Source organism: Camellia sinensis, chromosome 15, assembly GCF_055761805.1.
Source record: "Camellia sinensis isolate YWXY chromosome 15, ASM5576180v1, whole genome shotgun sequence".
Classification (NCBI taxonomy): Eukaryota; Viridiplantae; Streptophyta; class Magnoliopsida; order Ericales; family Theaceae; genus Camellia; species Camellia sinensis.
The window spans coordinates 109,166,318-109,238,406 of NC_138975.1; the positions used below are offsets into that span (position 1 = coordinate 109,166,318).

Genomic DNA, 72,089 nt, shown 5'->3' on the forward strand with positions numbered 1-72,089 from the left:
AAACAGAGAAACCCAAAGAACATTTCAACCCAACTATAGATTTCAACCCAACTATAAACAGACCAAAACAATAAACAACCCAAATCAAGATCCACGAAGAAACCAGTAGATCAAGAACGCCAATACCCATGAAGAAGAAGAAAAAAGAAGATGAGAGTGAAGAGATGGAAATCTGAAACACAACCCTTTTCTTTCTCTCCATGTCTCTATATGTCTTTGTACTGCTTCATATGAGATCTGCAGAAATTTCGAATTAAAGTTTTTTTTTTTTTTTTTGAAAATACTCACCAAAACGACGTCGTTTTGGTGAGTTTTATTTTCATTCGTCGGATTAAACACTTTAGGAGATCACTCTAGAGGATTAACTCTAGAGGATCCTTACGCGTATTAGTAATATTGTCGTTATTATAGTAACAAGTCTATTCAAAATGTAAATAAGAGACTTTTATAAAAGAATATACTTACGGGCCTCCTCGAAACAACCTATATACATCTATTATAAGTGGGTAATCCAGTATAATGTTATACCTGAAATCCAAAATCAAAACATCATGTTAAAACTTAACAATGGTTCAAAGTACAATTTAAAAGGCAATGCTATTCAAACTAAATTTATATACAAAAATTTCATACAGAATGATCTCGCATATATATATATATATATGTTTACTAGAACTCCAAACACTTATCACAGTGTGTGGTTCATAATTTATTTTTATTTTTGGATTTGCGAAAGTTAATAATTAGTTATTAGATTAGCACTTTGGGAAAGTTGAACTCTCACCTTCTCATTACATACACTTAAGTCTTGCTTTCTGTTCCACTCATAGGTATGGAACCCAAGAACTCCCCTTAAGATAATTCTATGGTTTGTAATATTAAAACAATTTCATTGCCATGTCAACTTTATTAATATTAACATAAGTGTGATCTCTCACCACAAAATGAGGTACTTTAATGCAAAAAGAAAAAGGCAGTTGAAACTTACTTCTGAGTAACTCCAATTTCATGAGCAAAAGTACTCCTTTCCAGTTTGACATCAGCCTTATGAATTAGTTTCTTTCCATCAGCTAATGAAACCCAACATATGAACAAGTCAGTTTTTTTTTTTTTCTTTTTTAATCAGAAAGATAAATGTATTGATAACCATCAAAATAAAGCTTAATTTCAAAAGAGTTGAAAAAAAAATGAAAAAAAAAAGAAAAAGGTTACGTTGCAATTGACATCAAGGCCAAGTAAAACTTATCACAACTGTAACCAAATCACGCGCAAGCATGAAAACCAAAAAAATAAAAATAAAGAAACAATGATCAAGGTCAATTTGTGAGATTTCAAAAGAAATCCAAATCTAAAGGTTTCAAGTTAAATCAATAAAAGAAAACATTAACGGTTGCATAACTGACACTATTGATAGGTAATTCAAGTTGTGGGGGCATATTTTTGTGAATAACAACATGTGGCCAAGGTAGCACCGAAGTGTCAGCCGGAGGTGCCACATGTCCTGGTCATGGCGCCGAGGTGATCTCGGCTAGGCCGAGGTTATCTGCGGAGATACCGGAGTCCAGAATAAACAGATAAGGGACAAGAGTCCTAGAATGGGAGAAGACTTCAATTGGGACAAGGATAAAGCTCCTAGGAAGTTTATCTTTATCTAGTAAAGAGTCTAGGATGAGCATTGAGCCAGAATCCAAAAGAAGCCAGGCTTCTATAGGGACTAGGTTAATGCAAGCTATAAAAGAAAGGCACCCTCATGGGTCTAAGGTACGCTTTTTGTATCCTGGATAGTGAGTTAAGCACTGATTGCTATCTTTGAGAGATAATTGAGTATTGACTTGATCGTCGGAGTGCCCCCCGGGTGAACGAACCACTCCCGAAGTCTTATCTTTCTGTAGCAGGTTGTTCGAGGCGCAATCTATTCTGTCGGTATTTTCCAGCTGAGTACCTGTTTGGCAGTGAGGTCAGAAAATAGCACCCACAATTTGGCGCCATCTGTGGGAATCAAAGGAGAATAGATGGCCAACGACGGACAGAAAGAGAAGATTGAGGACGACATCCCTACTGGAAGTGGCAAACACATTGACCCTAACGTAGAGGAAGTGAACTACAATGAAAAACCCCGGGAGCAGAATCCCGGGAAAAAAGACGTCAGCAAAGAGGGAGACATGCCAAAGAAGGCAGACCGAGACAAGTATTATAACAAAAGCGACCTCCAGGTATGGAAAGATAGATGCCTAAGGAAGGACGGCGAGATGAAGAGGATGGCAAACAAATTGGCGGACCTACAATCGGTTGTCGATTTCATGATGCAGAACAACGTCATGCAACCATTGTTCCCATTGGAGGGCATGCCGATTCCAGCGGCCAAGAACGATGCCTAGAAAGGAAGGCAAAAAGCGATCCCCGCAGTCCCCGAGCATGACAGGGCGAGAGAGCATTCTCATCGGCCTTCACGGGAGGTCGGGCGAAGAGAATCAATGAGAGGAGAGTCTCAGAAGACACATCGTGCCAAAAAATCATATGCCAAGGAACATCAACATGTTCAAGGGAAGGAGCTTTGCTTTGACACGACGAATGGAGGGAGGTCCAAGAGGACTCACAATGACACCAGGAGCAGCGCACCCAAAAGGCTAAAAGTCCGTCGACAGCCGAGCTCCTAGACGGACTAAGGAGGATTTGAGAGACTACCTACAGAGGAAGCGACAAGATACCGAGGTCACATCTCCGGTTAAGCCGAGAACAGCGTTCTTAGTAGAGCTGGACAAGTATGAGGCCCCAAAAAGATTCCACATGTCGAGATTCTAGATATACGACGGCAAGTCTGATTCTAACTTCCACGTCGGCTTGTACCTGAACTCAATGGCATTGTACACCAAGAACGAACCGCTGCTGTGTAAGGTATTCCTCCCATCTTTGGGGAAATCACATCAGACTGGTTTCACAAGTTACCGAAAAGAACTGTGAAGAGTTGGGAAGGCCTGGCCGAAATGTTCGTGACCAGGTTTGTGACAACAAACTGCAGCCATTAAGGGTAGACTCCCTGATGGCTCTGAGAATTGGCAAGGATGAAAGCCTTAGGGCTTATGCCAAAAGGTATTATGAAGTGTTTAATCGAATACCAGGGTACAATCAAGAATTGGCGGTTATTTCTTTTAAGAATGACCTGAACGATGACTGCTTGCTTCGAAAGTCACTGGCAAAGACGCTGTCCAAAAGTATGGAGGAACTCATGGCCAGGATCGAGAAGTATACAAGAGCCAAAGAAGACATGCTAAGGACAAAGATGTCGAAGCAAGAGAAGAGAAACAGCTGGTCGAAGTGAGGCCAAGGAAATACTAGATATAACAGGCAAGAGATAGGACTGAGGGTTGCACAGGCAGTCACTACCGTATTTTGGATTCCGGTTTACAAAGTGTTAAAAAGGATTAGGAACCAGCTGTATTACAGAGCACTAGAAAGGATTCTTGGCGAATTTATGGGAAAGAAGTCTTGGCAAGCACTATGCTTACCACAATGAAGACGAGCATCTAACTCAAGGGTGTAAAGCCCTAAAGGCACATTTGGAAGATCTGCTAAGACAAGGTCACTTAAGGGACCTGGTGGATGAAGCTAGAACAAGGGAAGAATAGGCACGGCTGCCCTAGGCCCCAACAGCACCACCTCCACCAGCACCGCAACCGCAAGCAGAAGGACCTCGAATGATCAATGTGATTCACTCGAGGGTCAATGAGAACGAGGTACGTGGGGAGACTCAGAGGGTGTAACACTTATAACATGTATACCAGGTCCAGCAAAAAAGGCCTAGGGCAAACAAATGCCAGGGACCAATGCTATCATTTACTGAAGCCGACTTAGACATGGTGCAGCATCCACACAATGATGCTTTAGTGATATCCTTGAAGATTGGAGAATGCCAGGTAAGGCGCATTCTAATTGATCAAGGCAGCTCTTGTGACATTATGTATGTCAGATATTACAAGGAGCTCGTCCTTCACCAAGACGATCTGGAACAGTCCATCAATCCAATGGTCGGGTTCAATGGAACATCGACATGGCCCTTAGGGGTAATAAATTTAGAAGTATAGGCAGGCACCGGGAAAGTGAGCACAGAGTTCACAATCATTGACACCCTATCACCTTGCAACGTTATCTTAGGAAGACCATGGTTACACGCAATAAAGGTTGTTCCCTCAACATTGCACCAACTATTGCAGTTCCCGACGAAGCAGGGAATTGAAGAGATCAAAGAAGACCAAGTACAGGTGAAGAATTGCTCCATAGCAGCAATGAAATCCACCTGCACCATATGAGAAGCAGACACATCCGAGATTGAGGACGAGGACATGGAGGTCTTGGACGACGTCGGCAAAGAACCAGCTGAGAAAAATGAAAAAGCCCTGAAGAAAGTTCTGGTCCGATAAGATGATGAGGAGCGCTTCTTCTTTCTCGGTTCAGGTTTAGCCGAAGAGGAAGAAAGGGAGTTAGAAGCATTCTTGCGAGCAAACATAGAAGTGTTTTCCTGGACGCCATACGAGATGCCTGGCATTGACCCTGAGCTCACTTGCCATAGACTGAATGTAGACAGGTCGGCTAAACCTATCATCCAACGAGCTAGAAGGCCGACCTTGATGCATGTTGAGGCAGTAGAAGAGGAAGTGGATAAATTACTGGAGGCCAGAGCCATTCGCAAGGTAAACTACCCAACATGGTTATCAAACACAGTGGTTGTGAAGAAGAAAAATGGGAAGTGGAGGGCCTGCGTGGACTTCACTAGCTTGAATAAAGCCTATTCCAAAGATAGTTTCTCGCTCTCCAAAATCGATTAATTGGTAGATGCCACTTTAGGGCATGGATGGATGAGCTTCCTAGACGCTTACAAGGGGTACCATCAGATAACCATGTGCCCCCCTCCTCAAATGAGGAGAAAATTGCATTTATCATCCCAAAAGGGTTGTATTGCTACAAAGTGATGCCTTCGGGTTGAAAAATATAGGAGCAACTTACCAGAGATCGGTAACCAAGATGTTCAGACATCTAATAGGCAAAACAGTGGAAGTATACATTGATGACATGGTCATGAAAACCAAAGAGCCTGAGGATCATCTGGCCGACCTGAAAGCAGTCTTTGATATCCTGAGGACATATTGGCTGCCGACTCAATGTGTCGAAATGCACATTTGGAGTTGGGTCAGGAAAGTTCCTAGGATACTTGGTTACTAGAAAGGGGCATTGAGGCGAGCCTAAATCAGATCAAGGCCATCTTGGACTTGAAGAGCTCGACATCGGCAAAACAAGTACAGATGTTAACTGGAAGGGCTGCAGCCCTGAATAGTTTCATAAGCAGAAGTTCTAACAAATGCAAACCTTTTTTTAGTTTAGTGAAGAAGGCCACAGATTTCTTGTGGATAGAAGAATGCGAAGTCGTCTTGGCCGACTTGAAAAAATATCTGCCCACAGCCCCAGTTCTCTAAAATCTTGTACCAGGAGAGGAACTCTTCTTGTACTTGGCAGTTTCGGAGCATGCAGTGAGTGTAGTGGTAATTAGAGAAAAAAAATGGAAGTAGAAGTTAGTTTACTATGTGAGTAAAACCCTAGCAGGCATAGAGATCAGGTATTTGTCCCTGGAAAAATTGACACTAGCTTTAGTGATGGCGTCCAAGAAGTTGAATCACTACTTCTAAGCCCACAAAATTGTGGTATTGACTGAGCATCCCTTGAAATCCCTGCTACAACAAGGAGATCTGACAGGCAAGGTAGCCAGGTGGGCAATAGTATTGAGCCAATACGACTTGGAATTTAGGCCCAGAACAATATTCAAAGGCCAGGTTCTTGCCGACTTTGTGGCCGAGTTCACACTTGGAGCCATCCCACGTCGGGCTCCAATGAACCGCGGCTTAGGATGTCTAGGAGAACAAGAAGAGACCCAGTTGGGAATGAAAAATCCCACAACAGAGCAAAAGAAAGAAGAAAAACTCAATCCTTGCGATATTTACATCAACGACTCCTTCCGCCTGTTTGTTGATGGGAGTTCAAACCGACAGGGAGTGGGGGCAAGAGTAGTACTAGTATCTCCAGATGAACGAATGTTAGAGCAATCAATTTGTTTGGGGCTCAAAGCCTCCAACAATGAAGTAGAGTATGAAGCATTGATTGCAGGATTAAAGGTGGCAACAGCAATAGAAGCCAACGAGGTTGTGGTCTTTTGTGACTCCCAGCTTATTGTGAACCAGGCAACAAGTGAGTATGCAGCTCGAGATGAAAGAATGATAGCCTATGTTAAAGAGGTTCTTAAACAGCTAGCCTTGTTTCAAAACTGTCGACTACAACAGGTAAGCCGAGATGACAACAGCCATGTCGATACCTTGGCTAATCTGGCTAGTGCAATGAAATCAGAGGAGGTAAGGACAATAATGGTTGACTACTTGTCAGGCCCAAGTGTGGAACCACTAATTACAGAGTATGAAACAATATGCGTAGAGATAGGACCAAATTGGATGGATACAATAATAATGTTCCTTAGAGATGGGAACCTACCAGAGGACAGAAAAGAGGCACACAAGACCAGACTGAAGTCGGCAAGGTTCAGTCTAACAACAAAGAGACATCTCTACAAAAGATCTTTTACTGGTCCCCTTTTGAGATATGTGCATCCTTCACAAGTTGAAGACTTCTTGTATGAAATACATGAAGGAGAATATGGAAGCCACGTTGGGGGTAGGTCACTTGCTCATAGGGCCATTACTCAAGGATACTGGTAGCCCTACATGTAGAAGGATGCTGAAGCCTATGTGCGAGAAGTGTCAAAGGTTCGCACCTTTGATACATCAACCAGCAGCAGATTTAAATTCAGTGTCCAGTCCTTGGCCATTTGCCCAGTGGGGCATGGATCTAGTTGGGTAACTACCCCAAGCAACTGGACAGAGAAAATTTCTGCTAGTAGCAACAAACTACTTCACCAAGTGGGTAGAAATGGAACCCCTTGTGAAGATTCGAGATGTTGATGTGAAGAACTTCATATGGAAGAACATCATTACCAGGTTTAGGATTCCAAGGGCAATAATAGCAGACAATGGCACACAGTTTGACAGTAAGCTAATCAAAAGTTTCTATGCAAAGTACAAGATCAAGAACTACTACTCCACTCCAAGCTTCCCTCAAAGCAATGGTCAAGCAGAACCATCCAACAAAACTATCTTGGATGGGATTAAGAAGAGGCTAGAAGCAGCAAACAGAAAGTGGGTGGAAAAGTTCCCCAATGCACTTTGGGCATATCGAACTACGCCGAGAAGATCAACTGAGGAATCCTTATTTGCTATGGCTTATGGCACAGAGGTAGTGATCCCATTAGCAGTCGGCATCCCAGGGATCAGAACCCAGGGAGTAGAGAATGGGACTAATGAGGCATTTTTGGCCCGAGATCAGGACCTATTGGAAGAAAGAAGGAAGAGAGCAGTAATTCGGCTAACGGCATACCAGCAGCAGCTTGCTAGGGCTTACAATATGAAGGTCAACCCACGAGAGTTTCAAGTTGGGAACCTCGTCCTGAGAAAGGTCGTCGGCAACAAGAAGGATCCCAAAGAGGGCAAGCTTGGCCCCAATTGGGAGGGACCTTATAGAATCATCTCGATCGCCGGCAATGGGGCATATCGGCTTAAAGACAGTGAAGGAAAAGAGTTACCAAGACCTTGGAATACTTGCAACTTGAAGTTTTTTTATCATTAGATTTTTAGTTTTTTAATTAAAATTTTTTGTTATTAGCCGAAGTAATAATAAAATTTTAGCTCGATTTTTAATTTCAAACTTGTGTAATACGACCGACCAGTCCTTTGGCGATATTTCTGATTAAAACATGACAAATATCTTAGACTTATTATATAGCAGGGTTGAATTATACTTGTATATAATAGAGTTGAACTAAGTTGGCGATATTTCTGATTGATACATGACGAATAACTTAGACTTATTATATGGCAGAGTTGAATTATACTTGCATATAATAAAGTTGAACTAAGTTGGCAATGCTTCTGATTGAAGCATGATGAATAACTTAGACTTATTATATGGCAGAGTTGAATTATATTAGCATATAATAGAGTTAAACTAAGTTGGCAATGTTTCTAAGTGAAACATGACGAAGTACTTAGACTTATTATATGCAGAGTTGAATTATACTTGCATATAATAAAGTTGAACTAAGTTGGCGATGTTTCTAAGTGAAACATGGGGAAGAACTTAGAGTTATTATATAGTAGAGTTGAAATTATACTTGCATATAATGGAGTTGAGCTAAGTTGGATTAACCTAGATTTGCCATATCGGCAGAATCAAACCCAGATTGGAACTAAGTGCGTTTGAGTAAGATTAACAGAGGAACCAAGGTTGAGAACCTCGACTAGTCTCTGTTTGAATCTAACTTCGACAACAAGATCGTAGCCACATGCTTAATGAGAACCTAAGTGAGATTTAAGTTCACATTAGGGGGCAAAGAGCTGGAGAATGATGAGTAAAAGTTTAAAGTGCTTAGGGACTTGTTGAAATTTTATAGAAAAATGTACAAGCTAGAGTTGGCTTAACACTGGTTGAAATTTTCAGAAAAATTTACAAGTTGAAGTTAAGCCGAGGTAAAACTGCAAAAAATAAGTCCTTGCCAAGATGACCAGGTTACCAAACTTGGGGAGTATAGAAGACAATAAGTAAAATTGACCAGGTTACAACACTTGTGAAAATATTTTTATAATGTTTTCAAGTGTAGGCCGAGATAAAAAAATTAAGAAGTTATGTCCGAAGTATTATACTCCGAAGAAGTCATATAGATAAAAGTACACTTTGAAGACATGCAAAATATTCTAAGTATGGAAGGAGTAAAACATACAAACATTCAAACACCTGAAAGAAGAAATTATACTTGCATTCAAAAGAAAAACAAGGCGCTTCGGCCTGCAGAAGGATTACTTGTTCACAGTTACAAAAAGGGCACATCAGCCAAATGTAGAGCTAACATTGTTCAAAACAAAGGACAAGGAAAAGCAGAAATATTTGAAGTGCTAGGATTGGCTTCATCTGATGGTGGTGTTACACTCTTGTCGGTCTCTACCTCGGCATTAATCCCACGCAATGTGTCATCTAGGCTCTTATTGGCAGTCTCAACCTCGACCTCAGAAGTGGTCTTTTGGACCTCGTCCTCCTTATCTTAAGTCCAGTCTAGGACTTGCTCATTCAGAGTTGGGGACTTGGCCCCAACAGAACCCTCAGCATCGGCTACCACCTCGGCCTCTTCATCATCATCTTCTTCTTCTGAAGGGGAGAATCCTCGGGGACAGCCAACTCCTTCAGAGTAGCCATCCAACCAAGGGTGTAAGCCTTGTTGCATGCCTGTCTTACTTGTTTCTTGTACTCCTCACGAACGTCGACTTCCCCCTCGGCATAGGTCTTTTTGTCCATCGCTTTGATCTCTGCGTCTTTTGTGGCCAAGGCACTTCGGAGCTCTGCTTGGCTTCGGCAGTTTTTGCTTCAGCCTCTTTTATTTCAGCTTTGAGGACCTCAGCAACAACTTCTACAGCACCTGCCTTTTCCTCGGCCTGATCTTGGGCTTGTTTAGCTGCCTTGGCCTGATCTATCAGGACTTTCATCTTGGCCTTGGCTTTGTTTAAGGACTTCAGCAAGCTAGCAGCCTCCTTGGTCTTGTGGACCAGCTCCTTTCTTCTGCCTACATCGCAAAGGAGTGGGCATGTTGGATCACCTAGAAGAAATGGAAAAAACAAGGTTAGTAAACTCTTTAAGTATGAAAACAGAGAATGGAGAGTATCCAGTGTTAGGAGTTTACCAGTACAGAGTGCTGCACCATTAAAGTGAAATTTTCATATTCGCTGGCCTCGGCCATACGATTGAGGTCATTGGGGAGGAGCAATGCAGTAGAGAGGGCAACGCTGACCTCAATATCAGTAGCGTTATCACCGGCTCTGACTGGCTTGTCCTCAATTGTGATTGATAGGGCCTAGGGCTCATCGGGTCTTTGTGGACCCGAGGTGGTTGCAGATTCAAATCTTGGCTTCTTTGACTAAATATTTTTGGAAGGATTAGCCTCGGCAGGCCTCTTCTCAAGGGCAGAGGAGCTTTTCTCAGCCTCGGCCAATTTCGAAATCGGTAAGGTGTCCTCAGAATCGATCTGAGTCACCGTTGCCTTTGCTTGTGCTTTCTTCAACCTCCTTGGCTTGGCCTTTGCCTGGGACTGTGATGGGGAGGATTAGATTGTCACGACACCCGGAATGTCAGCCAAAAGGTCTTCGACTACGGCCTTGTTGCGTCCCATCTCGTCGGCGGTGGCGGTAACTGTAACCTTGGTTCCAAAACGAATTGTTGGCAGTGCAGTAGGCGGGTTTGTTGGATTGTAAGCCAACACCTCAGAGGATTGGCATCTTCTGCTACGAGTTCTGCCCGTAGGAGTGAGGATGGGAACTCGGCGACGCCGTTGCCGTTGCCGTTGCCGTTGGCGCTGGCGCTGGGAAGGAAGAATCAGTTGTGGAACAGAAATTGATGGCTACTCCGCTAGGTCAGAGGTTGAGGCTTGGTCTGGCCGCGGTGATGAAGTGGTAGGAGGAGTTATAGCAAAAGGAGGGGACTTGCTCTTCTTAGGGATGTCGGGCAAGGTAGATTTGTAGATCGGGACATAGTTGAGTAATAAAGGGGCCTTGCGCTGATTCACTGGTAAGCCCAGCAGCTTATTGAAATCTTTGGTGAGATAGAATGTTTTTCGAAAGTCCTTTGGTGGCTGGGGAAGAGCTACAAGAAAAAAAAATAGACATTAGAACATATAAAAGGAACAAAGTAATAAAGACTTGAAAGCAAGAAAAGTGACACTTGGTTCTTACCGTTACCCTCTTTAAAGACTGATCGGCTCAAGGGGTAGAGGTGGAGGTCATCATCTAGTGGGAACTCCCAGTTGCCCGAGACGATGAAATAATCATCTCCAGCACCTTTGTTAGAGTCTGGGAGGTCGGCAATAAGTTTGTACTCAGTCGATATCGGCTTAAGGTAATAGATGTAGCTTTTTTCTGATTTAAGGCCACACATGGTATAGCAGTATTGGATGTCGGCTAGTGTTATCCTAGCGTTTTCTCAACTAGCTAGGGCAAGTATACCATTTATGACTCTGTAGGAGTTAATGGCTAGCTACATTGGGTTAAGTTTGTAATAAGGAAGGACTTGGCGAAAAAGGATGTCGAGAGGGAACCTAAGTCCACACTCGATGAAAGCAACTACTAGGAAGGGCATGAGGTTGTCGTTGGGCATAATGGAGTCCTCCTCCCCAGCCAACCTGAGTTGGACATTGGCAGGGATTGAGAACTCCCTCCTAAAATGCTCAAGTTTTTCCGGGGTATCCATCATTCACCTAAACATACCCATGACGTCGACTAGAGGGACAAGGTGTGAGAATTTGGAAAAAAGAGGTTTGTGTGGGTTTCAGGGACCTCGGCTAAACCCAAAACAAAAACTGGGATAAGGGTTTTTCAAGATCAAGGGAAGTTTGTTTCAGTTTTCCTAAGATTGTGGTTTCTTTACCGAAACCCAGGCCTAAATCTATGTAAAAGCAGATAAATAAAGCCAAGAATTTGGAAAATGCAAACAAGGAAAACAGAAAAAAAAAAAAAAAAAAAAAAAAAAAAAAAAAAAGAGTGTGATTCAGACTCAAGAAAGAAATAAGAAATCAAGAACATTGTAACGAAGTGTGTGCATGTGTGCAAAGCCAAGAACGGTGGCAAAATAAACAAATGTGTGAGTGGTGTGTATATATGTATACCCAGAAAGAGATTGGGCAGAAGCAAAATCATGAAACAAACGTGCTCGATACATGAATGAGGGAATTCAACACACAAGTAAATATTCAAGAGCACGAACAGGTTCGCAATAGCAACAATTGAATACAATAAAATTTTGAAATAAATCGAAGGTTGAAAAGAGGGGAACAGTGGCTTACCGAAGAAGATGGTGCCGATATGAAACTCGTCAGAGTCAGACAGCGTGAGTAGTCAAAGCCAAATGACGAAATACCCGCCGGAGGACATCATTGGAGCAAGTTGCAGAAGCTTCAAAGTACGAAAATGGAGGATTTAGGTTTGTTTAGAGAGAGAATAACTTGAAACGCAGAGGGGGAACGAAGATGCAAAGGTGAAAAGACGGAGAGAGAATGAGGTGTTTTTGGTTAAACACGAAAAGTCGGCAAAAGCACAATTAGTGTGCCTAGGACGACGTGTCTATCAGGCGGCGCGCGTAGAAGTGACACGATCTGATGGCGCGTGCGAGGTACGAGCCAATGAGGAAAAAACATGTGGCAAAAACGGTTGAGAAGCCATGCGTGACAGCTCATGCGCAGATGGAACTCTTGGAGTTCTTGATTTAATGAAGCAAAGACCTCAGCTAGGGGGGACGATCTTGGCTAAAGAACTTGAAAAACTTGGTTCTTGGTTCTAGGGCATTGATAAAACACACTACAGTCTTGGTCATATGGAGCCGACGTGTGCCGACCCCGATAATAAAGGGTAGAGCAAGTTTTAGCCGACGGGCTATGTGAACAAATGATATAGGCTCCATCATCTCAGGATGCCGAGGTAATAGAACCTAGGAGGCAGTTGGGGGGGCATATTTTTGTGAATAACAACACGTGGCCAAGGTGGCACCGAAGTGCCAGCCGAGGTGCCACGTGTCCTGGTCAAGGCGCCGAGGTGATCTCGGCTAGGCCGAGGTTATCTGCGGAGATACCGGAGTCCGAGATGAACGGATAAAGGACAAGAGTCCTAGAATGGGAGAGGACCTCAGCTGGGATAACGATAAAGCTCCTAGGAAGTTTATCTTTATCTATTGGAGAGTCCAGAATGAGCATTGAACCAAAGTCCAAGAGAAGCTAGGCTTCTGTAGGGACCGGGTTAGTGCAAGCTATAAAAGAAAGGCACCCTCGTGGGTCTAAGGTACACTTTTTGTATCCTGGATAGTGAGTTAAGCACTGATTGCTATCTTTGGGAGATAATTGAGTACTGACTTGATCGTCGGAGTGCCCCTGGGTGGACGAACCACCGCCGGAGTCTTATCTTTCTGTGGCAGGTTGTTCGGGGCACAATCTGTTCTACCAGTGTTCTCCAACTAAGTACATGTTTGGCAGTGAGGTCAAAAAACAGCACCCACACAAGTAGTAGACTTCTTGGTGATTATTGTCATCTTCTCCATAATCCTACTCTTATTTTCTCTCACATACAGATACAAAAATATGAGATGGAAACTAGGGTTGGAGTAGGAACTTTAACCACATATTTATAAATGCCCTAAGTCGATATTAGCCCATCATAAATAAATTGAATTATAAGTGGGCATCTATACTAAGGGTGGACATCGGCCTGCCGGCCCACGCAGCCCAACTCTATTTTCTTAAGGCTTCAGAATATTATTTTAGTTCATAGGGTTGGATTGGGCTGAAATTTTATGAGCCCGATTGATTAATCTGCTGGGTTCAGAAAATATACTTCTAGCCTAATTCGACCTAACCCGACCCACTACATATTTAACTTAATTAATTAATATATTAAAAATATATATATATACATTTTTATTATTGGCCCATTAGAGTTTGTCTTAGTTCATCTTTTCCCTACACAGATCGTAGGATTTTGTACTGGACATATTGCTACTAACCTTTGTCAGTTAGAGAACCTCAAGTGAAATTCCGGGAGTTATTTTCATCTTCTAATCTATACTTATTTTCATTTACTAAAAAAATTTCTACTTTATTTGGGTGCAGAATACTTATGGCATGAAAACCATTGTATTGAATTTTCTCCAGTCATATTTGATAATCAACAATTGAGGGTTGCCAGTGCCTTTGTCTATTTATGAGAAAATAACATGTATGATGTTTAGTTTTTTTTTTTTTAATAGTTTATGTATATGGCCCAATAGATAGGCTTGGGAATTATAATTTATTTAGGGTTAGGCTTGGATTGATCATATGAACTTGATGTTCGGGCCGAGCGAACTTAGACAGATACAGAGTTCTTTATTAGGTAATGTAAGTCTAACCCGGCCTGGTGAATAACTATTCCTAATTTCTACACATATGGTTCGGTCCATACTTTTTTAATGCACAAAGCATGATCAAAATATATGTTATTATAGATATGTCTATGACCTGGTCATATTTCTATATAAATCATAATTTAATGGGTCTAACTGACACCACTTATATATTATTCAATAATATGCAATCTATAATTATTTGATCTATTTAGACCCACTTACATAAAATTTCTTACACAATTAAGTGTACCAGGAAAATAAAACACATGAAATTAAAAGGGGATATCAAATAATTGGTAAACTAAAACAATAATTGTAAATTAATATAATATAAGTGGGAACTATGTTATTTTTGCACCATTTTCACTTTCATTGGGCATATGTCTTGCTATTAATTTATCATTATTTCGCCTATTTTCAATTTATCATATTCCCTGAAATAAAAATCGAAAAATTTTCATACCTGAGACAACTCCCACAACATAATATGGTTTCACTGCATCAACCCCCATAATAACTAATTCCCCACTTCCTGGTGCTTTCTGTATACAAGAATTTGGATTGTTTTCTTAAATTTAAGGTCAAAGTGTACATATATATATAGATATTTGTAGTTTTGAATACATTAAGGCCACGTTTGTTTGGGTGGACATAAGTTTGGGATTGGACTAATAGTCCAATAAAATTATTAATCCAATATTTGGTTAAACAATTGAAGTACGAACTAATTATTTTAAACTTGACTATTAGTTAAAATATGATACATAATCCAACGGATTCGTAGTCCTAAGACTATTAATCATGGAAATACTAATCCAGTCCGTCCAAACAAACATGGCCTAAAAGAACTTAACCTTTGGATGGCTTGTAAAAGGTCGGCACCAATCTCCACAAAGATCCCAATCATCAAAAGTTGAAAGAGAAGAAATGTCGATTTCTTGAGCTAAGTAGTTCTCGGCAATAGAGTAATACTTGCCCCCATGCTCAAAAACATTTGTGTTGCTAAGGATTTTATTTGCATCTCCAAATCTAAACTGCAAAATAATAATAACAATAATAATAATAATAATAAAGCTGAGACAACAATCTGTCGGTGCCACTCTCAAAGGTAGGATTGACCCAATCCTCTGTATGACTGAAAATTGAATTTTAGTAGGATGTTGTTTTGTAGTTAAATAATATTTCAATAGGATGTGGTGTCACGCCGAGAAGGTACTGGAGGGATTTGGGTAGTTGTTTTAACTTTAAGGGTTGTTTTAGAAAGTTAGTTAAAAATTGATTTTTGATTTTTTTTTCTTTTTTAAATATATAAAAAATTAAAGAGATAATGTGACTAAAAAAGTAAAAAAAAAAATTGGCTTTTAACCAGTTTGCCAAAATGCCCGTGAGTCGTTTAGATTGCCAAGCAGCGATAACTGGTAAGGAAAGTTTGAGTACATCAAGGTATAACTTGATTAACAAAATTAATAGTAATATGATTAAGGATAAATTACGTTAATGGTTCCTAATTAGTTATTTTGACGAATAATAATTACTGAATTTGTTGAGTAAAACTCATTGAGTTTAGTAAATTTATAATTTTACTCTAAAAAAATATGACCTATGCTACTTATATGTAAATTTTTCATTAAAAATGTTAAGAGTTGTAATTAATTGGACCAAATTGAAACAAAATTATAAATTTATGATCAAAATCGAACCAATTGAAATTGCAGGGACCAAAATGACACAAAAAACAAAGTATAGTGACTACTATTGCAATTTGCCCAATTATTAATAATTCTATGAATTAGTGTAGGATTAGTTGTCTAATTAAACTAATAAGATAACCAATTATCATGTATTTATTTTATTATTTTTCATTCATACTTAAAATTATGATCCCCAACTTGTCTCAATATTAAAAATTCGTCAATTTGGTCAAATTAAACATTCGTTGTACATATATTTCGTTTAATAAAATTTACAATGAAATATAGGATTGTGAATCTATAAACTAATAATTCTTACCCTATATTATAATGTTACTTATCAAATATGCCCTAAGAGAATGGGGTAGAAACGGGCAAATGGGGAGAGGGGAGGATGAGAATGGTGTTTAGGATGGTAGGGAGAGTTTGGGCCACGATAATTTGATACATTAATTTCTGTAGTGGTGCGTAAAACATCATTGTGAAAAGGAAAAGACACAAAAAAAAGACTAACGGTCTATTTTCCACATAAATATTATGTTTTACAATTATATTTGTTATTTGTTTTTATAAAGACATATGTGATAAATCATGTGATTGTAATTATTATAATTATAGACACAGTATAATTTGTTTCCTGAAGAACCATCCACTGAGTTGCAAATGATCAACGGATTTAATCATTAAAATATATTTCATGGTGGACTTGCGGATTTAGACTAGACAAGATAAGTTCAATTATTTTTTTTAAAGGGGGAGGTTCTCTTTAATTCACATATTAGATTAGAGTGTACTAATAGGTTTTTGGGACTGACCATAGGTCTCATTTCGATGTGTAAAGCTCGTCAAATACTATATCTGCAAAAAATCACGTTGATCAAATATCAATAGTCCCTTGATCGGAATACATTTTTGTCAATGGAAAATATGATTTGAAAAATAAATTATTAACAAAAATGTATTCCAATGAAGGGGCTATCGATATCCAATCAACGTGAATTTTTGTAAGCATAAAACGCTCGACAAACTCTATATATTGAACGGTTTAGATCATTGAAAAGTGACCCATGGTGAGTCCTATAAACCCAACAATACACTCCAATCCACTATATGAACTAGAAAGAAGCCATCTCCTTTTTTGAGCCTCATGAGAAGTTACTATAATTTAGTTGTAGCTTAATATAGAAGAAGAAATTACGAACCACATTTAGCAGAAAAGCAGCTAAAATAGCAGGTGAATCTCCTTCCAAAGCTGGAAGGTAAGATGGTTTGTTCCTTTGCTTCTCCATCTTGAATGTCTGTGGCTCCACAAATCTATTGTTGTATGAAAAGCTCCAATTTCCATTGGTGTCTTTAGTGAAATACAAGGCATGAAGCATTCCTTCTCCTTCTATCCACACATGGTTTGATCTTCCAAACACAGAAATTGCTGATTTTAAACCCCCCCATAGAGGATTTGCACCTGTATTTGTAAGTTTACACCACAAATTTAAGCTTTCAGTAACTATCCAATACATACTCAGTTCATAACTTCCAAGTTCCAAAAAGGGAATTGAACTGCACGATCTAGTCTAGTTAACTTGAGCCGAGAAGGGGTGGCAAAGCAGTTACTACTGCCTCCTTGTGGGAGGTCTTTCTGAGTGTTTTCCAATGATCTAAACCGTTATGTTATAGGGTTCGTCAAGAATATTATTCATGTAAAAAATTAAATTAATCGGATATTCATAACCCCATAATTAGATGCTAATTGTTTTTAAAAATTTATGAAAGTTATGTTAGCCGTTAATTTTTATAGAACAAATGTGTTTTGGTTATAGAACTACAGTTATTCAATCAACTTGATTATTTATATGGATGATTTACTCGACGAACCTTACAATATAAACGGTTCACATCATCAAAAAAACACTCGGGACAATCTCTCACGAAGGGCACAACAATACCCCCTTCGCCACTTGAGCCTATTTTGGACCTATCCCGATAATTTGAGTATATTTGTAGGACCTGCTAAGTAGATTATATTTGCCAAAAATAAAGTTGGTTGGACAACGAGAATCACATGGTCAAATCACATTCATCTAAAAAATAATTAATGGACACCATAATTTTTATTCTAGCTGGCCTTTTCTTTTTCTTTTTCTTTTTCTTTTTCTTTTTTTCTCTATTTTGCATACAAATGAAATCCAATCAACCTAATTTTTTATTACCATGATATACTCGAAAAATCTTATAAAATAAATAGTTCAAATCATTAAAATGGACCCATAGTAAGTCCCATAAAGCAAACTGGACAATTAAAATTTTAAAAATAATATTCTGAAACTTGGATGATTGGCTAAAAAAAATAAATAGATCGATAGTTACTGGTTGAATTGTTGAGTAAATAATTAAACTATGGCATCGTAAAATATATTAAAAATTATATTTAAATAAAATATATAGATATTAAAATATGTTTATTTAAGTTATTTTATATTTTAAAATATGTATATGTTTACATAAATATTTATTTATTTTTTTAAACACTAATTATATTTAGTGTCGAAAGAAAATGCACATAAAAATGTCACCGTAATAGCACTGTTATATTAGGGGTCGCCATGGGTTCGGGCTGAGTTAAGATTTTTTATCCATTTAATTTTTGAGCTAAGCTTGAGATAAAGAATTTTATTCCAGTTCGGTCCGGCCGTCTATTTATAAAATATTAATTTTACTTTTTATATTATTTAATTATAAAAACACAAGAATATATATATACTTCATTTCTTAAATTAAAAAATTTATTTATATGATCATATTTGTTTTAGAATTGAATTTTTTTAATGTTGTAAATTCAAAGAATTATTAAAAAAAATTAAATAATTTAACACTCCAAAAAAAATTAATAACCCACATTTATTGGGTTAAGTGAAGAGATTTGGAATTTAAAATTTTCTTTTAGGAACGGGCTTGGGTTAATCCGATTAGGCCTGATGTGTGGTCGGGTCAAATTTGGAATGACATGTATACTCTTACTAAATTGTGCAAGCTTGGTCTAAACCTAACCCAGCCCGATTTTAATCCATGCTGATGTATATACAAGTAATCTTTAAGCAAAACTAAACCAAATCAAAGATAATTTATTTATTTATTTTTATTTTTTTTCCTTTCCCTTTAAAGTAGGATGCATTTTATGGGGCAACATATTTCTATAGAGAAAAATGTTAGATGAATTAATAATTTTTTAATTAATGTAACAAATAATAATGAAATTTTAGATTCTGAAATAGAATTTATTTTAATAATATGATAAGTTCTATGTCAACAAATAAAATAAAATAAAATAAAAATTATAAGATTTTGTTAGTTTGTATAATATTATTCTTCTATGTAATATACATGTCAAATTGAGTTCTACCATATCTCATAGCCAATTATGGAGTGTCTGGGATTGATTTTTTTTTAATAATTTTTTGTTCTGTATTTAATGGTTTTTTAATTTTTAAAAAGATTTATATTTTTAGGTTCTACTCAAATAGACAAGCTGACAAAGTATAAAAAAATAAAAATAAAAAGGAAGGCCATAAATAAAATAAAATAAAATAATTGAAAAAAGTTGACATTTTTAGTTTTAGTTTTAATTTACCTTTCAGATTGTTTTAGATTAGAACAACCTAAAAGGTAAAAAAATGTTTGACACAATTTTAAAAATAAAATAAAATAATATTATAATATGACTCCTTTAACCTTATCTTAAACGCACTAGTTTCACCTCGTTCTCGTTGCCTAGTTTTATTTTTTTTAATAAAAGATCATAGGACCAACATTATGTACTACCCACGTTGGCATGAAAAGTTGGGAGGATTTTAGTTAAAATAATTATAAAAGATAAAATAGATTAAAAAATTAATAAAAATAAATGTTACATTTAAATCATAATCATTTTATTTTTTCTTTCATAAAAGTCAAAAAAGCCAAAAATCTAACTCAAACGAGACTTTTTAACCACAGACTAAAATAATTAAAAAATCAAAAAGTCAACTTACATCTCATACAAAGCCATTTAAAATATAAACGTTGTTCAATTCTATATGGCTTATTATGAGTTTTGTTTTAAAAATCTGAACTAATTCATTTTGTAGAATTTTTATTTATATTATAAATGAAAAAATTAAATTAGCCTAATAATTATAGTCTTTTTCAAAATTAAATTGATCAATAAGCATAACACGCAAGTGGATAGATTTGAGTATTAAATTAAGGTATTACTTAAAAATTCAGCTTCTCTCTAGACTAGACCATTCGGCTCACCCAAATGCCACTTTGATGATCTAATTTACTAACTTTTAGGTTTTTTATGGGCAGATCATTTATAATAAAAAAAAATTAGATCCATCATATAATCATAGCTGCATGATTTAATCATATATCTCAAAAAATAATAAATAAATAAATGGATGATTTGTTTTCAAATGTCGGTTATTTTTTTAAGACAAATATAATATAGTTATAATCATTAAATCAATTTTTTTTTCTTTTTTTTTTCTAAATAAGACCTAAAAATTCGACACATTAGACCATTAAAATATAATTCATGATGGGCCCATAGGCCGAAATTAGACAAGTCGTGTATAGCCACAGCAAAGGTTAATTATTCACAGGTCCTATTACAACGATTTGTGCACCATTAAGTTCCACTAGTATTTGTATAGACCAAAAAGTCTTAAAAATTAACAATTAGTAATTTTAAAAAAATCTATCACTAAAAATGGATAAATAGTGATTTTTTAAAAAATTCATCGCTAAAAATGATAAATAGTGACGTTTTTCTCTAATGATTTTCTATATTTATCGTTAAAAAATGATAATTAATGACAATTTTTTATGACAAGTTTGTAAATCTGTCATTAAAAATTAATAATTAGTAATATTTTTTTATAAAAATACTACTAAAAAATTAAATAAAATAAAATTTTATAATAATAATTAAAAATAAATAAGACTTTAATACACAAAAATTAAGAGAAATCATTGGTGCACTCTATTTTTCTCGTACCGTCCCACGCCACACCCAAAGGTGGTTTACTCTACCCTCCATAAGGAGGGTTTTGAATTTAGGGACGAGTTTTGCTCCGGATGAATGAAAGTAAATAAATTAATATTCAATTACAATCAACTAACATTTATGACTGATACAATGATAGATCACATTCTTAGGTATAAATACCCAATTGTTTTCAGAGGTGGAATGGATTTATAGCGAGAGAATTGATGGTGAGGAGATTAAATAAAATTGTATTTATTTTAATAATAATTATTGGTATAGGAATTGTTAAATTATTTTTATATAAAATAATAAAACAAATACAAAAATACAAAAACATTAAATATTAATGTTAAAAAAAAAATGCACAACATGTAAAAAATAAAATTAAAAATTAAAAAAATTCAGAAAAAAATGAAACAAATAAAAAAATAATTTTTACTTAACAAAAAATACACAAAAATTAAACATTGATGTTCAAAAAAAAATACCCAACATGCAAAAAAAATTTAAAAAAAAAATTCTCATCCGGCGAATTATTTTTCTAATACCACATTCACCTCCTCTATCCCAATCCCCACTAAAGGCCTAACCTAATCCCCCCTCTATCTTAATCCCTTTCCCAAACCTGTAAACAAGCATAATATTAAATGGGTCATACCTCTATCTTAATATCATCCCTTCCTTTATACCCCAAAACAATCGGGCCTAAAAATTAGGATAAATTATAAATTCAATTCTTGAAATTTATTTAAAATACAAATTGTCTTTATGATTTAAAAAATTACAAATACATCTTTATCAAAAAAATTTATTTAACAGAAATAATTGAAAAATTAAAATTCCTAACTACTCTTTTATATAATAATAATAATAATAAAATTACCTGAATTATTAATTAAAATAAATTTATAACATTATTAAAAATTATTAATTAACTTGATAACTTTTTGATAAAAGAGTCATTTGTTATGAAATTAAAAGAAAATGTTATAGATCCTAAATAATGTACCAAATTTTCTATCAAATATTTCACATGGATATGAGATTTGCACAAACTCATATGTGTGTGAGTCCTACACCTATAAGAGAGATTTAATAAAAAATTTAGTAGATTATTTAGATCTCAAACCTAACTCAAAATTAAAAACTTCGAAAGACGAGGTAATTTGTTATGTAATTTTGTAATTTGTTTTTTCTGTTACCGCTTAAAGACATTGACACAGTACACGAGTAAAATATAAGCCACTTCGACGTATGAATCCCAAAAAGAAATATATAATAATATAAATAAAGTAAATTACACTAATCTTTTTAAAGTTAAAAAAAAAAGCAAGAAAAATTATAATTTTTGTATAATTATATCAATTCTTCTTTTAATAAGGTTAAAAAAATAAAATGCATAGAAATATATATATATATATATATATTTAATATAAAATAGATGCCAAAATTATTTTATTCATCTATATTTTTGGAAAAAATTTATAAAAAAATAAAAATAAAATCTCAGGATTTGACTATTATAACAAAATAAATCCAGAGTTTTTTAATTTTTCTCAATTAAAATCCTATACTTTGATTTATTTTTGATGTCAACCATTGACTTATTTTCATTAAGTAAAACTAATGAAAAAAAAGTATTTTAGTTATTAAATTCAACAAAAAAATAATATTTTATACATTTTATGTATACTGCATTGAGCTTAGTAGCTAAAAATACTTTTCCCATTTGTTTTATTTGACGAAAATATGTGAATAATTTAGATTGAAAATAAATTAAAAAATTATGATTTAAATTGACAAAATTAAAAATTCAATGTTTATTATTTTTTACCATGATCAAATCTTGGAGTTTTTTTTTTAAAAAAAAATAATTTCCAAATAAAAAAAAAACTTATAATTTCCTAATAAATTTTTCATTTATATGACTAATAAATTCATAATGAAAACAGCTAAATGTAATATTAATTTAAATTTTAAGGAAGTAATGGTGATGCTAGACCAAAAACTTAAACCCACTTTCGGGAGAAGTTATTTGTTGGTCGTGGGGCACCATCACGTGGTGCTCAATGGTGTTGTAATTGGTGAAGGAGATGGGGCTCAAAAATTTATGGGAGGTGATTGGAGAATAAGAAAGCATAGTCAATTGTGATTGGTGTGCGGCATGGCCAGTTGGTACCCCAAAACCAATCAATAATTTTTCCACTTTCAAACCCAATGATGTGGCATTGTTTTAGAATATCTAAAGTAATTATCTTTCTCATATCTCTATTAATTATCAATTAATCATCTCACTTACACATTATTAGGTCTAAAAAGTCGATTTAGAAAATAAACTTATATATCATTTTTCCTAATGTTATGCCAAATTTATGAAGCTTACAAGGAGAGAGGTCGGTGTAATTTACTGTAACAAATAATAAGTAATCAAAATGCATACCATTTCTTATGTAAACACCCTCTGGAAAATCTGCTGGAATTTCCCCTACAATACCTTCAATCTGCGCAATGTGTCCTATCTCTTCTACTGGAAGAAAGTTTCTCTGCATTATGAAAACTTGAGCAAGCGAACATAATACACAAAACCATGATATATTCAACACTGTATTCCAAATAAAAATCAGATAAAACAACCACATCTGCTTCTGGAATCTCAGGCCTGTTCGGTTTGTGTATGTGTGTGTGTGTGCGCTTTCAGAAAAACAACAAAAATAAGTTCAAAAACAAATCATTTGCATATCAAATGTAGGACAATTAGTTGATCTCGAAAATCTTTGAAGAAGTCAGCGGACCAAGCTAGTGAGGTTTATTGTTGAGGTTGGAGCTTTTTCAAAGTTGATAGCATCAGTATGGTCGGACAACAAACACAACCTTATAACCGATTTTTGGTGCAAGTGTGATTTTGGCCGGATTATGACGTTTAGACTTTTGATTTTTTTTTTTTTTAACAAAAGTTTTTGTGTGGGTGATTTTCCGACCACACTGCTCGCTTAGTAACCAGCTGGAGAGCACTGGCAGAATAGATGGCACCTGACTGACCTGTAACAGAAATATAAGAATCCCGCGGTGGTTTCGACCACCCGGGGGCACTCCGACGATCAAGTCAGTATATCTCTCACACTACAAGAAAAAGGGGTAAAAAAGACGGAAACATTAGCGACGGCGGTTTTCCCGTCGCAAAAAATGTTTTTTTTGCGACGGCAGCATAAACCGTCGCAAATGAAGGATTTAAATGCGCGCATAGGGATTAAATGCATCAGTATTAGCGACGGATTTTTTTACCGTCGCAAAAAATAAATGTTTTGAGACGGCGTACGTCCGCTGTCGCAAATAATCTACTTATTGCGACGGCAATTGGCCGTCGCAAAAAAATCTAATTTAAACGACGCCGTTTTATGCATAAAATACTTGCCATTTGCGACGGTGTAAAACCTACCGTCGCAAAAAAGTGAAATTTTATTTGCCCCCTTCCCGATTCATCTTGCCGCTCGATCAAAAACGTAATCCAAATCCCTAAAAGTTTCAAACCAATTTCTTTGCCCCAAATCCCTACGAAGCTGAACGGCGAACGGCGAACGGCGGTGCGGTGGTGCGGTGCTGCTGCGGCGAGGACGACAGGTATGCTCTGTCTCTCTCTCTCTCTGTATATATATATACAGATCTCTGTATCGTCTATATATATATATATATATTGATAATATATACATTATTAAATCTATATATATATATATATATAAATCTGTATCAATATATACATATATGTTGATAAATCTGTATATATATATAAATCTGTATCAATATATACATATATGTTGATAAATCTGTATGTATATATATATAAATCTGTATCAATATTTATTATTAAATGATAATTTATTTTATATGTATATATGTATCTGTTTGATTTATATATATATATATATAAATCTGTATCAATATATACATATATGTTGACTGAATTTAATTAAATTAATTATGGCATCAAACACATCCAGAAGGAATAAACTCAATTCCTCTTCTTTCTTTTTTTTAGCTGTTTGGGATGTGATTTTGATGTGTATTCAGTGATTTTTTTTTTGTGATGGAATAAACTCAATATTCTGGAATAATATTAGAAGCATAATGTAGAGTCCAATATTAATTATTTGTTTGCCATTGGCTATGTTCATGCATTGATATCTCAATTTATGGATAAAATCGAATCTCTTGATAATTATGGGTGGCTTTTTTAGCACAAATTTACAAAGCAAAAATCCAGCTTCAGCTTGTAACAAGTTCTGTGAGGTGGGTTTATGTGAGGTAAGTATGTGTTCAAGTTGATATTTCTAGTTCCAATTAGCATTTATAAATGAAGTAAGTCTACCTCTAGTCCACTAATTGAATTGAAGGAACTAGTTTATGGGCGGTAAGTCCATTTTAAGTCTATTTCAATAATTTAAATTATTTATATTTTAGTATTCACTAAAGAGATTATTTGTATAAATAATTAAGTTAATTCAATATTAGTATCATCATAATTAGATCATATTAACCATCACTTAACACACAAAGTTTAATTTTCACTTTTATTATTTTTTGTCAATTAACTAACACTTCAATACACGATTTTAATTATATCATTGTGGATGTTTTCAATCACTCAACCTTAGTTTATATAGATAAGAGGCCCTTTTATCCATTACTAATTATTTTTGGGTTGGATGGCTCCATTATTCATCCTATCATGATATCAAGACTGATTAAAAGATTTATTAATATTTCAACCATTGATTCAATCTAATTACTTCTAGTGTTCCAAATTGATAACTACTAAAAAGTTATATATATTTTTTATAAGAAAAATTATACTACTTTTTGTATGGATGGCATATTATCAAGTATTACAAACTATGAAATACTATATCATATATATTTTGTATAAATTGACAAAATATTTTGATAAGTTTTTTAATTTAAAATCCCTAATATTAGGATTTTGTAAGATAAGGGATATGCAACATATTCATAATAGTTGGGGTCTCTTAACATTTTTACAGAAATTTTTTTTTCACGAACAAATTTCAACTTTTAAAGAAAAATTTACAAAAAAATTTCAGTTCTAATATTATTGAGAGATTTTAACTAATAAGAAAATATATATATATATATATATATATATATATATTTGTCGTATAAAGCCCTTCAAACAAATCATCTATATAAAAATTAGACTAATCAAAAATAGTATATGATTAGAGAAAATTTGTCATAAAAATAAAATAAAATAAATTATAAGTACTATGATTTTGATAACGGACTTTGTTCATTTGTTTTCATAACAAATATATATAATCCAGACACATCCATTTGATTTTGATAACGGACTTTGTTCATTTGTTTTCATAACAAATATATATAAACCAGACACATCCATTTGATTTTGATAACGGACTTTGTTCATTTGTTTTAGTTAAGACTTATAAGATCTTTGGTTGTGCCTCATGTGGTGTTTGGTTATGATTTATTTATTTTTTAAGTTATGACTCAGAAAGTATGAAATTATATCATTTTTTTCTTCAATTAATTGATCTCACGTGTTGTTGTATAAGTATTTCATTTTTTATGTTCTCCTATTAAATCGGTAAATAACTAACTAGGATAAGACTACCTACCTATTTGAGAGAAATTGGATGGATAGGTATCATGGTACATGAATACGTTTGTATTATATTTAGAGTTACTTTGATGAGATATTTTTGTGGATGTGTACAGATGATGGATAAGAGTTGGATCGATTTTCCAAATAGGATGTCGAGCGAATACATTAATGGGATTGATGAATTCCTTGTGTTTGCCTACACCAATAGGGTTGAAGGTTCGATGATCAGTTGTCCGTGTAGGAAGTGTGAGAATCGATACTATTTTGTACGAGAGGGTGTACGGGAGCATCTGATTTTGAATGGTTTTTTTAAAAAATACAAACATTGGATTAATCATGGGGAATCTTACGTATCTCTGCATGGTAATCGAGAGAATGAAACATTAGCTAATTCATACATTGGGGATGATATGATTGGAATGATACAAGGGGCTATGGGAAATCCACATGCTGATACAAGTGTTGATGGTGATGAATCACAGGGCCCTGATCCCCATGCATTTGAACCCCAACTCGGTCCAAATGCAGAGACTGCAAAGTATTTCAAACTTCTTCAAGATGCACAAAGTGAATTGTATCCGGGTTGTCAGAAGTTCACATCCTTGTCATTCATTGTTCGACTTTTACATTTGAAGGTGCTTAATCAGTGGACAGACAAGTCTGTTGACATGCTGCTTGAGTTATTGAATGAGGCGTTCCCGTTGGGTGTGAAACTCCCGGACTCATATTATAAAGCTCAGAAGGTCACAACAGATTTGGGCTTCACGTATGAGACGTGGGATGCATGTCCCAACAGTTGCATGTTGTTTCGAAACGAGGACGCCAATCTTGATAAATGTGTCATATGCAACAGTTGTAGATGGAAATCAAATGGTGATGGTGGTTCAAATGGTCCTAACAAAGGTGGCAAACGAATAGCTGCAAAACAGATGAGGTATTTTCCTTTGAAGCCAAGGTTGCAGAGGTTGTTTATGTCATCCAAGACGGCCAAGTTAATGAGATGGCATGCAGAGGAACGAACTGATGATGGTGTCTTCAGGCATCCTGCTGACTCCCTTGCATGGAAAGATTTTGACCGTCGGAATATTAACTTTAGTAATGATTGCCGAAGTGTAAGGCTTGGCTTAGCATCTGATGGTTTTAACCCATTCAGAACGATGAACATAGTTCATAGCACTTGGCCTGTTGTGCTCGTTCCATACAACTTGCCGCCATGGATGTGCATGAAGCAACCATTTCTAATTTTAGTCGTGCTTATTGACGGCCCAAAAGGACCTGGTGACAAGATTGATGTGTACATGCAACCATTGATTGAGGAGTTGAAAGAACTATGGAATGAGGGTGTGTCAACATTTGATGCATCAACAAATCAAATGTTTCAAATGCATGCAGCTTTACTGTGGACAATTAGTGATTTTCCTGCATACGCAAACTTGTCAGGATGGAGCACTAAAGGCGAATATGCATGTCCTTGTTGCAATAAGGAAACTACATCGTGTTGGTTGAAGCATAGTAGGAAACAATCATACTTGGGTCATCGCAGATTTTTACCTACTGGCCATAAATTCCGGAAGGATAAAGTATCATTTGATGGTACTCGGGAAGTCCGACTCAAACCCAAATTGTTGTCTGGAACTGAGATGTTGCTACAATTAGAATCTGAGGGTATTTTAACCCAATACAAGAGGAATGACCTTAAGGAGAGGCATAGGAGACAGGTACAGAAGGAGAAAGCTGGACATCGTACCCACAGTTGGAAGAAAAAGAGTATCTTTTATGAATTGCCATATTGGGAGTACAATCTAATAAGACACAACCTCGATGTGATGCATATAGAGAAGAATGTTTGTGACAATGTGTTGTGGACAATATTAGGGGTTGCAGGAAAATCGAAGGATGGCGTTCATGCTCGGCGTGATTTACAAGATATGAATATTAGAAAACCCCTACATTTGCAGTTAAGAGGGTCGAATAAAGCCTATTTACCAGCAGCACAATTCACGATGACCAAGGATGAAAAAGATTTGTTCTTGAAAGTGTTGAAGGAAGTAAGAGTTCCCGACGGGTATTCATCCAATATATCACGTCGTGTGCGCTCACATGATAGAAGTATTGGGGGTCTTAAGAGCCACGATAGTCATATTCTGATGCAACAACTTATTCCATTGGCTATTCGAAGATCGTTACCGAAGAATGTAATTGAACCCTTGATTGAATTGAGCAATTTCTTTAGACAATTGTGTTCAAAAGTGAATCGTGCGACGGATTTGCAATATATTCAAGATCGTATCGCTATAACACTTTGTCATCTAGAGAAAATATTTCCTCCAAGTTTTTTTGATATAATGGAGCACTTGCCTATACATCTAGCTGATGAAGCCTTATTGGGTGGAGCGATTCAGTTTCGATGGATGTATCCAATTGAGAGGTATCTTCTTACTTTGAAGCAATACGTGCGTAATAGAGCTCATCCTGAAGGATCAATTGCTAAAGGATATCTTATGGAAGAATGCATGAATTTTTGTGCACAATATCTCAATGATGTGGAAACCAAATCTAGTCGACCCGTGAGGAACTATAGTGGTGCTGATAATTTGGGTCATGCTATTGGTGAAAACACAAGCTTTTATCTTGATAATACTTCTTGGGTACAAGCTCATCGGTACATCTTATTCAATACAAGCGCGGTTCAACCATTCATAAAGTAAGTTAAGTCACTCACTCAATATTTTATTATGTTTTATTGAATTTTCTACAAAATATTTTGTATTGCTAAAATTTCAATCTACACAGCGAACACCTTGAAGTACTGAAGCTCAAAATGCCTCGTGTTGACGATCATCAGCTTCGGCGTGAACATTTTGAAACTTTTCACATTTGGTTCAAGGAACATGTATGTATTTAACTCTATAGATTCTAGTTACTTAAGTCGAACTACATTTTAAATTTTACATTTTCGTGTGAAATAGGTCCAAACTTTGCGAAGGACTACTGATGTCATATTTTCTGAAGAGATTATTCTATTGGCAAATGGTCCTCATAACTTGGCAAGGAGGTTCAATGGGTATATACTGAATGGGTTTCGGTATCGAGTAAAGACCATGGATGATCGTCGAGCCACACAAAATTGTGGTGTAGCTTTGAAGGCAGATACCATAAGTTATGCTAGTCGAAAAGACAAGAATCCTCGTGTGGGGTCTGTGTACTATTATGGACAATTGACAGATATTGTTGAGATTCGATATTCCAATGAGAAGAAACATGTGTTGTTTAAGTGTGATTGGATTGACAACATTCACGGAAAGAAAGAAGATGTCTTCAATTTCACGTTGGTTAACTTCAATCATTTGTTGTACCGAGATGATCGAATTACCAATGAACCTTTCATCTTGGCGTCCCAAGCAGAGCAAGTTTGGTATGTTGCAGACCCGTTACAACCGGACTGGCAAGTCGTGGTGAAGATGTCTCAAAGAGGTTTATTTGATATGAGTTCGACTGATCCACAAATCGAGCCATACATGAGCCAACAATTGGAAGAAAATATAATGCTTCATGATGAAGAAGTTGGTTGGGTGAGGGAAGCTGCAGAAGGGGAAACAGTTGATGTTCAAATAGGCTGATAGTGGTGGAAACATTAGTAATTCAATTAAGGCCAAGGTTGTAGTTAATTATCAATTTCTTAATTTACTTTGTCTTTGCAATTGTATTAGTTCAATTAATGTCATATTATAGTTGACGACAAACCATTGTCTATGTTTTTAATGTCAATTAATGTTATATTGCTTGCAGATTATTATGGGAAGGAAGAGGAAGCCTGACCATCCCCGGCGCATGATGTCTGATGTGCTACATAACAGGACATCAGTAGCACCACCATCAGAGGAGGCATGTACTCAGCCTCCACGCCTACCATCGGTGCGTCCACCATCAGTGCCACCACAGCAGCTATCATCATCAGCTTATGAGCCATCCGCAGGTATATAAATTTGCTTTGATTTGTATGAAAATTATTTAAACATACATTTATTTATGGTCATTATATATAACTTGTTTATTCTCATTGTATTTTGCAGACCCTTCGACTTCTTCACAGCCCACCTCAGGTTTATTTGATATGATTTGTATTCACATTATTTAAATTTGCATTTGTTTATTACCATTGCATATTGTTTACTGTTATTGTATCTCACAGGTCATGTTAGTTCTTCATCAACCTCGACTAGGCGTGGTAGAGGATGTGCCAAGGGCATTAAAGAGTGGGGTACTGGTAAAAAGCTAGACATACAATTTGATGGAAATTACTGCCCAATAGGGGATAACGTGGCTAAGTTAACTACTCAACTTGGCATTATTGTGCGGAATGGTAACATTGTTCCTCTTACTTTTCTTGACTGGAACAATGTGCCTGATGATATTATTGATGCTATCTGGAAGGATGTGAAGGTAAAAGTATATTTTTGTCCACAAATTCGAATTCCAAAATTGTGTTATTATTTTTTAAACTTTGAAATTGTGTTTTATAGGACAATTTGAATATATGTCCAGAGGAGTACAAGCCAATCTGTATGAAAAACTGCAACAGCATATGGAAGGATCACAAGAACAAGCTTAAGGCTAAGTATTTCAAGCCTAGAAGTTCTGATCCTAATCTGAAGGATGATGTTCCTATGCACATTGTGCCAAGCCAGTGGGAACAACTTGTGGAGTATTAGCGTACTTCCGATGCTGAGGTATACAAATAAGTTATATTTATGATATGTAAACATACAAATCATATTTACATACTCACATTTGTCGAACCTGTTATAGAAAATCGCAAGTAGGAACGCTACAAATCGGCGAGCTCACGGCATAGCTCATACCACAGGGCGTACTACTTTCTCTCAGATACGGCATGAGGTTTACATTTTATTGTTTTATTTTTGTATATAAATAAACATTGTACATTTACAAGTTATTTACATTCTAATTTTCATATTTCAAAAAAAATGCAGATGACCAGTAAGGGGGAGTCAACTGATAAGATGAATGTTTGGCTTATGACACGTAGAGTGGATGACCCGGAGGTTATTCAGACCTTGGTAGTTTCCAAACACCTTTGATTGTATTTAAAGTTTATTTTTTGTGTGTCAACCATCTTAATTTGGCATATACTTGTATGTCTTATTCAATACAGGATGAGTTTAATCATCAACTCTCTATGCTACCTGAGGATGGTCGGACTTTGGAGGCTAGGAATGCCATTTTTCATGAGTTGATAGGTCATGACGGACATGGATATTGTCGCACATACGGGAGAATTGTGCCTCGGCGAGCGGTGTATAAAGATGGTGCTGGGCCATCACAATCAACACCCCAGCCATCGACTATCGATCAGATCACGCAGAAGGTTCGTGCAGAGCTAAGGGATGAGTTGAGGGAGGAGCTGCGAGCAGAGTTCTCTACACATTTACAGCAGATGAGAGCTGAGATGATGGCCTTAGTGTCACAGGGGGCAAGTGTGGATCCCAACAGACAGGTTCGATATAAATTAAATTGTTTGATAGTTCAATTTTCACAAAACATTATGTATAAAATTCGAACATGATTACCACATTATGTATTGACTATCATAGGTTCCTGATGCATCGAGTGGCCACCGGGCATTTAGGGAATCTGCAGAAGACGAGAATCCATATACACCACCACCAGAAGATCAGGTATAAAATGTATCTTTGCATTCTAAGCTAAAATGTATCTTTGCATAATTTTGAGTTAACGCCCCAAAATCACCAAACGGCGTCGGTTTACCACGAAACTTGGCACACACGACCGCCTAGGCACGAGAGACTTGTAGGAGAAGACGGGGCTCGAATCGGGTTCCCGGTTTGGGAGTTAGAGCCGGATTCCACTTTAGGCAAACTAGTTCCTTAAGAAACTTGAATTCGAGGAGTTAACGCCCCAAAATCACCAAACGGCGTCGGTTTACCACGAAACTTGGCACACACGACCGCCTAGGCACGAGAGACTTGTGGGAGAAAACGGGGCTCGAATCGGGTTCCCGGTTTGGGAGTTAAAGCCGGATTTCACTTCAGGCAAACTAGTTCCTTAGGAAACTTGAATTCGAGGAGTTAACGCCCCAAAATCACCAAACGGCGTCGGTTTACCACGAAACTTGGCACACACGACCGCCTAGGCACGAGAGACTTGTGGGAGAAGACGGGGCTCGAATCGGGTTCCCGGTTTGGGAGTTAGAGCCGGATTCCACTTCAGGCAAACTAGTTCCTTAAGAAACTTGAATTCCAGGAGTTAACGCCCCAAAATCACCAAACGGCGTCGGTTTACCACGAAACTTGGCACACACGACCGCCTAGGCACGAGAGACTTGTGGGAGAAGACGGGGCTCGAATCGGGTTCCCGGTTTGGGAGTTAGAGCCGGATTTCACTTCAGGCAAACTCGTTCCTTAAGAAACTTGAATTCGAGGAGTTAACGCCCCAAAATCACCAAACGGCGTCGGTTTACCACGAAACTTGGCACACACGACCGCCTAGGCACGAGAGACTTGTGGGAGAAGACGGGGCTCGAATCGGGTTCCCGGTTTGGGAGTTAGAGCCGGATTTCACTTCAGGCAAACTAGTTCCTTAAGAAACTTGAATTCGAGGAGTTAACGCCCCAAAATCACCAAACGGTGTCGGTTTACCACGAAACTTGGCACACACGACCGCCTAGGCACGAGAGACTTGTGGGAGAAGACGGGGCTCGAATCGGGTTCCCGGTTTGGGAGTTAGAGCCGGATTTCACTTCAGGCAAACTAGTTCCTTAGGAAACTTGAATTCGAGGAGTTAACGCCCCAAAATCACCAAACGGCGTCGGTTTACCACGAAACTTGGCACACACGACCGCCTAGGCATGAGAGACTTGTGGGAGAAGACGGGGCTCGAATCGGGTTCCCGGTTTGGGAGTTAGAGCCGGATTTCACTTCAGGCAAACTAGTTCCTTAGGAAACTTGAATTCAAGGAGTTAACGCCCCAAAATCACCAAACGGCGTCGGTTTACCACGAAACTTGGCACACAAGACCACCTAGGCACGAGAGACTTGTGGGAGAAGACGGGGCTCGAATCGGGTTCCCGGTTTGGGAGTTAGAGCCGGATTCCACTTCAGGCAAACTAGTTCCTTAAGAAACTTGAATTCGAGGAGTTAACGCCCCAAAATCACCAAACGGCGTCGGTTTACCACGAAACTTGGCACACACGACCGCCTAGGCACGAGAGACTTGTGGGAGAAGACGGGGCTCGAATCGGGTTCCCGGTTTGGAAGTTAGAGCCGGATTTCACTTCAGGCATACTAGTTCCTTAAGAAACTTGAATTCGAGGAGTTAACGCCCCAAAATCACCAAACGGCGTCGGTTTACCACGAAACTTGGCACACACGACCGCCTAGGCACGAGAGACTTGTGGGAGAAGACGGGGCTCGAATCGGGTTCCCGGTTTGGGAGTTAGAGCCGGATTTCACTTCAGGCAAACTAGTTCCTTAAGAAACTTGAATTCGAGGAGTTAACGCCCCAAAATCACCAAACGGCGTCGGTTTACCACGAAACTTGGCACACACAACCGCCTAGGCACGAGAGACTTGTGGGAGAAGACGGGGCTCGAATCGGGTTCCCGGTTTGGGAGTTAGAGCCGGATTCCACTTCAGGCAAACTAGTTCCTTAAGAAACTTGAATTCGAGGAGTTAACGCCCCAAAATCACCAAACGGCGTCGGTTTACCACGAAACTTGGCACACACGACCGCCTAGGCACGAGAGACTTGTGGGAGAAGACGGGGCTCGAATCGGGTTCCCGGTTTGGGAGTTAGAGCCGGATTTCACTTCAGGCAAACTAGTTCCTTAAGAAACTTGAATTCGATGAGTTAACGCCCCAAAATCACCAAACGGCGTCGGTTTACCACGAAACTTGGCACACACGACTGCCTAGGCACGAGAGACTTGTGGGAGAAGACGGGGCTCGAATCGGGTTCCCGGTTTGGGAGTTAGAGCCGAATTCCACTTTAGGCAAACTAGTTTCTTAAGAAACTTGAATTCGAGAAGTTAACGCCCCAAAATCACCAAACGACGTCGGTTTACCACGAAACTTGGCACACACGACCGCCTAGGCACGAGAGACTTGTGGGAGAAGACGGGGCTCGAATCGGGTTCCCGGTTTGGGAGTTAGAGCCGGATTTCACTAAACTATCTTTCTAATTATATGGTAGTTAATTTTTTTATATTTTTCTGTAATTAAAATATTACCACCATTATATTGTTATTAATTATTTTTATTTTGTTTTTTTCAGATATTTCCTGAGTAGCAGTTTGCTTCGCGTGGAATGTGGGCGCGTAAAGATTATGACCAGCTTCTGTTTTTGTAACTCATGAATGAATCAAGACGAAAACTTTTGGTTTTGATTTTGATTTATGTTATTTAAATTTGTGACCAACATTATGTATGTATTATGTGACCAACATTAGAAATTTTTATCATTTGCCAGCTTTTGTTTATGTATGGATTTATATTATTATGTCATTTCTTGATTTTTTTTAAGCTATTTTTCATTTGCCAACATTAGTTATTTTATTTATATATTTATATTATTATATCATTTGCCAACATTACAGGTTATTTTTATATTTTAAATAATTGTGAAACAGGGATTTTTTTTTTTGGGAATTTTTTTTGAGACGGTAGAACACCCCGTCGCAAAAAAAAAAAAAAAAAAAAAAGGCTGTGCCAGGCTTTTTTGCGACGGCAGCCATACCGTCGCAAAAGGTTTTGAATTTATTTGAGAAACAAGGCTTTAGCGACGGTGAAATTGCCGTCGCCAATAGTCAACATTTTTGCGACGCCATTTTTTGCGACGGAATTGTGCCGTCGGCAAAATCTCATTAGCAACGGCAAGCGTATGCCGTCGCAAAAAGCCCAGATCTTCATCCACTATCGGCGACAGACATTTGCCGTCGCAAAAAAAAAATTTCCCGTCGCAAAAACAATGGCGACGGCAAGTGCCGTCGCTAAAGGTCTTTTGCAACCCCCCCTATTGCGACCCCCCTTTGCCGTCGCAAAAAAAAAATTACCGTCGCAAATAGCTTTTGAGACGGCGTTTTGATTATTTGCGACGGCGTTTTGCCGTCGCAAAAAACAGTTTTTTTTGTAGTGTCAAAGATAAATCAAGTACTAAACTCACAAGCTTGAGTATCAAAAGCATACCTTAGACCCATGGGGGTGCCTCTCTTTTATAGCCAATACAATCCTAGCCCCAATAGGAGCCTGGCCCTAATGGACTTAGGATTACTGCTAATCTGGGACTCCCAGTGGTATTAGGATAAACTCTCTAAGAGTCTTATCTTTACCCAAACTGAAGTCTTCTTCCAATCTAGGACTCTTGTCCATATCCAAGTTGAGTTCCCTCTTCATTCTAGGACTCTTGTCCCTTATCCGCTTATCTCGGATTCCGATATCTTCGGAGGCAACCTCGGCCTGGCCGAGATCACCTCGGCGTCACGACCAGGACACGTGGCACCTCGGCTGACACATCGGCGTCACCTTGCCACGTGTTGGTACTTAGAAAATATATCCCCACAACTGCCCCCTAGGTTCTATTACCTCGGCATCCTGAGGTGATGGAACCTACACTGTTCGTTCATCTGTGCCCCTCTATCTGAGATCAAACTTGCCGACCTCAAAGTTCCCTGGACTTCGCTGTCCAATGGTGTCAAGAATCAAGTTTCATGCTTTCCAAACTGCTTGAAATCGCACCTCCTAGCCGAGATTCTGGTTCCTTTAATTCGTAAACTCCAAGAGCTTTGCAACTGCTCCACTCACACTCTCTGGTGAGTTCCCGATTTCCAGTCACCTATTTGACTCCGGCGATTTTCATATCGGCGTTCACTTCACTTTGTAGGTTCATAAACTCTTACTTTTTTATTAAGCTCAATCTTTCATAACTCTTCTGATTTACTTTGAATCTGTTTATTTGCCCTCTGTTGTCTTCTATTTTTGTCTGTTTTCAAGTTTTTGATTTCTTATTGCAAAAATGCCTGGAACTGTTCTTTGTCATATCCGCTTTCTGTTGCTAGTATCATGTCTAGGTCATTACTTTCTTGTTCTTCACGTACTTACTTAGTGCCTGTGCACTTGGCTTTATTCTTGAACTTTGTCGTCTTGTTGACTATTTTTCTCTTTTTTTCATTTAATCCTCTGGCTTTTTTTTATTTTTTCCTTTCTAGCTCTTTTGCTTAAATCCGTCATTTGTTCCAAGCTTTCAAGCTTCTGCAACTATCTTCGTTTTTCTCCTCCGGTAAAGCTTTACGTCATTCTGTCATTGTCGTCAGACTTTGGCAATTCTCATTTCGACTTCCCTCTTTCTGGTAAGCCACTGTTCCTCCTGGTTTTATTTCTTGTTGCTTTCCAAGAAGCTCTGCTTCATTGTTAATCACCATTGCTTGTTTTACCCGTTATTTCCAAATCATCTTCTTGGCTACACACTGTTCACATATCTGTTGATTTCTGTCACTGTTCTTGGCTTGACACACCTGTGCAATCCTTTTGTCTTGATTTCTTGGTAGCTTCATCACCATTCTTGTTTATGAATTACATTCTTGTTTCTGTTTTCTGTGTCTTTTCCCAGATTTTTTGCTTTCAATCCTTGCTTTCAAAACTTCGAGGTGCCAATCGCCAAGAAGAGCTTTGATCAAACTCTTCATGAGGTTGATGCTGAGCTCGTGGCTGAGAAGGCTGCTGAGAAGTTCTTTCCAACTGTCTTCTGGGGGTGAGACATAACCTACCGCTGATGCCGAGTAGTTTGCTTCCTTCTTAAAATTGATGCCGAGGTAGCGGTAGAGAAGCTCCTCCAACTGACTGCCGAGGCTGAACCATTGTCGTCCGTCGAAGTAGATTAGTCCGACGTTCTTGCTTTCAGTCCCTAGTTTTTTAAGGTCTTCATTTTTGTACTTGCCAACTTTCTCAGCTCTTAACAAGCTAGTTGGTCATCTCGGTTGATCATATCTTGGAAACGTCTTTCAGTGTTATCTCGGCTATACCAAACTTGTAAATTGCTACAAATTTCAACAAGTGGTAGACTTCATAATCTTCGGTTAACTTATTTTGTAATTTGCTCAAAAATTTCAACAAGTGTTAACATTCCTTGCTCCTTAATTATCATTCCTTCCCCCTACACCTTCTCCCTGGCCCCTAATGTGAACGCAAGTTGTACTTAGGATCACATTAGGGAAGTGGGCTTCATGCTGTAGTCACAGACCTGATGTGTTCTTCTTTCGCCGATGTACTAAAACTTCTGGTATTTAATTCACCCCCTTTAGACCCTCTTTCTCTTGGCCTTTGCAAACTATCATCGCTATTTCTTGAAGCATTTATTCCTTTTCACAATTCTGGTCACCACTTCTGGCGTGCATTTAGTGGTTCTAATCAAAACGACGTTTGACTCTGGAGAATCTTTTGCCGACATTTAACTTTGTGCACTCTTTAGCTTGTAAATTCTCTCAGAATTTCAACAAGTGTTAAACATCATTTCGGTTTAACTTCGGTTAAGTATCATCTCAGTTTAACTTCAGTTAAACATCACCTCAGTTTAACTTCGGTTAAACATCATCTCGGCTTAACTTCGGTTAAGCATCATCTCAGTTTTTGAAGTTTTTCTTTTTTTTTGTCGCTTGTACTCTTGTACCTTTTTGATCTTTAGATAATGTAAGCTCTGCATATGGCCGATGTGCCTTCTTGTTCTTCAATGTCTAATTCAACTTTCCTTCTCTGAATGAAGCGCTCTTCGTCGCCCTCCCGGACGAGGATTTTCTTCAGTGTCTCTTCACTCTTTTTGGCTGGCTCCTTACCGACATCATCTAGGACCTCCATGTCCTCGTCTTCAATCTCTGCCTTCCCTGGTTCCCGAATGTTGCAGGTAGTTTTCATTGCTGCCATGGAGCAATTCTTCGCCTGCAGTTGATCCCCTCTGACTCTTTCAATCCCATGTTCTGTGGAAAACCGCAATAGTTGATGCAACGTTGAGGGAACTGCCCCCATTGCATGCAACCATCGCCTTCCCAAGATGATGTTATAAGGTGAAGGTGTGTCAATCACGACGAATTCTGTTTTGATCTTCTTCTAACTGCTCTTGCAAGATTCTATACTTAGAATATTGTGCATGCCTTTCATACTTTGCCTCCTTTGTGCAATCTTCTCGGGGTTACATACCTCGGGTATAATAGCTACAAAACTTTTACTTTGGCAAGATACTGACCTGCAAACTTTTCATAAATTCTAACAAGTGTGAAACATATACTACTCAATGTTAACTTTGCAAAATTTTTCTCAAGTTTCAACAAGTGTTTAAACGGTGATCTCGGTCTAGCCTACTTATAAATTGCTACAAATTTCAACAAGGATTAACATAACAAGTGTTAAACAATAATCTATTTGTAAATTGCTACGAATTTCAACAAGTGTTTAAACAATAGACTTAGCTTTTACCTCAACCTGTAAATTGCTGCAAATTTCAACAGATGATCACATGTCGGCTTAACATTATCTTGTAAATTGCTACAAATTTCAACAAGTGTTAAGCATCTTCTCTGGTTTAACCAACCTGTAGATTGCTACAAGTGTGCAGACTATAACCTCGGCTTCACTTCGACTTGTAAATTGCTACAAATTTCAACAAGTGAAGAGAAACAGTAATCTCGACTTAACTCTAACTTGTAAATTGCTACAAATTTCAACAAGTGAAGATAAGGAATCAGCTTAACTCCAACTTGTAAATTGCTACAAATTTCAACAAGTGAAGATAAGGAATCAGCTTAATTCCAACTTGTAAATTGCTACAAATTTCAACAAGTGAATTAAGGAATCAGCTTGACTCCAACTTGTAAATTGCTACAAATTTCAACAAGTGAAGACAAGGAATCAGCTTGACTCCAACTTGTAAATTGCTACAAATTTCAACAAGTGGAGACAAGGAATCATCTCGGCTTAATTTCAATTAAGCATCATCTCGGCTTAACTTCGGTTAAGCATCGTCTCGGCTTAACTTCGGTTAAGCATTATCTCGGTTTAACTTCGGTTAAACATCATCTTCGGCTTAACTTCGGTTAAGCATTATCTCGGCTTAACTTCGGTTAAGCATCGTCTCGGTTTAACTTCGGTTAAACATCATCTAGGCTTAACTTCGGTTAAGCATTATCTCGGCTTAACTTCAGTTAAGTATCATATCGGCTTAACTTCGGCTAAGCATCATATTGGTTTAACCAACTTGTAAATTGCTACAAATTTCAACAAGTGGTAACCGCATTCTTCTTCTCTTTGCCCCCAATGTGAACTTAAAATCCACTTGGGTTCTTATCATGTAGCTTTGACCTTGTCGCCGAGGTTGAATTCAATCCGAGGTTGTCGGCCTTGGTTTCTCTATTGATCTTACTTGGCTCCAACCTGAGTTTGATTTTCGGCCTCGCATCGGCGAGCCGTTTCTCTTTTCTTGTTCCGATGCCTTTGTTCCTGGCATGTCTTCCTCGGCCCTAGCATACTTCTCAATTCTGGCCAACTTTAGTCTGATCTTGTGTGTTTCCTTTTTATCTTCTGGGATTTGAGATCTGCTCATTGTGCTCTTCTCTTCTCGGACTCAGGTCCTGAGATCTTATCTTCTGGAATCTTGGATCTACTCCCTCAGGTTGAGCTCTTCTTTTCTCGGACCTACTCATCTAGGCCGAGATCATGTCTTCTGGGATCTGGGATCCGGGATTTGCTCACTCAGGTTAAGCTCTTCTATACTTGAATGTTATCTTCTTGGGAGCGCTCATGCCCCCTGTCTTTACATCCCTTCTAGAAGGGTCTTCGTTCCTCCGCAGGTATCTATCCTTTCATACCTGGAGGTCGTCTTCGTTGCTTCGATCTGTTGTCTTTGGTGCGTCACCTTCCTAGCCGGCTTCTTTCACTCCGTGACTCTGGTCACGAGTGTCTGTGTTGCTATTGTCCCCTTCAACGTCGAGATCAATAGGTCTTCCACTCCCAGCAGGAGCGTAGTCTCTAATCTAGTCATTCTGTTCGTCATTGGCCATCTATTCTTCTTTCTTTCCCACAGACGGCGCCAAATTGTGTGGGTGATTTTCCGACCACACTGCCCGCTTAGTAACCAGCTGGAGAGCACTGGCAGAATAGATGGCACCTGACTGACCTGTAACAGAAATATAAGAATCCCGCGGTGGTTTCGACCACCCGGGGGCACTCCGACGATCAAGTCAGTATATCTCTCAAAGATATATCAAGTACTAAACTCACAAGCTTGAGTATCAAAAGCATACCTTAGACCCATGGGGGTGCCTCTCTTTTATAGCCAATACAATCCTAGCCCCAATAGGAGCCTGGCCCTAATGGACTTAGGATTACTGCTAATCTGGGACTCCCAGTGGTATTAGGATAAACTCTCTAAGAGTCTTATCTTTACCCAAACTGAAGTCTTCTTCCAATCTAGGACTCTTGTCCATATCCAAGTTGAGTTCCCTCTTCATTCTAGGACTCTTGTCCCTTATCCGCTTATCTCGGATTCCGATATCTTCGGAGGCAACCTCGGCCTAGCCGAGATCACCTCGGCGTCACGACCAGGACACGTGGCACCTCGGCTGACACATCGGCGTCACCTTGCCACGTGTTGGTACTCAGAAAATATATCCCCACAGTTTTGTTTTAACTACAACTTTATTTAGAAATTTAATTTGAGTGATGGTTGTTTCAGCATGTTTTCTAGACCTAATAGTATTAGAATTGAGTTCAACTCAAATTTGCAAAAAGGGATTGGCTTAGTGGGCACAACGTGGGGTCTAGGATGTACTCTTTTCAAGTCTCAGGTTTAATACTTACTAGCTACAATAAATTTCTTGGGGCAACTCATTCACTCTTGAAAAGAAAGCACTTGAGCCGAATTGTTATTCTTCTTGAAGGTACGTTTTGCTCTCTTCACTGTGATTTAGGCTTCATTTGAGAACAGGCTAATTTAGTAATTTTTTGACTATTTGACTAAAATGTAAGTTTAAAAAACTAGTATGTTTGGGATGACTTTTTGGCTTTTTACGAAAAGATGTGCAAAAAGTAGAGAGAAAAGAGAATCTTTGATTTTTTTGGTATGGGTTGTTGGCTTTTTGGCTTTTTTAGAAACTTTTTGACTTTTTGGCTAAACGGACTAATTCCCAAACGAGGCCTTAGTTAATTGCTATGGTCCAAATATTGTCAGTGTCAGAGCCTTGCTCTAGAATGAGCTCCTATTTTTGTAACCCATGTTTCCCTCTCTGTGGATTATTGGTGGTGATTTTGATGAAGTATCTAAAATTGGTAACTCTAAAGGATGCCTATGATGTAGTGGCATGCATGATTTCTTTATCTTCATAAATTGGAAGGAAATTTTCTTGGTCTAATAAACAAGCTATGGGAAAAGACTTCATCTGGTCTGTAGGCTTCTCTATTGATGATTTCATTCTTCACATTCAAGAAGTGCTGCAGATCAAGCGGAAAAAGAGTCAGTGTAGTTGTTTGATTTTAGTGTTTTGTCATCACCTTACTCTGTTCTTTGTTGTTCGGTTGGTATCTTACCATCCATTCACCTAGTGTTCTCTTTGGGCTGGTTGTTTTTAAGCTTCTTGATGGTGCCAATCGAATTGGGATACTCGGTAAACTCTATATAACTCCTCTCCATTGATCTTTTATTGATGTATCTTTTGGACCTTTTTGGTCTCATCAATAAAAATTTATTTTGCTGATCAAAAAAAATATGAAACATTTGCTTTGAGTTTAAATGGGACTCGTGTCCACTACGCAAGTAGGCAATGGGATTAGTCGAGGTGCACGTAAATTAATCCGGATGCTTAGTTATAAAAAATAAAATACTCAAATTTACTTTTTCATTATTATTATTTTTGTCGCTTCTCTATCTGCTCTCTCCTTTTATTATTTTTGTGCTTTGTAAGGAAAGAACCTAGTTGTTGGAAAATAAGTTTGATAGCCACCAAAACAAATCTGTGCTCCGAGATTGCTTCAACATTTGTAGGCTTAGCATTTAATGCTTTCACACCAACAGCCGCATATGTATTAAATGCTTTCACACTGATAGCTGCATTTACATTAAATGTATTCACACTGCTAGTTTCTCTATAAATAGCTAATGTATCAAAGTTCAAAGTGTGTAGGAGAAAAAAAGGAAGAGTGCTCTGTTTGTTTGTTTTTCAGAATTATTTTGAGTGAATTGAATTTCAGTTTGGTTCAGTTTTAAGCCTCTCATTGTAAATCACCAACAGTGGTTTGCACCCCACTCCCACCAACACTAGTTGAATTAGGATTTGATTTGGTTATGCTAATAGCACTCACACTTCTTGGAATCTCTCATCCTTCCAAAAAAAACATTTTATTACAATTCTACTCTCATGAAATTTCCTTTTTATCCTTATTCCTAACATCCAAATCCTAACCCAAATCTCTTATATCCCAACCACCAGCCATTACCACACAGCTGCCCTTTCCTACCCTTCGAAGCCATTCCTACCCCTCCTTAACTTCAGTTGCCACCCGAAACCCTTCCCCAACCCCTTGTGTAAGCCCCAACCCTTCCCTAGCCCCATGTTTTCAGTCGTTAGTGACACACCACAATCGCAATGAGCCACCACTATGAACCCCCGCCCTTGCAATCTGTGCTCAGAGATTGCTTAATTCAACGTTTGTAGGCTTAGCATTTAATGCTTTCACACCAACAGTCGTATATGCACTAAATGCTTTCACACTGATAGTTGCATTTGCATTAAATGTGTTCACACTGCTAGTTTCTCTATATATAGCTAATGTATCAAAGTTCAAAGTGTGTGGGAGAAAGAAAGGAAAAGTGCTCTGTTTGTTTGTTTTTCAGAATTATTTTGAGTGAATTGAATTTCAGTTTGGTTCAATTTTAAACCTCTTATTGTGAATCACCAACAGTGGTTTGCACCCCACTCCCACCAACACTAGTTGAATTAGGATTTGATTTGGTTATGCTAATAGCACTCACACTTCTTGGAATCTCCCATCCTTCTAAAAAAAACATTTTATTACAATTCTACTCACATGAAATTTCTTTTTTATCCTTATTCCTAACATCCAAATCCTAACCCAAATCTCTCATATCCCAACTACCAGCCATTACCACACTATCACTTTCAGTCGCTCTTCCCTACCCTTCGAAGCCATTCCTACCCCTTCTTAACTTCAGTTGCCACCCGCAACCCTTCCCCAACCCCTTATGTAAGCCCCAACCCTTCTCTAGCCCCATGTTTTCAATCGTTAGCAACACACCACAATCGCGATGAGCCACCACTATGAACCCCTACCCTTGCAATCCCCTACCACCGTGAACATCCACTACCACGACACCCCACCTTTTCTATCCATCTATCTATCTATCTCTGTCAGTGTAATCCAAAAGTGGCATAAAGGGTGAGAAGGGCTATGTTAAATGGCAAAGGGATAGATGAGGGACCGAAAGTGGCATGGAGGGTGAGGTAGAGGCTAGGGTTGGCTATCGAAGGTATAGAGGGGTTGGGCAGAGATGGTGTTGTTGGGTGTTGGGTGGTATGCAGCTAGGGTTGGGGTTTGCAAAGATTGAGGGTTAGTTTTGGTATTAAGTTGGGTGTCTAAAGAATTTTACAAATTTTGAAATTGGTTGGTGGGGATCCAAAAAGATGAGAGGTACAAAGAAGTTAAGTGGGGTTATTAGCAGCGCCCCTTTTATGCCTTGCTTGTGTGAATTCAATGTTTTCTTCTCATGAAATCGAAACCATTTGGAATGATATCTACTTTACGTTAATATCATTTTTATTTTCTTACATATATTAGTTTCAAAAATTCAATAACAATTTTTGTTATTTTCTAAGAAGTTGATTATTTTGAGACAATTTTGTTAAAATAGTTTTCAAAAGTAATTTGGCAAACAAGTTTATTGCAGTAGTCTTTTGTTATTTTTGTTTTATTGTTTTCAGCAATTGAAAACTTAAGAAGAGGAAACCAATTAATTATCAAACACCAAGGTTTTAAATAATGGTATTTATGAGATGAATCAACATCAACAATTTTCAAAAGTAATTTGGTAAACAAGTTTATTGTAGTAGCCTTTCTGTTTTTTTTTTTTTTTTTTTTTGTTGTTTTCAGTAATTGAAAACATAAGAAGAGAAAGCCAATTAATTATCAAACACCAAGGTTTTAAATAATGGTATTATAAGATGAATCAACATCGTTTGTGGTATAAATGACAAGTATTGAAATTGGAACCACAAAACAGTTTTATAACAGTTAAGGGTGTAAATTTTGCCCGCCCGCCTACAACTCACCCGAAGCCTGCCTACGCCCAGTGCAGCCTACCCGGCTAGGCTCCGCCAGGCACATGCTCGAGCCTAGCACAAGACCCTAGGCCTGCACTGTCTGTTTTGAAGCCTGGCATGGCCCGTGAACCCAGCCCAACTGGCCCGAAAATTTTTGTAATATTTTATTCCATTTTGAAATAAAAAGTATTCATTAAATGTTATCTATTTAATTTAATGATTGTAGTATTTCGTTTCATTTTGATATATATATAATTATTCATTTGATTTTATTTTTTTTCCAAGAAAGACTATGTACGCACCTTATAACTAAAAAAAAGAAATTTGCATAATTTCATACTTTTGTAGTTATAGCTAAAAAAATATAAGCCATAACTAAATATCACATGAAATATAACCAAATATCTCATTAATCATAACTAAAATAGAATAGTATATATATTTTTTTCTTATCCCTCGTAAATAATCTATATATATAATATATCTATCAATTAGTTTTTGCTAAAAAAAAAGGGGCTGCCAAGCCCAACCCACAGCTCGAGCCCAAGCCTGAGCCCAAGCATGCGGCCCTATTTTGAGTGGGCTTGTGTCTGGGCCTGGGCCTAGATTTTTTTCTCGCGGTCTGGGTTGGGCTAAATTTACATCCCTAATAATATTCAAACAAATTATATTGATTACGAAACTACACATAACGTGAACTGGTTAATACATATGTGATTTTTATTCTCATTAGTGTATGATTTTCTTCCTTATAAATTCAATGTTTTCTTGGTTCTATTTTTTTAAAAGCACTTTTCAAAAAATTCTACTTTCTTATTTTTCGTATTTTTTGTTTTTACTTAATTTTTTTAATATTTGAAGTAATTTTTTTATTTTTTAGACACACCTAACATAAATACAGCTAAAAAGTAAAAAAATTGTAAAAAAAATCTTTTAAAATTCACTAACTACCAAAAATATAAAAAAAAAAATACAAGAATTCAGTATATTTTTTGTATTTTTATGTATTTATTAATTTTTTAAAATATTTTTTCACAAATTTTTTACTTTTTAGATACATTTAAGTAAGGTGCATCTAAAAAAGTAAAAAAAAATGTTTAAAATTTTAAAAATATTCATTAAAAACAAAAAAAATACGAAAACTAAAAAATTCAATTTTCAAAAAACTTAATCCAGAAAACTCAAGCCAAAGACACTGATTTTTATTTATTGGAATGATATCTACTTTTGTGTGGTATTCTAATACGTTAATATAGGGGTGCAACTCGGGCGGGTTCAGTCCGGTTAGGAGGTTGTCCAAACCCAGCCCAAGTTGTGCTAAGACTTACCCAAGCCCGGCCAAACCCGAATTGTAACCCGAGGTTGTCTGCCCAAACCTGACCCGAGTTAAACCTGAATTGCCCGAGTTGCCCGAATTGTAAATGAATTTCAGTTTTTTTTTTATTTTATTAAGATTTGACTCTATTTACAATATTTTTTTTTATATAAAAAATCATTAATACCACCAAAATAAATAATTTATATAATGTAAGAAAGATGCTACTATAGTAGTCCTTACAATTTATGAGTGAAAATAAAAAATAAAAAATAAAAGTAAGATTTTATGTTATTTGTATATATAATATATATTCAATATAATTTAATAATATAAATTACTTTAATATCATGTAATGGCTAATAATTTATATGTATATTTAATATTTTTATATATCTATATATGTATAATTCGGGCTTTGGGTTGCTCGGATTATTTGACATCTTTGCCCAAGCCCGCCCAAATTTAATTCGGGCTTCTGAATTTTTGCCCTAGCTCATACCGAATTTGAAAATATTTTGTTCAAGCCCTAAAAAAATTCGGGCTGGGCTCGGGTTGAGCCCGCCCAAGTTGCACGCCTACATTAATATCATTTTATTTTTGTACGTATATTAGTTTTCAAAAATTCAATAACAATTGTTGTTATTTTCTAAAATGTGGATTATTTTCAAAAAATTGTCAAAACAGTTTGCAAAAATAATTTGGCAAACAAGTTAAATGTAGTAGTCTTTTTGTTTTTGTTTTTTTTGTTTTGTTGTTTTCAGTAATTGAAAACAAAAGAGAAAACAAATTAACTATCAAACACTAAGGTTTTAAAATCGGTTGATTCAAATGTGATTTTAAAAAAAAAAATTTATCAACCACAAAACAGTTTTGTAACAATCAAACCGACCATACTGATTATGAAACTATACGCAATGTGAACTGACTGATACATATGTAATGTTCATTCTAATCAATATATCGGTATTAGAAGGGTAAACCTAAAAACCCAATACTCACTGATCCATGTTTAAAACCATGCTTATACCTGAGATGGGAGAACTGGTTGATCGACAAATTGAAAGACTGAATCGACGAAGGCATCCAATATTCTGAGGGTTGCACTCTTGATGGTTTTGGAAACATCAATCCTCATTGGTATTTTCTCCAACTCTTGTATGAATGGCTGCTCATATATACACCAACAGTATCAAAACCACATGAGTTTTCTTCTCTGTTTTTTTTTTTCTTTCACTCGGAAAAAAGAAGTAATATTTTGTAGATAGAGATAAAAACATTACCAGGTAACAAGGTTTTATTTTTTATTTTTGTCAGCAAAATAAAATTGATTGATGTGCAAAAAGAGTACAAGGGAACAAGGCTTGATAAACAAAAAAAAAATGGAAAATATACCTTGACAGTGCAGGATAGTGAGGTCTTGAGCTCACCAATTCTGTGGGAAATTGGTTGCTTATGAACAGATCCTTTTACCTGAGGAGCTAAACATAATGTTGCCATCTCTCTCTCTCTCTCTCTCTCTAGTTGTATGAGCAGTGGCCATCCATGCACTGTCTTCTCTCTATATAAGCAGAAAGAGGATTTTTTTTTTTTTTTTTTTTTTGATAAATTACACTTTTTATTTATGTAGTTTCATCCAAATTTTATTTCGGTCCCTATTATTTCAAATTAAATACTCTAATCTCTACACTTTGAGTTTAGTTTTAATTTGTCTTTCCGTTCAAATTTAAATCTTTATTAAGTTTGTCTACATGTATACCTCAAGAGATTAATAAGTGTCCAAAAGCGTTTAACTTTAACTTCAGACTTGAACTGAATAACTGTCACGACCCAAACCCGGCCCTATGGGTTTAGCACCGTAACCGGCCAGTAATCCGAGATTACCGAAGGCCTGCTTAACAGTAATACAGTAAAACAGAGTACAGGGCCTGGCGGAAGCCAATACAGTAATTAAACAATGTCCAATGAGCTGTGACAGTCTGTATGCCAAAAGATTTTTCTTACATATAAATATAAACAGTACAGAACGGTATACACAATATTTACAATCATTCAGACTAGGGACCCAACCCTATATAACAGTACAGTAACACTCGGTCTATACAGAACAGTAAAACAGTACAGAAGGGGGAAAAACAAACAAAACACCCCCAAGCCATAGCATGGCAACTCGGAACCTCGCAGTGAGGCACAAAGGCTGGCTTGACAAAACTGGAGTCTAACCCACGCTCCTAGCTCCGATCTGGTGGCTGAGCACCTACATATATATATAAACAGTGAGCTAAAGCCCAGTGAATAACATAAAGCGTAAAGGGGTTTAGAATGAATGTCCTTACAGTAATGAAAATAGTTCAATTCAATCAGCATTTCAGTTATTCAGTACAGTAAACAGTCATATGTGGTACATCCGTTAGCATAACAGTAACAGTAGGTCTTGAAAGACCGAACAGTAATGATGGCCATCAGTCAGTAAACAGTAGTGGTTCCACGAGGGAACCGACAGAGATCTCTGTAACAGTAACAGTAACAGTAAACAATAGGTACTAAGGATGCCACAGTACAGTTCAGAAATAAAGGACATACATTCATTCAGTAATACCAGTTCAGTAAACAGTTCAGTTCAGTATTCAAAAGATATCAGTTGAACATATCTTTACACAATTGTTACTCACAGAGTTCTGGGCTACAGTATGCTAGAGCGTGTCTCCCCAGTTGCCAACCCTACACAGTTCACAGGTTGAACACACACTAAGCTACACAGTTGGGAAATATCATAATTTAATCCCTAATTTGCCTTGGTGTGTTCTACAACGATATCCTCATCTAAATGTCTTAAACTAGGCCTAAGAATGCCTAGGATGGGATGAGGATGCAAAAATACACTTAGAAAACATTTCGCAAACTTTGCTAAAAATAGGAGCCTCGCTCGAGCGAGACTTTCTTCGCTCGAGCGTAAGTCCAAAATCAAAGGCTTCGCTCGAGCGAGTAATCCTTCGCTCGAGCGGTCTGCAAAACAGTAAAAATACTGGATGCTGAGATTTTGTGCGCGATGGTCGCTCGATGGTCGCTCGAGCGGAGCCCTGGACAAAGGTGCTCGCTCGAGCGGGGAACCCTTCGCTCGAGCGAGGAAGCCAAATCTGGAATTTCCAGATTTGCCTCCCAAGCTCAAACCAAGCATTCTACCACTCCAAACTCGACCTCTTGGGCCCAAATTCTGGAAAACATAACTAAATTCAATGTATAACAAGTTTCAAAGCTCAATTTATGAGTTCAAGCCCCAAAGGTGAGTCAATTAAAGCCATATTCAAACCCATTTTCAAGAATATGAAGAACATGCAAACATGCATGGATTCAAACCAAATTCAACCTTCAAAGCTTGTTCAAATGGACTCATTTCTTCAAGAACATGATGAATTCATGGAGTATGACCAAAAGATGGACATGCATGTGAGGAATCATGGACTTAGAACCTCAAAACTTCAATATATGTACATGCATGCAACAATTAAGCTTCAATTCAACAACAATGAACCAATTCATGACTTAGCTCTACAATTAAAGCATGAATTGTGCAAGAATGGATTCTAAGACAACAACAAGAAGATGAATGTCCTACCTTAGTCTTGTAGTTCAAGAAGGGAGCTCAAATATGCAATCCCCTTAACAATTTCTTCAATTAGCAAGCAAACCCAAGGTGGAAGACAAGTTCTCTCACTCTCTCCCTCTCAAGGTCGGCTAAGCTCAAGAGAAGTGGCTGATGGAAATGTTTTGAGTCAAGTATGCAAGGCTCTAGCATCACTAGGTAGTGTGCCACTAAGGGTGGCAATATGGTAAATAAACTAAACTCTTTAATTAGCTTATTTTAATCTAATTTAACCATACCTAATCAGTTTTCAGATAATTATACCATAAAATCACATTAATTCTAAGGATCATAGAACACTAATCGGTTTCGGATTCGGCCGCCGATAAGGCCTTCAATTAGCAGTTTAAACATATGAACATGAACAGATCAAACAAACAGTCAACAGATAAAATGCAATTCAAACAGATGTACTCATTCAATCCAGTTCCAGTTTTCAGTCAGTCAGTTCAGTACTTTAATCAATTCAATTATCGATCATAATCAATTCAGTTTAACGGTAATCGATGGTTATCGGTAATCAATCAGTCATAAGTCGGTAAACAGTATGAGGGTTGTTATAGTCTCCCCTCCTTATAAAGAGTTTAGTCCTCTAAACTCGAGTTACCTTCATTCTGGAAGAAAACAGGATTCAGTGGAAACAGTTCAGGATATCGTTTGGCCATGTCATCTTCCCTTTCCCATGTGGCATACACGCCACCATGGTTCTGCCAGTCAACTTTCACTAACGGGATCTCTTTGTTCCTCAGTTTCTTGATCCGTCGGTTTACAATCTGTATAGGCCGTTCCTCGTAAGTGTAGTCATCGCTCAACACTACGTGGGTAGGCTCTATTACATGGAACGGATCCCGGAGATAATCTCTTAACATAGAAATGTGGAAAACATTATGCATGTGTTCCATTTCAGGAGGGAGCGCAACTTGATACGCCACCGGATTGATTTTCTCAATAACCTCATACGGTCCGACATATCTCGGCGCTAACTTGCCTTTGACTCCAAAACGAGTATGGCCTTTCATTGGTGTCACTTTCACAAAAACGTGATCACCCACTTCATACTCTCTGTCCCGTCTTCTGACATCTGCATAACTTTTCTGTCTACTCTGTGCAGTTTTCAGTCTCTGCTGTATCAGTTTCACTTTTTCAGTTGTTTCATACACAATCTCGGGCCCAAGCAAAGGCCTATCTCCAACTTCTGCCCAGCAAATCGGAGATCTACATTTTCTGCCATACAATGCCTCGAAGGGCGCCATACCAATACTCGAATGGTAGTTGTTATTGTAGGCGAATTCAACTAATGGCAGATGACTTTCCCAGTCTCCCTGAAAATCAAGGACACACATTCTCAGTAAATCCTCCAGAGTTTGGATGGTCCTTTCTGATTGGCCATCTGTCTGAGGATGATAGGCACTACTCAACCTCAATTCAGTACCCAATGCAGTCTGTAGACTTTGTCAAAACATCGATGTAAACTTCGAATCCCTGTCAGAAACAATAGACACAGGCACTCCATGCAGTCTCACAATCTCATCAATATAAATCACGGCCAATTTATCCGCATTATAAATTGTTTTGACAGGTAAGAAGTGAGCAGATTTAGTCAGTCTATCAACAATAACCCAAATTGAATCCATACCTTTTCTGGAGCGAGGTAATCCCACAATAAAATCCATGGTGATATGCTCCTATTTCCACTCTGGTATGGATAAGGGCTGCAATAAGCCTGCGGGTCGTTGATGTTCAGCTTTGACTTGTTGGCAATGAAGACATTTGGATACAAAGTCGGCAATTTCTTTCTTCATTCCCGGCCACCAGAAATTCTGTTTCAGATCTTGGTACATTTTCGTATTCCCCGGATGGATAGACAATTTCGAATTGTGGCCTTCTTGCAGAACTCTTCTTTTTAGTTCAGTATTATTTGGTACACACAGTCTTTCTCAAAATTTCAGTACATTATTCTCAAATTTGAATCCGGGTCTCGGTTTAGATTCTCTTTCTTCGATGATCTTCTTCAAGAAGTCATCCAGTTGCTGTTTCTCTTTAATCTCCTCAATCAGCGCCGGTTGAGCAGAAATAACAGCTAAGATTCCACCTTGTTCTCGTAAAACAATTTCGATTTCAGATTTTTCAAGGTCACAAAGCAACTCTTTCTGTCCTGTAAGTAAACAGGCTAAGTTTCCAATCGATTTCCGGCTCAATGCATCGGCAACGGTATTGGCTTTTCCCGGATGGTACAATATCTGTAGGTCATAGTCTTTAATCAGTTCTAGCCATCTCCGCTGTCTCATGTTCAGTTCTTTCTGTGTGAAGAAATACTTTAAGCTCTTGTGGTCGGTGTATACTTCACATGTCACCCCATACAGATAGTGACGCCAAATTTTCAGTGCAAACACCACTGCAGCAAGTTCCAGGTCATGGGTCGGGTAGTTCTTTTCATGTGGTCTCAACTGTCGGGAAGCATAAGCAATAACTCTCCCATTCTGCATTAAAACACATCCCAAACCCTTATGAGAAGCATCACTAAATACAGTATAACCATCCGTACCTGAAGGTAAGGTAAGAACCGGTGCAGTCACTAATCGAGTTTTCAACTCCTGAAAAGCAGATTCTCTTTGGTCAGTCCAGTCAAATGATGTCCCCTTCTGAGTTAACTGAGTCAATGGTAGGGCAATTTTGGAGAAGTCTTTGACAAATCTTCTGTAATATCCAGCCAGTCCCAAAAAGCTTCGGACTTCAGTCACGTTGGTCAGTCTAGGCCAGTTCACTACAGCTTCAATTTTCTGCGGATCAACCGAAATTCCATTTTTGCTAACAACATGCCCCAGAAACATAACATGGTCAAGCCAAAATTCACATTTAGACAGTTTAGCATACAGTTTCTGTTCTCTTAAGGTTTGTAGGGCAAGTCTCAGATGATGTTCATGCTGTTCTATACTTTTGGAGTAAATCAATATGTCATCGATAAATACAACAATAAAGTCATCAAGGTATGGTTTAAAAATTCTGTTCATGAGGTCCATAAAAGCAGCAGGGGCATTCGTGACTCCGAATGGCATAACTAAAAATTCATAATGGCCATACCTTGTTCTAAAAGCAGTTTTATCAATGTCTTCTGGTTTAACCTTCAGTTGATGATACCCCGATCGGAGATCGATTTTGGAAAACACTTGTGCACCCTGTAACTGATCAAATAAATCATCAATACGCGGTAATGGGTATTTATTCTTTACAGTTACCTTATTCAGTTCACGGTAGTCAATGCACAGTCTCAGTGAGCCATCTTTCTTCTTGACAAACAAAACAGGAGCATCCCATGGCGAAGTGCTAGGTCTGATGAACTTTTTGTCTAACAGTTCTTGCAATTGCACTTTCAATTCTTTCAGTTCAGTTGGAGCCATTCGGTAAGGAGCTTTAGAAACTGGTTGTGTTCCGGGAATCACATCAACGGTAAATTCAATCTCCCTGTCAGTCAAATCTCCTGGAAGATTATCTGGAAAAACATCTGGAAATTCTCTGACTATAGGAATACAATTCACATCAGTGTTAATACTATCATCAGTAGACACAGTCAGTACAGAACACAGATATCCTTTACACCCCTTTCTAATTAGTTTAACAGCTTTTACTGACGAAATCAAATACGGATGAGGTACTACTCCACTCCCATTAAACACGAATTCAGGCAAACCAGGTGGACGGAAGACAACTTGCTTGGTCACACAGTCAATAGTGGCATGATATTTTTTTAACCAATCCATCCCCAATATTACGTCAAAATGATCAATGTTCAATGGCAGTAAATCAATAAACAGATGCATATCCCCAACAATAATTTCATATGCGGGGTACATATAAGCACATGTCATGGATCCCCCTAAGGGTGATGATACGGCTAGCAGATAGTTCATAGGTTCTAAGGGTCTATTCAATTTCCGTGAGAAAGCATGCGATACATAAGAATGTGTAGACCCCGAATCAATCAATACATATGCATTTTGTGTACAAATTGAGAGAATACCTGACACAACGGTCTCAGTATTTTGCACGTCTCCCGGTACTAGGGCGAACACTCGGCCCTGCCTCATGGGCTCTTTCCCGGTAGCTCTGGGGTTAGGCTTTGGTGCTACAGTTGATGCTGCTGCACTTGGTGCAGCTTTACTACTGGCTTGTGGAGCAGAAGGGCAGTCTTTAACCATGTGGCCCACCTTGCCACACCTGTAACAAGCTCCAGATATTCTGTAGCAGACCCCCTTGTGCTTCTTGCCACACTCAGGACAGGGTGGTATGAACCCACTCCCTTGGCTGGGGCTAGTTGTCGACCCCGTATTCTGTTTCTTGTTGGCCGGGTTATGCTTGCCTTTCTTGAATTTGAAACCCTGCCTTTTACCATGCTATTCGGCTGTTGGTGTTTCAGATTGTTTCACCGCTGCAATGTTCGACTCGGCCATCAATGCCCGGTCGAGAACACCCACAAAAGTCGATAATTTCAAAACATTTATCCGATCAAGGATTGCAACATTAAGGCCACCTTCGAATTTCCTGGCCTTCTTATACTCAGTATCCACCATATGCGGTGCATATCTAGCAAGCTCAGTAAATTTGGTTTCATACTCTGCAACGGACATTGTGCCCTGCTTCAGCTGTTCAAATTCAGTCACTTTTCTATCCCTGACACACTGAGGGAAGTACTTTTCAAAGAAGGACTCCTTGAACTGAGCCCAAGTCATAACAGTATTTGTATCACGGATCAACATCCACCACCTTCTAGCCTCTTCTTGTAGGGTGAAGGTAGCTAACAATACTTTGTTCGCTTCTGAGCACGGAAACACTTCAAATAATTTTTCTGTTTCCAGAACCCAAGCTTCAGCTTTTAACGGCTCAAGGCCTCCCTGAAAGGATGGCGGTTTCATTTTGCTGAACTTCTGGGTCAGAGCAATTATATCCCCATCATTCACATTCACATTAGGTCCCGGCTGTACCGGAGGAGGAGGAGGCTGTTGGTTCTGTTGTTCAAGTCTGGCAGTTATCAGTTCCATCATTCTTTCCATTCTTTCCATTCTTGCCTCAGTAGATGAGGACTCAGGTTCATTTGCATTGTCCATTTCACTATAAGCAGTTATAACAGTTTTAAACATAAGCAGTCATTTGTTTAACAGTTTAACACATTAGCCTGTATTCAGTCATAACATAACCACACACTTATCATGCTCATGAGATGCCCTAATAACTTTTCTAGGACACCCTATAGCTCATTTGGACACGTGTGTGCGGTATAACTCGTGGTAAGTATCGCTCTGATACCACTCTGTCACGACCCAAACCCGGCCCTATGGGTTTAGCACCGTAACCGGCCAGTAATCCGAGATTACCGAAGGCCTGCTTAACAGTAATACAGTAAAACAGAGTACAGGGCCTGGCGGAAGCCAATACAGTAATTAAACAATGTCCAATGAGCTGTGACAGTCTGTATGCCAAAAGATTTTTCTTACATATAAATATAAACAGTACAGAACGGTATACACAATATTTACAATCATTCAGACTAGGGACCCAACCCTATATAACAGTACAGTAACACTCGGTCTATACAGAACAGTAAAACAGTACAGAAGGGGGAAAAACAAACAAAACACCCCCAAGCCATAGCATGGCAACTCGGAACCTCGCAGTGAGGCACAAAGGCTGGCTTGACAAAACTGGAGTCTAACCCACGCTCCTAGCTCCGATCTGGTGGCTGAGCACCTACATATATATATAAACAGTGAGCTAAAGCCCAGTGAATAACATAAAGCGTAAAGGGGTTTAGAATGAATGTCCTTACAGTAATGAAAACAGTTCAATTCAATCAGCATTTCAGTTATTCAGTACAGTAAACAGTCATATGTGGTACATCCGTTAGCATAACAGTAACAGTAGGTCTTGAAAGACCGAACAGTAATGATGGCCATCAGTCAGTAAACAGTAGTGGTTCCACGAGGGAACCGACAGAGATCTCTGTAACAGTAACAGTAACAGTAAACAATAGGTACTAAGGATGCCACAGTACAGTTCAGAAATAAAGGACATACATTCATTCAGTAATACCAGTTCAGTAAACAGTTCAGTTCAGTATTCAAAAGATATCAGTTGAACATATCTTTACACAATTGTTACTCACAGAGTTCTGGGCTACAGTATGCTAGAGCGTGTCTCCCCAGTTGCCAACCCTACACAGTTCACAGGTTGAACACACACTAAGCTACACAGTTGGGAAATATCATAATTTAATCCCTAATTTGCCTTGGTGTGTTCTACAACGATATCCTTATCTAAATGTCTTAAACTAGGCCTAAGAATGCCTAGGATGGGATGAGGATGCAAAAATACACTTAGAAAACATTTCGCAAACTTTGCTGAAAATAGGAGCCTCGCTCGAGCGAGACTTTCTCCGCTCGAGCGTAAGTCCAAAATCAAAGGCTTCGCTCGAGCGAGTAATCCTTCGCTCGAGCGGTCTGCAAAACAGTAAAAATACTGGATGCTGAGATTTTGTGCGCGATGGTCGCTCGATGGTCGCTCGAGCGGAGCCCTGGACAAAGGTGCTCGCTCGAGCGGGGAACCCTTCGCTCGAGCGAGGAAGCCAAATCTGGAATTTCCAGATTTGCCTCCCAAGCTCAAACCAAGTATTCTACCACTCCAAACTCAACCTCTTGGGCCCAAATTCTGGAAAACATAACTAAATTCAATGTATAACAAGTTTCAAAGCTCAATTTATGAGTTCAAGCCCCAAAGGTGAGTCAATTAAAGCCATATTCAAACCCATTTTCAAGAATATGAAGAACATGCAAACATGCATGGATTCAAACCAAATTCAACCTTCAAAGCTTGTTCAAATGGACTCATTTCTTCAAGAACATGATGAATTCATGGAGTATGACCAAAAGATGGACATGCATGTGAGGAATCATGGACTTAGAACCTCAAAACTTCAATATATGTACATGCATGCAACAATTAAGCTTCAATTCAACAACAATGAACCAATTCATGACTTAGCTCTACAATTAAAGTATGAATTGTGCAAGAATGGATTCTAAGACAACAACAAGAAGATGAATGTCCTACCTTAGTCTTGTAGTTCAAGAAGGGAGCTCAAATATGCAATCCCCTTAACAATTTCTTCAATTAGCAAGCAAACCCAAGGTGGAAGACAAGTTCTCTCACTCTCTCCCTCTCAAGGTCGGCTAAGCTCAAGAGAAGTGGCTGATGGAAATGTTTTGAGTCAAGTATGCAAGGCTCTAGCATCACTAGGTAGTGTGCCACTAAGGGTGGCAATATGGTAAATAAACCAAACTCTTTAATTAGCTTATTTTAATCTAATTTAATCATACCTAATCAGTTTTCAGATAATTATACCATAAAATCACATTAATTCTAAGGATCATAGAACACTAATCGGTTTCGGATTCGGCCGCCGATAAGGCCTTCAATTAGCAGTTTAAACATATGAACATGAACAGATCAAACAAACAGTCAACAGATAAAATGCAATTCAAACAGATGTACTCATTCAATCCAGTTCCAGTTTTCAGTCAGTCAGTTCAGTACTTTAATCAATTCAATTATCGATCATAATCAATTCAGTTTAACGGTAATCGATGGTTATCGGTAATCAATCAGTCATAAGTCGGTAAACAGTATGAGGGTTGTTACAATAACCAAATTAAAACTAAATTTAAATTGTGGAGATTCAATTGTTCGTTTTGAAATAATAAGAATTGAAGTGAAATTTAAGTCACTACAAAAATTGAAAATGTGATTTACATATATATTTTGTGACAATTACAAGAAAAGAAAGAGGAATTCTTTTTTATATAAAGTACTAGATTGTTAGCAACTCATTTAAAAGTTTAAGTTATTAGATTGATGGGTAACTTTATTATTTGTATCATATCTTGAATATAATCTGGAGGAATTGGCCTAATGATAAAGGTTAGGAGTCTGGAGGTGTTCTCCAATGTCTCAAGTTCAAAACGTCCTAAAGTGCAAACAATTTCTTGCAATCAGTCTATACATGACTTTGCTTTTTCAATTGACACCCCCATAAATGGACGGTGAAATTGATCCTCTCAATTAACAGTTGAAAAGGTAAATGAGAAAAATAAATGGCCATATATATATATATATATATATTCTACAGCAAACAGAAGCATAGCAATCATAATGGTGTTGACGATAAAGGATCGGCAAAAAGAAAAAGGATTTTATTTATTATAAAACGAAGAAAGATTATACATCAATAAACCTATAGGGTGAGATTGCATAATAGCACATAATAATGAGAGTCAACTTAGCATGGATGTGATGTATTGACAACGATTAGAGTATTGCCCTTGCCTTTTGAGTTATATCTTTTCGTCTATTAATGAATTTCATTTTCTTTGCTTAGAAAAAATAAGAAACATAACCATCGGAGCCATTGTAGTTGAGAATTTCGTCACGGTATTATAATAATCGATAAGTTGTTAGATTTTTGTAATTAATAATCTTGTTTAACAAAAAAAAAATTAGTTATATGTTTATTCAGTTTTTTGTTTCAATGAGGTTGTGAATGTTTAGACGCGAATTTAACCCAAATTGTGCTTATGTAGAAGAGTTTGTGCTAACATTTCATATATTGAGCATTTCTTATTTGCCACTTCGCTGGCTATATACGGAGATCGAAAAAGTCAAAGTTGTTTGACTGCTCGAGCGGTCATTTATGCGCTCGAGCGGTGAAATGGTTCATCCAGTATCTCTGCCTGCAAATTAAACTTCTGAGAAACATGTTTTACCGTTTGAGCGGTAGATGTTGCGCTCAAGTGATTGGCCTATATGTTTGCACCACCTTTACTCATATCGCTCGAGCGGTAAAGTGGTGACTCAAGCAATCTTCGTTTGCTATTTTTAGGGTTTAACCCATCCAGATTCTCAAAGAAGAGTAAAATATAAAGTGTTCCACATTAGAGGATGGTTTGTATGAATTTCTTTGATGTATAGAAGGTGATTGATTAATCAATGAATTACCTATAGACAAACATCAAGGGTTGATTTTAATTTTATTTTTTCATTCACAAAAGAGAGAGGTATTCATCGGTGGATTCCGAGAAACTTGGACCTGAAACTTTGGCGGATTCGGGAATGACACATCGTCATAGATTTGACATTGGCGTAATGGATTCAATGTTGAACAAAGCAATTGCGAGGTAAAGACGGTGGTGGAAGAAACACATCGGGTTTGATTTAATTCGGATGTGGATTCGCTAAGTAATTAAGAGTTCTTGTGTATAATTCATTTGTTTTCTTAGTGGATTATTTTGTGGCTTTGGCCCGTGATTTTTTTATGACAATTGGAGGTGTTTCAATCGTGATTTTTTCCACGTTAAATCGTTGTAACGATTTATTGTTCATTGTTTTATTGAAATTACTATTCATTATTTAAAATTAAAATATAATCACAAATTAATATCTCAAGGTTTTAGTGTTTTCATAAATGATAGTAATCATCTAAACCATTACATCACAACCATATTCTTATTTTTAAAACAAACAGAAGAATATATATATGCATTGGTTCAAATGCAATTTTTATAAGAACCAATTTGTCTGCACCAAGGAATTGCAGGTTAAAAGAATATTCCTGTTAATTTTTGCTATATGCCTTGTCGGTTGCTATGAAGAAAACAAAAAACTAAATCCAAAGTTCAAACACTAGGAATCTCAAACTGGCTTGAGTTTGATGCTCTGAGGACAGAACTGGAACTCGGGATTTTTTATTTTTTTCCTATAATTTTTTTAATTTCTACTTTTTTAGTTTATATATATATATATATATATATATATATATTTTCAATTAAGAAAAAATTTTGCATTTTTTGTTTTGTTTTGTTTGTATGAAAAAATAAAATTAAAAACTGATGCACACTGTATAATTAGCTTCATACAAAACATAAAACTATAAGCCTGCGTTTGGTTGTATTTTGTTAATGTGATTTGAGAATATGAGTTATATTTTGAGTTTGTGTGTTGTAGAATTATGATTTGAGTGTAGAAAATTTGTTTGGTAAAGAGTTTTGAAAATAGTTTTGGAAAAGAGGTTTGATTTGAGTGGGGAATTGTTGATGTGACATTTGACATGTGATACAAAAATTTACAACTCATAACTAAACATACAACTCAAAATTATTTTAAAGCATATAAAAAATTTAAAAATTTTCAGAAAATATTTTTCCCGATTATATAAATCAATTGCAAAAAAAAAAAAAAAAAAAAAAAAAAAAAAATTCACTGTTTCGGACAGCCGGCCGGTCAACCGGCCGGACGTCCTGTTCGCTCAAACGCCCCCTCTGCAACAAACAGAATGCTTTGACATATAGACAGAGCTTCCGGCAGAGTTTTGGAAAATTAATTCCAAAACTCTTACCAAACATCATGCTCAAACTCAAGTGTTGAAAACTATTTTCAGAACACAAACAAACAGAGCCTAAGCCTTTCATCATTTTCTTGCTTTCAAAATATCTTGATTGAATGAATATCAACCCTTGATATACTTCTATGAAGATAACATATTCTGTTTTTAATGACGAAAATTTTTTATTGAGATTTTTTTTTCGTAAACTTATATGTAAGTCCCAATAAGTGAATTTATTGTCAAATAGGTATTGTGAGAATTAATCACTGTTTTTTTTTTTTTTTTAATTTAATTTTTGAAAATTGAGTTTTTAATTTTTCGTATTTTTTTGATTTTAGTGAATATTTTTAAATATTTAAGCAATTTTTTTACCTTTTTAGATGCACCTTACTTAGATGTATCTAAATAGTAAAATATTTGTAAAAAAATATATTTTAAAAAGTCAATAAATACACAAAAATACTGCAAATGTACTAAATTCTCTTATTTTTTTGTAGTTTTAGTATATAGTAAAATATTTGTAAAAAAATATTTTAAAAAGCCAATAAATACACAAAAATACTACAAATGTACTGAATTCTCTTATTTTTTTGTAGTTTTAGTATTTAGAGAATTTTCTAAAGATTTTTTTCACAAATATTATACTTTTTAATTGTATTTATGTTAGGTATATCTAAAAATTAAAAAAAAAATTGCTTAGAATATTAAAAACATCAGTGAAAACCAAAAAAAAATAACAAAATAACAAAAAATTTCAATTTTTTGAAAAGTGAATCCTGAAAATTCAAACCAAAAACATTATTAAAAAATGTCACCAATTGTTAACTTTCAACGACAGTTTGAAAACTGTCACAAAAAATGGATAAGTTTTAGCGACAGTTTTACAAAATCATCACAAAAAAAGTCACTATTTTTTAACTTTCAGCAATGGTTTGAAAAATTCATCACAGAAAAATGTCACTAATTGTAAGTTTGAGCAACAATTTATAAAAATCATGACAAAAAAAAGTCACTAATTATCACTTTTTAGCTACATATGCATAAAATCGTCACAAAAAATTATTTTTAACGACATTTTTATTGAGACTTATTTTCAATACGACTTTATAGGAATTAAGTACAACTACTAATTGACAAAGATACAGAAAGGTGGGATGAGAAGACTAATAAGAAAAAGGGTAAATTGCACTTTGCTCCATTTATGTTTAGTCACTTTTTCACTTTGGCTATTAAAGTTTATTTTTTCTCACTTTAACCCTCCATGTTGAATTCTGAGTAGCAAGTTTACGAGGGCATTATTTGCTTGGGAGGAGGAAGATCTGGCAAGACTCACTATCATGTTGAATTCTGTCTTACCTTCCTTTTCGAACAGAGGATTGCTTATCTTGGAAGGCTTCTCCATCAGGTCAGTTTTCTGTGTTTTCAGTTTATAATAGTAATGTTTCTAGAAGTAGTATTGGGATCACTAAACTGCGTTGGAGCAATATTACACCACCAAAAGTGCAATTTTGGGTGGGTGGCTTGGAAAGGGAGGGTTGAAACAGTTGCTTATCTCCAAAGAATAGGGGTAATTGGTCAAAATACTAGTACTGAATGTATTTTTTGCAAGACACAGGTTGAAACAGTGAACCATGTGTTGATGTGGTGTCCCATTATTTGGAGGCTTTGGTCAAATCTTATGAATTGGTGGGGATTAAATTGGGTGATGCGCCTGATAAGGTGGAAGGATTAGTTTCCATTTGGAAAACTAGAAATGAGTGCATTTTTAATGGGAAACTGTTTCAGATGGAGGAGTTGTGTGATTTGATAAAAGTAAGAGTTGCACTATGGGTCAAAGCTCATTCCAAGGATAGCAGATACCAGTGCATGATCTGGTATCTAATCTGCATCAGGTTAGGTTCTCTTCTAATTTGTGAAGCTGGTGGTGCTGTGCAGAGGAGAAACAGAGGAGGAGCAGGTTTTGTGCTGCTGGTGCTGCTAGTTGAACTGGCCCATTGGTCTGGGTTGTTTATTTGGAAGTGAGTTTGGGTGGTCTAGTGTTTAGGTGTTTTGTTGGCTATTGGTGGGGTGGCTGTTTGTATTTGATTCCTCTTTCTATTGTTCGTCACCTACTTTGAGTCACCTACTATCTTGAGCTAGCACATGATTAGGTCTTTTATTTTATTTATTTATTTTTTTTTTGTGCCAATCTGATTGGGATTAAGAAATTATGTTATGATACTTTTTGCTCGTCTTTCTTTATTGATGTAATCCATATGTAATGAATTTTGATTTCATCAATAAAGCTCTTTTCTTTTATTGATAAAAAGAAAATATTTCAAGATTTCCACTTTACTTCTAAAATTAATTTCTATTAAAAATTATACAGAAAATGACACATTGATAGTCACGTAGAATAAAAATGTTTTATTATATGTGACTCACACATCTGACATAAACTTAAACTCTAATATAATAATATATTTTTTATATTATATGATATTTTTTGTCTAATTTTGAACATAAATTAACTTTAGGAGTAAATTAAAACAAAAAAATTGAGACATGAAGGGCTAATGTGAGAAAAAAAACCAACTTTAAAGGCCAAAGTAAAAAAGTGGCCAGACTTAAAGGGGGCAAAATGCAAATATTATATATCTTTTGAATAGTTTTACTACTAAAAACCTAAACTTTTGCGACGGTCTTCAACGTCACAAAAAGGTCACATGTCGTCACAAAAGACTTTTTGCGACGGAGTAGCGACGGGAAATAAGGGGTGGCGGAAGAGAACGTGATAAAAGGTATTTTCTTGTAGCGACGACAAATCAATGGTTTTTGCGACGGTTTAATTTGACACAAAAAGAGGGGGGGGACTTCGTTTTTAGCAACGGCTTTGGTTGCCGTCACCCAAAACTTTTTTAGAGACGGTATTTGTCATCATGAAAAGTATTATTAGCGATGGTCTAAAACGTTGCCAAAAAATTAGAATTAAATTAATACCGTATTCACGCCAATTTAAACTATCGCTAAATATTTGAAAAACATTTGGTGTTTATTTCAAAAAATAAATATAAATAAATAAGATTATACGATCCAATATCGATATGCAAAGATATTATCCCGTACTCAAAAGGGTAGCATCTACACACACACAAAAAAAAAAAAACAAAAAAACAAAAAAAAAAAAAATCATTTACAATATAATTAATTTTAAGCTTACAAAAAATGTAAAACATTTGATATTTATTTCAATAAATAAATAAGATTGTAACATATACATAAATCGAGCGCCACACAATATATCTTTCAATAACTTCTCCAATTGTTCTTAGACCTTAGGATGTTGTTTCCAAATGAGCGTTCAGCTTTTTCGCTTTTAAGACAAAGACTTTGCAATATTCAAGACCAATTAGAACTCCATCAATTTCATACAACGGATCGTCACTAATAAGAAGTCCCTCTGCCAATTGGACTATTGGTATACATGAACTATCCAAAGAAACTTTAATTACATCTTACAATGATGATAATACTATTGAACACATTGCGCTAAAATCTAACAATAATCGAATAAACACAAAATAAGAAATCGAGTCCTGTCTTTTCCTACAAGTCATTTGTACCTAGTTAGTCGTGTGTGTCAAGTTTCGATGACATCCGATGTTGTTTGACCATTTTAGTGAGTCAACCGGTTGGAAAAAGAGTTTGTAAAGGACAAGTTTTCACAAACGAAAATTAGGCTCCAGATTCAAATCGGAAATTGGTTTCGAGTCTTGTCTTTTCTTAAAATTCATTTGTGCCTAGTTAGTCGTGTGTGTCAAGTTACATTGACATCTGACGCTATTTGATCATTTCAGTGAGTCAACCGATTGGAAAAGTTTTATAAAGGGCAAGTTTTCACAAATGAAAATTGGGCTCTAGATTCAAAATTGGGAATCGGTTTCAAGTCTCTCTTTTCCTATAAGTCATTTGTGCCTAGTTAATCATGTGTTCAAGTTTCGTTAACTCCGACGTCGTTTGAGCATTTTAGTGAGTCAACCGGTTGGGAAAAGCGTTTATAAAAGACAAGTTTTCACAAACAAAAATCAGGCTCCATGTTCAAAATTGGGAATCGATTTCGAATTTTGTCTTTTCCTACAAGTCATTTGTGCTTAGTTAGTCGTATGTGTCAAGTTTCGTTGACATCTGACGTTGTTTGAGCATTTTAGTGAGTCAACCGATTGGAAAAAGTATTTATAAAAGACAAGTTTTCACAAACAAAAATCAGGCTCCATATTCAAAATCGGGAATCGGTTTAGAATTTTGTCTTTTCCTACAAGTCATTTATGCCTAGTTAGTCGTGTGTGTTAAGTTTCATTGACATCCGATGTCGTTTGACCATTTTAGTGAGTCAACCGGTTGGAAAAAGAGTTTATAATAGACAAGTTTTCACCAACGGAAATTGGGCTCCATATTCAAAATCGGGAATAAGTTTTGAGGCTTGTCTTTTTCTACATCTCATTTGTGCCTAGTTAGTCGTGTGTGTCAAGTTTTATTGACATTGGACGATGTTTGACCATTTTAGTGAGTCAACCAATTGAAAAAAGAGATTGTAAAGGATAAGTTTTCACAAACGGAAATTAGGCTCCAAATTCAAAATCGGGAATCAATTTTGGGTCTCATCTTTTCTTACAAGTCATTCGTGCCTAGTTAGTCGTGTGTCAAGTTTCATTGACATCTGATGTCGTTTGAGCATTTTAGTGAGTCAACCGGTTGGAAAAAAAAAAGTTTATAAAAGGCAAGTTTTAACAAATGAAAATTGGGCTCCAGATTCAAAATTGAGAATTGGTTTCGAGTCCCTCTTTTCCTATAAGTCATTTGTGCCTAGTTAATCGTGTGTTCAAGTTTCGTTGACATCCAACGCCGTTTGAGTATTTTAGTGAGTCAACCATTTGGAAAAAGAGGTTGTAAAGAATAAGTTTTCACAAACGGAAATTAGGCTCCAAATTCAAAACCGGAAATCAATTTCAAGTCCCATCTTTTTCTACGAGTTATTTGTGCCTAGTTAGTCGTATATGTCAAGTTTCATTGACATCTGACGCCGTTTGAGCATTTTAGTGAGTCAACCAGTTGGAAAAAGAGTTTATAAAAGACAAGTTTTCACAAATGAAAATTAGGCTCCAGATTCAAAATCAAGAATCGGTTTCGAATTTTGTCTTTTCCTACAAATCATTTGTGTTTAGTTAGTCGTGTGTGTCAAGTTTTGTTGGCGTCCGACACCGTTTGACCATTTTAGTGAGTCAACCGGTTGGAAAAAGAGTTTATAATGGACAAGTTTTCACCAACAGAAATTGGGCTCCATATTCAAAATCGAGAATCGGTTTTAAGGCCCGTCTTTTCCTACATGTCATTTGTGCCTAGTTAGTCGTATATGTCAAGTTTTGTTGACATCAGACATCGTTTGACCATTTTAGTGAGTCAATCGGTTGGAAAAAGAGTTTGTAAAGGACAAGTTTTCACAATCAGAAATTAGGCTCCAGATTCAAAATCGGGAATCGATTTCGAGTCCCATCTTTTTCTACAAGTCATTTGTACCTAGTTAGTCGTATGTGTCAAGTTTCGTTGATATCCAACACCATTTGAGTATTTTAGTGAGTTAACCAGTTGGAAAAAGAGTTTGTAAATTACAAGTTTTCACAAATGGAAATTAGGTTCCAAACTCAAAATCGGGGAATCGATTTCGAGTCCCATCTTTTCCTACAAGTCATTTGTGACAAAGGTGAGACTAGGTTGAACCCAATAAACTATGAACAACATTTCCAAGGAAATAAGAGAAAGAAAATCTAAAGAATTACATAAGAATGACAACAACAAAAATGGAAGATTAGAAGAAAAGGGAGTAAATTACCTGTGGAACCAATTGAGGAGGGAATCCCACAACCCCATTTCGGAGAAAATGAGAATTGAAAATGAATCGAATGGAGTTGTCAAGAAAACCGTTTTTGTTTTTATTTTTGAGTTCTGAGAAAGCAATCAAAGCAAAACAAAGCAAAACATCATGTTCTGTAAATTGAATTGAAGAGAGAGATGGAGAGAGATATGAACCTGCTTATACATACATACATATATATAAGAGAGAGAGAGAGAGAGAGAGAGAAAAGAGAAATAAAATTAGGGATCCTTATTCCCCCACTACATTCGCCCCTGCTACGCATCTCAATTGCCGTCTTTGTCGATCCATCCATTAAATTTGGCCAACGATCACAATGTCAAACCCCTTCAATTGCATCTCCTTGTTTTTAAAGAATGGTTACTGGTTTGCAATGGTGATATCAATGGTAGTGGTGGTCGTGTGCTCATGTACCGACGGCGATGGAGACACACACACATACATACACACATAGGGGAGGAAGAAGAGGAGGAAAGGGAGGGGAAGGAGAAGGAGAAGGAGAAGGAAGGCGTGACAGAGAGACAGAGGCGTGATAGAGAGAAAGAATAAGGAGTGTTTTTTTTTTTTTTTGTCAATTAGCCACGACACAACAAAGGCCATGGCAAAAAAAATCTTTTTGCAACGGAGAGAAAAAGCTGTCTCAAAAAAATAGGCCTTTCAAGACGGCTAGTGATTTGCCATTGCAAAAACTATTTTTCCTCTTTTTGAGATAGGAATTGTTGTCACAAAAAGAGACCATTGGCGACAGAAAATATGCCGCCACAAAAGGTTCTGTGTCTTATACCCATTTTTCTAGTAGTGTTTTGTTTTGTCTTAATGTCATAAGTGATACTTCCATCTTTATTATTTTTTTCCAGTTTCGGATTTCCACACTAAAATATGGACTTTGTGGTTGTATGGTATCTCTTCTTCTTTTTTTGTTTTTAATTATTTTTATTTACATATACTTTGTTAATCTATGAATTGAATCAACTTGTATCATAAGATTTCTGTCAATTTTAAACTGAAGACTTTATGAATAGATCAAAGCCAAAGTTTAGAAGTGAGTAATTTCTCAAAGAAAGCTAAAACTCAAAAAAAAAAATATATATATATATATATATGAAGCCATGTTTATTTACAAACTTTGACGAAACGTTTGACAAAAACTATACTCCTTAAAGGGTAATTTAATTTTGGCTCAATCACTTAAATTAATTCTTTTGTGAAATTTCTCATATGGAACCTTCATCATAAAAAGTAAACAAGTTGGATGCCTTGAGTCTTGACTAGGCAATTTGACATCTTATATGTGGTAATGTATAAAAACTGGTTGCGTGTGATTATGAAAAGGAAAATATTTTTTTTGATTTTCTTTCACTAGACATAAAAGTAGGAGTCCACTTGTATTTATCTTTGATGTGTTTGCTCATCTATCTTGGCTTACCTATGAAGAAAGTGTTCTCTAGCTTAATTTTGAACCATTGTGTGAGTGCAATTGCTCTTTCTTTTTAGAAAACGTTTCATCAATGATTCTTTTCTTTTTTTCCATTAAAAATGCTTTTTTTTCACTATGTAAATTAAATAACAAGAATTGCCTGGGAAGATAATGACTAAGAAACCACTTTTTGTGTGCGAGCTTTCATGTGAGAACTAAGAATCCACTTCGGTTATCCGGATTTCCCTTCCCTTTCTAGATTTTTGTTTGTGTATGCAAAATCTTGTGGTGGTTCTTGTTAATGGATAAATTTATGTGTGTTTTTTGGAAATCCTTGATTTTCCATTAAGAGTGATATAAAAAACCCTTGAGTTTGTGGGCTCCCATGAGATGTTTATATATGTTGGAGATGGTATTTTTATTCCAACATAACCGGAGTTTTGGCCGACTAATCTTCATGTATGCCGCTGCTGAATTGTTGAAGAGCTGCTCTAGATTGTTAGACTTTTGTAATTAGCGATCCCGTCTGACAAGACTCCTTTCAGTTGTAATTTTATTCGCTTTTATGTTTCAGTGAGGTTGTGAGTGTTTAGATGTGAATCCAACCCAAATTGTGCCTGTTATAGGAGATTATGCTGACATTTCGTATCTTGAGCAGTTCTTATTTGGCACTTCACTGACTATATGAATAGAAGCCAAAGTTGTTTGACCACTCGAGCGATGAAGTGGAACTTCCAGTATTTCAGCCTACAGTTCGAACTTCTAGAAAACTTGTTTTACCGCTTAGGCAGTGGATGTTACGTTCGAGCCGTCTATATGTTTTGCACCACCTTTACTTATACCGCTCGAGTTGTCTTAGTGGCTCTGTTTTCTATAAAGTGCGTCGTTTACTATTTTTAAGGTTGAACCCATCCAGATTCTTAAAGAGGAGAAAACTACAGAGTGTTCTACATTTTAGGGTCGTTTATATGAGTTTTCTTGATGTATAGAAGGTGATCGATTGATCAACAAATTGCGTAGTAGCAAACATCAAGGGTTGTTTTCGTTCTTTTATTCACATAAAAAGAGAGATGTTCATCGGTAGATTTTGAGAACTTGGGCCTAAAGCTTTGGTGGATTCCGAAGTGGCTCATTACCGTGAATTCGACATCGGCATTGTGGATCCAACATTGGATAAAGCAATTTCATGGTGAAGACGTTGTTGGAAGAGGCACATTGGGTTTGGTTCAATTAGGGTATAAATTCACTAAGTAATTGAGGGTATTTATGTGTAATTCTTTTTTGCTTCTCAGTGGATTGTTTTGTGGTTTTGACTCGTGGTTTTTATTATAATTGGAGAGCTCCAATTGTGATTTTTTTCATGTTAAATTATTGTGCCAATTTGTCATTGATTGTTTTATTAGGATTGATATTCACTGTTTAAAATTGAAACATAATCACAACTCAATATCTCGAGAGTTTTTGGATTTTTTAGTATTGTTGTTGTGGGTTTGTTCAAATCCATGCTGGATTTGTTCCAAAACCTGTAACGCCCTCAAAGTAATAACAATAAACCCATCAAATAACACATTCATTAACATATGAAATAACCACATTCTTCTATTCATCAGTATTTCATTACAAAAGTATTACATGTTAACAATAAAAGCAAAATGCCCTACGGGCTTACAGCTTTCCAAGTTAACACTTGGTTATAACAAAAGAGTACTAACTCAAACACATTAAGCCCTTGGCTTGTATTTACATGTAATACATCAAAAAGTAAAACGACATCATTATGTCCGCCTCAAGCCTCCCAAGCTATGTCCTTGGAGGTGGCATGCTTCCTGCACCTGAAAATGATATTTCCATATAGGGTGAGCCACAGCCCAGTAGAAATACACTAAACCAACCATGAACAATGACTAAAATATTAGCAATTGATAGATGGCCAACACTGATAACAATCACATAAATCACACATTTATGTCAACCGACTAATGAGTCCAAGTCACTTTTCATTTTCCCTTATTCAATAGACAAGCATGCTAGCTCTATCATCATTTCCACAGATATGTATAAAAACTATATCCCACATACAGATAAGCCTACAAGCTATATCCACATTCTTAACAGATATGTATAACAACAATATCCACAGATAAGCATATAAGCTATATCCACACTTCACAAAGATAAGCATATGAGCTCTATCTTCACTTCTCTAGACAAGCATATGAGCTGTATCTACGGAGTTCATCCCCTATCTTCTCCCAACACTATCCGGTTTAGAGGTACATCCCCTATCTTCCCCTAAACCGCGGAGTACATCCCCTTTCTCCTCTTCTACACATAACGTATACAAACACACTGGTTCTATATACAATCTCAATACATACAATTAATGTATTCTATCAACCGTCAAATTTTATGACACATTCCAGTGATTAGTTTCAGTTTGCCTAATCATCATGCATTGTCTACAACAATCACGACTATCCTCCACCGATAGCCCAAAGCAGTTATTTCTAAACAGAAAATAAATGCACAATGGATATTCAATCAACATTTGATTTCTTCATTCCTCACAATTAATTATCCCAATTAATTAAACAATGTAATTAGGTTAATTCCCATAACTAACATTTCAACCCTTAGGTCCCATTTTCATCAATGATTTAACATTCATTCCATTTCTCTATGCCAAACATGCATCTAGGTTTATTATGAGTAAACCCCAACTTTTGCAAAATAGCCCAAAAGCCCCAAATTCTCACAAAATGACCAAACCAACCCCAACATCTCAAAATACCAAAGTTTAAAGACAAAATCCATAGAGAAGAGTAGGATATCCCTACCTCAAATTCGGAGCCCCAAAGGAGATGAAGACCAAAACCAAAATGCTCCAAACCTCGAAATTTTCAGATCAAAAGGAAGCTCTCGACGATCAACACAACTTTTGTGAAGACAAAAGGTGAGTAAACGATCCTTACTAGATCAAAACTAAGAGAGAAGGGCCGATTTAGAGTGAGAAGCTCTGAAAATGGCTTTTTGGAAAAGTAAGAGAGAGAAGAGAAAGCAAAAAGTGATTTGAAAAGGCACAAATTCGGGACTTTAACCCAGGTCTCCGCTCGAGCGTAAAACACCCCGCTCGAGCGGCCACTCACAGACTTCCGCTCGAGCGGTTAACCTCCCGCTCGAGCGCAGAATGCACTCGCTCAGCACTTTTGCAGAACCAGACCTCCGCTCGAGCTCCCAACCCTACGCTCGAGCGTACAACACTGCACAACAATTACTGGATGGGTGTATTCCCCGCTCGAGCGCCAACATCTCCGCTCGAGCGGACAGGCCAAAAATCTGGGCAACTAGTTTTGGTTTCTAAACTCAACCAACCTGAAACAAACTCACTCAACACATCCCATAACTCAAATATAAAGAAAAAGGAATGTAAACACGATGATAACCAACTACCAACATCCACGGACACATGTCCGGATCACTGTACAACAAGGGTAAACCCGGGATCGCTTTAACCTCCCCCCCTTAAAGAATTTCGTCCCCGAAATTAAGCACAAGTTTTCAAAAACAAGTTTTTCTCCACTTTAAACAATGTTACACTTTAACATTCAACAATTCGACCCATTACCGGTCCCCCCCTTCCATTGAACAAGAGGCATTTCACAATATGTAAACAACATATGTACTTTCAACATGCATTAGCATTATGCATTAACTTTCCAATTTCAACAATATATTCAACATATACCATGTTACAATCAACTTCCATATGAGGCAAGTTCCCAAAACATACTTCCAATAACCCAAACATTTTCAATGTTTCACAACTTAAGACATATATAAAAGCTCTTAAGTTCAACAAAATGCAAAATTTAAATACAAGATCACATATCAACAAACAAGTCCGGATATTTCTCTCGGACTCCCAACTCACGTTCCCAAGTGGCTTCTTCCACTCCGTGATGTTTCCACAAGACTTTCACCAAAGGAATGGTCTTGCCACGCAGGATTTGATCCCGCCTATCCAAGACCCGAACCGGTCTCTCCTCATACGAGGCATCCTCATCTACCTCTAAATCAGTCCAATCCAACACATGTGATGGATCTGGCTCATACTTCCGAAGCATACTCACATGAAACACGTCATGCACCCCGGACAACTGCGGCGGTAAGGCTAACCGATAAGCAACCTCGCCAATCCTCTCAAGGATCTCAAAAGGACCAATAAACCGAGGGGATAACTTCCCACTCTTCCCAAACCTCATCAGACCTCGCCTAGGTGATATCTTCAGAAAGACATGATCACCTACCTCAAACGCCAAAGGCCTCCTCCTACGGTCAGCATAAGATTTCTGCCGACTCTGGGCTGTAACAAGCCTCCTACGGATAAGCTCAACTTTCTCCGTCGTCTCCCTAACCAACTCCGGACCCAACAAAGGTGCATCACCCACCTCGGCCCAAAAAACTGGAGACCTACACGGTCGGCCATACAAGGCCTCGAACGATGCCATACCGATGCTAGACTGAAAACTGTTGTTGTAGGCAAACTCTACCAAGGGCAAGTGCCTCTCCCACGTCCCACTGAAGTCCAGGACACAACCCCGAAGCATATCCTTGA

General features: G+C 37.2%; 4 protein-coding genes across 4 annotated transcripts; 3 read left to right on the forward strand and 1 right to left on the reverse strand.

Moving 5' to 3' along the window:
* Nucleotides 1-259: 259 nt before the first annotated feature.
* On the reverse strand, nucleotides 260-48,006 carry LOC114287364 (9-cis-epoxycarotenoid dioxygenase NCED1, chloroplastic). Its single transcript, XM_082907614.1, has 7 exons — nucleotides 47,476-48,006; nucleotides 47,111-47,248; nucleotides 23,216-23,318; nucleotides 16,952-17,211; nucleotides 14,913-15,092; nucleotides 14,522-14,600; nucleotides 260-1,070 (listed from the first exon to the last, which is right to left on the reverse strand). Exons 1-7 carry the CDS (start codon nucleotides 47,578-47,580, stop codon nucleotides 985-987), a joined length of 951 nt encoding a protein of 316 aa, XP_082763740.1. The 5' UTR covers nucleotides 47,581-48,006; the 3' UTR covers nucleotides 260-984.
* On the forward strand, nucleotides 26,254-30,058 carry LOC145813407 (uncharacterized). The gene is made up of 3 exons (XM_082908744.1): nucleotides 26,254-29,117; nucleotides 29,207-29,306; nucleotides 29,383-30,058. Exons 1-3 carry the CDS (start codon nucleotides 26,458-26,460, stop codon nucleotides 30,031-30,033), a joined length of 3,411 nt encoding a protein of 1,136 aa, XP_082764870.1. The 5' UTR covers nucleotides 26,254-26,457; the 3' UTR covers nucleotides 30,034-30,058.
* LOC145813806 (uncharacterized) lies at nucleotides 30,248-31,137 on the forward strand. Its single transcript, XM_082909922.1, has 4 exons — nucleotides 30,248-30,389; nucleotides 30,487-30,516; nucleotides 30,606-30,856; nucleotides 30,937-31,137. Exons 1-4 carry the CDS (start codon nucleotides 30,248-30,250, stop codon nucleotides 31,123-31,125), a joined length of 612 nt encoding a protein of 203 aa, XP_082766048.1. The 3' UTR covers nucleotides 31,126-31,137.
* Nucleotides 31,614-34,964, forward strand: LOC145813808 (uncharacterized). Its single transcript, XM_082909923.1, has 3 exons — nucleotides 31,614-31,931; nucleotides 32,029-32,112; nucleotides 34,727-34,964. The coding sequence occupies exons 1-3, from the start codon at nucleotides 31,614-31,616 to the stop codon at nucleotides 34,739-34,741; spliced, it is 417 nt and encodes a 138-aa protein (XP_082766049.1). The 3' UTR covers nucleotides 34,742-34,964.
* Nucleotides 48,007-72,089: the final 24,083 nt, after the last annotated feature.

What these genes read in the sequence shown, in the direction of transcription:
- LOC145813806 (XM_082909922.1), top strand. Translation starts at nt 30,248, where the DNA reads ATGTCTGATGTGCTACATAACAGGACATCAGTAGCACCACCATCAGAG. An exon ending in TTCTTCACAGCCCACCTCAG is followed by an intron (nt 30,517 to 30,605) that starts GTTTATTTGATA and finishes TGTATCTCACAG; the next exon opens with GTCATGTTAGTTCTTCATCA. An exon ending in CTATCTGGAAGGATGTGAAG is followed by an intron (nt 30,857 to 30,936) that starts GTAAAAGTATAT and finishes TGTGTTTTATAG; the next exon opens with GACAATTTGAATATATGTCC.
- LOC145813407 (XM_082908744.1), top strand. Translation starts at nt 26,458, where the DNA reads ATGGTACATGAATACGTTTGTATTATATTTAGAGTTACTTTGATGAGA. An exon ending in GCGGTTCAACCATTCATAAA is followed by an intron (nt 29,118 to 29,206) that starts GTAAGTTAAGTC and finishes CAATCTACACAG; the next exon opens with CGAACACCTTGAAGTACTGA. An exon ending in ACATTTGGTTCAAGGAACAT is followed by an intron (nt 29,307 to 29,382) that starts GTATGTATTTAA and finishes CGTGTGAAATAG; the next exon opens with GTCCAAACTTTGCGAAGGAC.
- LOC145813808 (XM_082909923.1), top strand. Translation starts at nt 31,614, where the DNA reads ATGCTACCTGAGGATGGTCGGACTTTGGAGGCTAGGAATGCCATTTTT. An exon ending in GTGTGGATCCCAACAGACAG is followed by an intron (nt 31,932 to 32,028) that starts GTTCGATATAAA and finishes TGACTATCATAG; the next exon opens with GTTCCTGATGCATCGAGTGG.
- LOC114287364 (XM_082907614.1), bottom strand. Translation starts at nt 47,580, where the DNA reads ATGGCAACATTATGTTTAGCTCCTCAGGTAAAAGGATCTGTTCATAAG. An exon ending in CTGCTTTTCTGCTAAATGTG is followed by an intron (nt 15,093 to 16,951) that starts GTTCGTAATTTC and finishes ATTATTTTGCAG; the next exon opens with TTTAGATTTGGAGATGCAAA. An exon ending in TGTTGTGGGAGTTGTCTCAG is followed by an intron (nt 1,071 to 14,521) that starts GTATGAAAATTT and finishes GGGTTTCATTAG; the next exon opens with CTGATGGAAAGAAACTAATT.